The sequence below is a fragment of the Coenobita brevimanus genome, chromosome 81 (genome assembly GCF_032717465.1).
Source record: "Coenobita brevimanus isolate Jiangsu-jjx chromosome 81, ASM3271746v2, whole genome shotgun sequence".
NCBI classification, from domain to species: domain Eukaryota; kingdom Metazoa; phylum Arthropoda; class Malacostraca; order Decapoda; family Coenobitidae; genus Coenobita; species Coenobita brevimanus.
Genome location: NC_137034.1, coordinates 6,279,937 through 6,348,867, shown reverse-complemented (window position 1 = coordinate 6,348,867; position 68,931 = coordinate 6,279,937). Strand labels below are relative to the sequence as shown.

Sequence of the window (68,931 nt, the reverse complement as noted above, 5' to 3'; positions counted from 1 at the left end):
GAGGCAAGATGGTGATGAGTGGCTCAAGGCTAATGCAATACGAGAGAGTGGTGGTGAGGCGGGTGGTGGGGGGTGAGGGGTGGTGACGGCTTGCAAAGTGGCTGAGTGGTGAGGTAGGGTGAGGCAGGGGGTTAGGAGGAAGAGTGAGGGGGAGAGTTAAAGGGGGAATGAGTGAGGAAAGGTGAGTGATAAAAAGGGGGAGAGTAAAAAGAGGGTGAGGCAAGCAAGGCGAGGCAGGGTGAGGCAGGGGGGGTTAGGAGGAAGGGTGAGGGGGAGAGTTAAAAAGCGAAGGAGTGAGGAAGGGTGAGGGGAAAGGATAAAAAGGGGGAAGGAGAGGCAGGTTGTGGTAGGATAAGGCAGGTTGTGGTAAGAGGCAGGTTGTGGTAGGCTGTGGTAGGAGGGAGAGGCAGGTTGTGGTAGGCAGGGTGAGGGAGGGTACGGGGTGAGGGAGAGTGAGGTTGGTAGTACCTCTGGTTGAAAATCTCTCTCTCTCTTTCTCTCTCTCATCCAGCTTGTCACATCGTAATCCTGTTAATTCCACCCAATATGTTAGCAGAAACTGTGGCAAAAACTGAGAGAGAGAGAGAGAGAGAGAGAGAGAGAGAGAGAGAGAGAGAGAGAGAGAGAGAGATTTCATTATTGTCTATCTCTAATCCTCCCATTTTTCAATCCCTCCACCTCTTGTACCCCCAAGATCTCGCCCGGAGGTGTGACGCTGCATCAAGTAAAACCCCTACTCAAAAATCCCTTCCCTCACTCCCACAATCTGGCCCGGAGGTGTGACGATGCACCAAGTAACGACCCGCCAGAGACCTCCTTTACAGCAGACCTCACAAAGCTCTCACTTATGACCGCTTCTAATAGTGTTCAGCCCCACAGTTTTTTTAATCTCTATAATGCAGCCGCGGAGAGATAATGAGACCGCAGAGACTTCAGAATTTTAAAACCTTTTGTCTCTGTGTCTCTCTCATTATCTCTCACTGTCTGTTTCTCTATTTCCCTCTGCCTCTCTTTAAAGCTGTCTCCCTCCGCTTATCTGTCTGTCTCTCCATCTCATTATCACTCACTGTCTGTTTCTCTCTCTGTTTCCCTCTGCCTCTCTTTGAATCTGTCTCCCTCTGCTTATTTGTCTGTCTCTCCATCCCTCCTCCTCCTCCTCTCTCTCTGGCCATAGTGTTGTCAATTTCTCTAATGCAACCGCGGAGAAATAATGTGGGAAAAAAGACCTCTGCCCCTAATACGTTTTGTGTCTTTCTCTGTCAGTCTTAGTTTGTCTCTCTTTGTCTCAGTCACTCTCTGTCCCTTTGTCTCTCTATCTCTGTCCCTCTGTCAGTCTGTGTGCTTGTCGCTGTCTCTCTTTGTCTCTGTCTTTCTCTGTCTCTGTCACTCTCTGTCCTTTTGTCTTTCTGTCTCTTCCTCTCTGTCAGTCAGTCTGTCTCTGTCTCTGTCTTCGTCTCTTCGTCTCTCTATCCAGACACAGTTCTGCTAATCTTCTTAATGCAGCAACGGAGAGATAATGTGCGAGGAGAGACTTAACTTTTAATTCCTTTTCTCCTCCCTGTTTAGATTTCAGAATGCTCATTTCCATCCTTTCCCTTCCCCAGAGAGTTTTGTTTTGCGTTTAGTCACCAAGCTGACCGATCAATTTGTGCACTTCTTCGTGACTATCATGTTCTAGTGTTATTCTGTAGCTACAGCTCAGCACTCAAGATGGGGAGATGGCAATTTTAGGCCAAGTTAAAGTGAAAGGGGTATAGCGTTCACATAAACGTACGGTGTGGCATAATAATAATGTTTAAAGTCGAAAGTATGAGCAATGGAAATGTAACTGATGAGGAATGTGTGTTGAGAGTGAAGAGTGGATGGATTAAGAAATAATGTCTATGTATCTACGGTATCAATCTATCTATCTATCTCTTTATCCATCGCCAGATGCCTTATACCCATAATCGGTGTGAAACTATAGCAAAATGCTTAAGCTACTGAAAGTTCTGCAGTGGAAGATAAAGGCAATACTACGGCTCTGCATCTTTCCCATTTAACTTCTTCGTGTCTGGCACAACATTCAAGTGTTAAAATTTCATCACATCTCAGTATGCAAGGCGGAGAGACGATAATTCTAATCCACGTTATAGTAACAAAGTAAGCCAGACGATTTATTCAAAAGAGGAAAATCGCACCAATGACAGTGATAACAACATAGAGTCTCTCACAACACTTTCCAGGCCTCAATCTCCCCCTCTGCTGCTCCCTCTCTGATTCTCTCCTATAAATTCCATGAATATAAACGACACGAATGAGCATCAGCCTATCCCAACACCCTCTCTCTCGCCACTTTCGCCAAATTTGCAAAGCATCAAGTCGGGTTTTGCTGCGTTGCTCCTACAATCTTAATCTTTCAGCTCGGGCTCCTATCACTCTCAGCTGGATAAAATCATGAGAGGCTCAGTGAGGAAAGAATTAACCTACCCTTAACTCACCTAACCCAACCTCTCCCACTCTAACTTGCTCTAACGTTACCTAACCTACCCTAACTTAGCCTAATCTAACCTAACCTATATCTTCCTTTTTTATTGCAGGGATGGCTGGGTCGGAATGCAGTGAAGACGGATGCTTGCCTAAATCGTGCATAAGGTAAGTGATCTCTTTTACAGGGCTAGAGAGGGACGCCTTCACTTGGTGGCACTGCTATAGCCGGTGGGATCCACTGCCCGATCATAGACGTCCCTCAGTTAGTAATAAAGATGTGTGACGCCCAATTCCTTCCGATAAAAACAGACTGTCACACACACACACACACACACACACACACACACACACACACACACACACACACACACACACACACACAGTTCACACTACCACATACATACCTAATACACACACACACACACACACACTCACACACACACACACACACACACACACACACACACACACACACACACACACAAAACAGTAACCAAGGAGACTCATACTTACCTCATAACCAAGACCCATCAAAATCCACGCAACCACAACAGTATTAGAGCAGTGGGAGTTGCCCGGTCCCCTCAGATGAAAGCAATTTGAATGAAACTGACAAAAAACATCCACTTCGCCCATTCAGATCCAAAAGGCGATATATTTTGCTGGATATTCTTTCGCGGCAGAATTGAAAGTCATTTGAATCGAGCGCATCTGTTCGTTCTCTGACAGGGGCAATGATTTTGGGGTGATATTGAAGTGACCAGAAGAGTGGGATAAAGTATGGATAGGAAGGAAATAATGTTATATGAAGGAGCGTATGTGTAGTTGTTGTTGTTTTTGTTTAATGCCGATCTATCTGTCCAAACACACTCGTCAGCATCAGAATTAACTATGTGAGACCGTAAAATATTAGTCTGGTAGGAAAGGGGAATTACAGCACTAAATCATACATTCTGTGGCCGTTGAAGGAGGTATGCGCTCTCTGACAACCTTCTAGTTATAAGTGCAACAAGCCTTAATATAAACAGCCTACAAACAGTAATATTTCCCACTGCCTATGATCTCCAGTCTTGTAAACGCAATGTATCCAGGCATCTCGAAATGAACGGACTTTGAATTTTCCTGTTATTTTGTTTTGTTTTACTTTTTTCTTAAAACAAAGAGTCTTGCGGGCTTGTGGCCTTTGATACTTTCTTCCTTGCATTAAAAAAAAATACACCACTCAGATTTAGGGGAATAAAAATACTGTATCAGGAGTCCCCGGCTCAGGTGTCCAAATATAAAGATAAGGAGGAAACAAACCATGTCCTCCAGTCTGACCGGTGCTAGAATCGACCTCGAATTCTTCCATCCTCGAGCTGAATGTCCTAACCACTATGTCACCAGGTGTGAGGACGGTACGGAGAGCAATATAGCAGGGAAATCTACACGACTATCACTGTAATGACAACGATCATGGCCGTTAGGGCAGGCTGGCGAGAGAGAGAGAGAGAGAGAGAGAGAGAGAGAGAGAGAGAGAGAGAGAGAGAGAGAGAGAGAGAGAGAATTTTCTATGCATGTTTCGCCTTATCATGTGTATATGCTCTTCCATATCGACAAAGTTTGCAACCCAAGGCTCAACTGAACGTGAACCCAGTGGACTGCAGGCCCGAGATGTCATGCTGCAGTCCATTATCCTCCTTTTGGAAATGGGGAGGTGACTGAGGGACGTTTGTTAGCCAGGCATATCCACCACACTGTCAAATCAGTCCGACCACGTGAAGGCGTCCCTCTCCATCACCACAAACACACTACCTGTCTTTGGAACTTTATTTTGCTCAGTCTGTGCAAAACAAATCGCTAAAGAACAAGTGCTACGAGTCCTTTTATGTCAGGTGGAACACGTCATCCCCCCGCACTTCTCTCCCTTAATATTTCTGTTTCCAATCCTGCCTCCTCTCATTCGTCCTGGGATAAAAAGAGGCGTGGGAAGAGGTGGATGTGCGGGAGTGAGGTGCTGGAAAAATGGAAATATTAAAGCTTTTCACGGAGCGAGACGGAGAATAAAAACTACAGAATGAGGGAGTGCTAGCGATGACAGTGATGATGGTGATAGTGATGATGATGATGATGATGATGATGATGACTATAGTGATGGCGATGACAATAATAGAAATGGGTGTTGATGATAATGATGATGATGGCGATGACAATAGCAGATGTGATGGTGATAATGTTGATAATGTCTCTGATGATGATGATGATGATGATGATGTTGATGATGATGATGATGATGATGATGACGACGACGATGATGATGATGATAATGACTCTGATGATGTTGACGATGGTGATGATAATGACGAAGATAATGATGCAAAACCCGTTGCGTGAACACCAAAATAGCGAAAAGCGATTGGAAGAAAGCACTGACGTCAAAAGTGAAAATGAGCGGAAATGAATGGCATGGAAAATGAGTCAGGCTAATGGGTTAATGGTTCCTGTAGCCCCTTTGAACCTGGTAATGTGCTCTATGTGATGAGTGGATGGTTTATGTGTCATCCATATTAATGCCTACTTACATCATAGAGTCTCATGCTTTGGTAATTATCTTTGAGTCCTTTGTACCTGCCTCGTTCATCATCATCATCATCTTTACTGTCATCATCATCATCATCATCACCACCACCATCACCTTCATCATCATCATCATCATCGTTTCATGGTGATGATGCTGATGATGGTGATGCTGACAATGATGGTGATGATGATGACTGCTGATAATGAAGGTGATGATAATGATAATGATGATGATGATAATGATGTTGATGATGACTTTCTTTTCCCACCCCACCAATCCATTCATCCCCTGTCCTCAACTCCTCTCCACGACTCCAAGACAGCCACTTCAAATAAAACCTTCATATCCTTTCTCCCACAGTAGGTATTACACTTCCAGCAATCCCACTTTTTCCTACGTTTCCCGTGGTAAAGCTAGATAAAGACGAGATAAAAGAGACGTGTTATATAGCTTCTTACACACACACACACACACACACACACACACACACACATACAAAATATATGTACATATTTATTTATACGAGTATATGTATACATGAATACATTTATTACGCAAAACATACGATTTTTCTCATCTGAAATAAATACCTGTACCAGCAGAGTTTTGAATTATCCCTTGATTCCTCTCACTATGAAACTTAATCTTATCACTCGTATTTTTCGACACAATCAATGTCCCCTGTTTAATCTAGCTTTGAAATCGTTAGTTGTTAACAGTAATAAAACGCCAAATAATTAAGTAGCAGCCAAAAAGCTTGTTGAAGACTGTGATTCTGAGTTTAAAGATTGTGACTGTGATTCTACCTTATGATTCTACCTTAGCGGGAAGGAATATTCACGCCAATATATCCCGTCTAATAGCTCACCACTTCTTTACATTCACTCCAGAAAGATTCAAACACCCGTCATGTTAAATCGCTAAGGAACAGGTGGTACATCCCCAAAGCCAGCTACAAATACGTTCCCTCGCCTATTGACCACACGAGGATGAATCGCGTCATTTTTCCCGCCAAACAGCTGGCTCAACACTTCTCCTTTACATCCATTTCAAAAAGATTCAAACACACGAGTTCAACTTTTGCGAACGGAGGAGGACACAGGCTGAATACTGATCGAGAGAGAGAGAGAGAGAGAGAGAGAGTCGGTGGAGAAGACTGAGAATAAGGTCGTTACTGAGTTGGAACAGAAAAAAATGTCTCGAGATTCTTTACTTAAGGCCACATACTCCCACAGAATGCAGATTAGGGTGACAGAGAGACAGGCAAGTAGATCGATATAGACAGACAGGCAGGCAGATAGATAGATGGAGACAGACAAGGAGGAAGATAGACCCGCAGACAGACGGACATACAGATAGGCAGGCAAATAGACAGACAGACAGGCAGACAGGCAGACAGGCAGAGAGATGTCAAACAGTGATTCCAATATTTCTCAGATTATCCTTGACTCAAATATTACCTTTCTCATTGTGTGTGTGTGTGTGTGTGTGTGTGTGTGTGTGTGTGTGTGTGTGTGTGTGTGTGTGTGTGTGTGTGTGTGTGTGTGTGTGTGTGTTGTACGTAGTTATGTGTGCGTCCGTAGCTGTGTGAACTGCATAACAAATACTCAGACATCTTGGCACGACACATACATTAAAAATCACTATAGCTGCTGTCATCTGGGATTGTTGTGTGTGTGTGAACTGTATCGCTAACACAGTTCATATTAGTCTATTCACCTTGGCCTTATGGTGCCACTTTATTTCGTTTTTTAGACTCAAGGTACGATGCTGATAATTTCATTCGTCGCGGCATAGCCAATAAATATATCACGATTATTGTAGTTGCTGATGGTACGGACAGACACAGACGCACACATACACAGATAGACAGACAGATAGATAGATAGATAGATAGATAGATAGACACATAGACAGACAGATAGAGAGAGAGAGAATGGAGAAACGTGGGGATAGAGGTGAAGGCAAAGCGATCTCCTTGCGGTCCATTCACTGAGGCAATAATATTGTCCTGCCTAAACAATGAGTCAGTATTGGCCACTGCACCCACCCTTCCACCATTACTCGTGCAAGTATGTCATATTACTTACCAGTACCAGGTTCGAAAATCTGAGAGAGAGAGAGAGAGAGAGAGAGAGAGAGAGAGAGATAAACAGGCAAGGACTGAGAGGAGAGATTTGGGGCAAGGACTGAGAGGAGAGATTTGGGGCAAGGACTGAGAGGAGAGATTTGGGGGTAGGGGTAGAAATAAAATATTTTCTATGTAATACAATCATTATGGGAATAATCTTGTCCAGCCTAAACAATGATAATCGTCCACTGCATCCATCCTCCTACTACCGCTGGTACATTACCAACATATCCTTACCCGCGCCAGGAACTGAAGTTCCTTCTCAGGATATATACGGTACAGTATATATATATATATATATATATATATATATATATATATATATATATATATATATATATACACAGTGAGTGTGTGCGCGCGCCCGGGTAAGAGCTATAGCAAGAGGGACAAGCGCCATCTCCCCTTTGCAATGCCATAAATATCACACATACGACATAATAAAAGAGAATAAATGTGACTCTCCTCCTACAGATGCTTAATAAATGTCACAAGAGCACGTAAGAAGTACAATGCTCCTAAAATGTGATCCAATCCTCTTCCCCCAGCTTGGATACGTAGCTATAAAGGTGAAGTCATTGGGGAGTTAGGAGGAGGGCAGCACAGATACAAGGCACAGACGCTGACACAGAAGATAGTGGTTGTATGTTAGACAGTGGTATGGTGTAGGCTACGAGGGAAGGAGGAGGAGGAGGAGGAGAAGGAAGATGAAGAAAAGAAGGAGGAAGAAAAAGAGAAGGAGGAGGAGGAAGAGGAAACTAAAACGATGATACAGAACATAGTGGTAACAGACAGTGGTATATTTTATGTTGTAGGAGGGTAGGACAGATACAAGACACAGACGGCGACACAGAATACTGTACAGTGGTAGTAGACAAAGTATGATGCAGATTTGGTTTCGTATTCTTGTCGGTTAAGGAAGCTCCCTAACACCTTTTCCTAAGCGATTTATTTTTCTTACTACACTTTGTCGTCCTCTTCTGAGTTACTTAGCTAATTCTAATATCACCATACTCTGCATAAATAACGTACAGAACGATGCTACAAGCCGTATTCCATAATAAATCGCCGAAGAGGAGGTGATAGGGAGCTTCCTTCACAGACGAAAATATACGACACAGACGGATACAGAAGAGTGATAATGGTACAGATAACGATACTGTGAAATTTAACTGTTTGTTCTCTTCCTCTCTACCACATTTCGTTCCTTGAAAATCATGAATCTGCCCTTGGAACTTACAGCATTTGTTTTCCTAAATGTATTTACTTTCCTGATGAATTAAAAAGAAAAAATGTTCGGCGTACATTTTTAGCTGCATATGATAGTGGGGTTCTGTATAGAGTTGCTTCATGTCAGAGGAAACCAGTGTATGATATTAAAGGCAAGATTTACACAGATGTAATAATTTCACAACTCTTTTTTTTGTATGTAAGGATAATGCGGTCCTTAGAACTGCTGCAAAATGTGGTACCAAAACAGCGAAACCTCTCCAGGCTGATGATGTAATTTTATTTTATTTGCATTACTTTCAAACGATTTTACTTCGCTTTGTACATATTTTTATAAAAGTTACGAGGCTACATACGAATACTTCCTTCACTAACCCCTTTACTCATGAAAGATGTTTCCTCAGTTAAATAATATCGTCAGGATATAACGACGATGAAAAACATCAGAGTGAAGCTATTAACGTAATCGTCAAAGCCATCTCCTTCGCGCCTTACTTTGGCATCAACCTGTTGTATCCATGTTTCCCACAACCACCTATCATAGTACGCCTTACAAATACTGTCAAATGCACACGAGATAGTTCAGAAAGCATTATTTGTACTTACTTAGTCTAGTGTCCTCTCCCAGTCGACACTCCGCGACGAATCACCGCACAGACAGAGCAAAACTGACGCCAACCTCGGGACTTTCGGAAGGCTGCGACTCTCGTGCTTTGAGACTGATACGCATATTCATTTTTCCTCCGATTAAACTGAAATCTTTGCCAGTATTCCAGAAAAGGAGTTGATGCGACCTGAATACTGTTTATTATGAACTGTATTTTTCCATTAACGATGATGTATAAACATTTTGATTTATATAGAGCTATGGAGGCTGCGACTCTCCTGGTTCGAGATTGGCTGTCTCATTTTCTTTGAGCTATCTCGGGGGCAGTGGCTGAGCACGTAGATCAAACTCCCAGAGAGAGAGAATTCTTTTCATCACACTATTGATTTGCCCCGATGTAGCGTCATTTCTCTTGCTCAGCCATCATCATCATAATTATTATTACCTTAGCATTGATGACCTGGATCACTGCTTGGAATAAAAAATATTTACTCCACAGGGACGACGATTGTGGATTTGGAGTGTGTGGAATATGGGGAGCCTGTGACTGCCATCCTTGTTACTCTGGACCTAACTGTTCGCAATATGGTTAGTACTCTCTCTCTCTCTCTCTCTCTCTAACACACACACACACACACACACACATTATATTAACATCCCACGCAATCTTAATCATCATACGATAAATATATTTTAAGCTGTATGATTAGATCTATCTTTCAATTAATACTTTCAAAAAATAATTGCTGAAACATACAAGATTTAATTCAGCTTCAGATAGACTTTGTTATTTGAAGGGTTGAATACAGCATCCATGAAGCCCTTCACTACAAGAAATCGTCTTTAATGTGACTAAACTTGTCTAGTGATCGAATTAAAATGAAAAGACTGCCAGATTGAAGGAGCTGAGATTAAGATAAATTACTGAAGCTTTCTTTCCCCCCAGATGACAGGTATGGACCTAAGTTTGCCGTGAGGGAGGACACCGTAATCATCAACCCACAACACACAGGTGAGTTGTTCAGTGTAAAATTGGGGACATATAATGGGGACACATATTCACCCACAATCCCCTGCCAACATTGTCTTCTACCTTCCATGTATCATTGCGCTCCTTCTCATATTTGTGTTCATACTGATTTTATTTTAAACTATTGCATGTAAACAGATATTCGGAGTCCACTAAACTTTACATAACATTATGTTAGAGTCACAATTGTTCGACTAAAAGGCGTGTCACATCTGCAACAGTAAATCCTCGGACTCACGAGATCAACTGCAGCCAAAACTGTCTTAAACAAGCCATCAAACACCCAACCTAACAGCCCACACCGTCACCCTGCAGCTTAAATCCTTGTAATCTCCAGTACTGGGATTAAAACCTGAATAACTTGTAGAAACTGAGGTATTTCAGGGGATTATAACAAGAAGCTTCAACGACGGTACTTTGCCAGGAACATAATGACAGAATATACTGCCCATTCGCCCACCTCATCTTCCTGCCACAACACAGATAGACCGTCAACATGCTCTTGAGAGAGAGAGAGAGAGAGGGAGGGAGGGGCTTCGAATTAATGCTCATTGACTGAACATGTGTCATTATGGCATGTAATCAAATCTTTGCTGTAAGTAATAATCTTCCACTGCAGCATGGCACACAACAATCGGATTTACATCCAGGTCCCTAACTGTACTACTAGCTGAACTGGAACAGGGAGGGATACAAACTTTGTCTAACAGTCTAACCTGCAAACTATGTCTCATAGTTGCAACATGGATATTCTACCACTGCACCACAAGTTCCTCACCAATCAGGCGGCGCTGACAGGGATCCTACACTTGGTGGCATTGTGCATCCTGTGTGAAGCAGTTGCACCATCCACCCGGAAGCCAAACCTGCTCATATTTCTCTGCACCTCGCTGTGGAAAGGACCCTGGTTCAATACTGGTGGGATGCTGTCTACCGTAAGGGGGTGCCGGATCCCTACACGGGGTACTGTATGTAGGCTACTGTACTGAACTACTAGGACAGCCCCATAGAAGCTGTTGCTTACCTGTAGGCAGTAGGTCTATTCAGCCAGACAGACTAGGGTTAAGCAACAACAACAAATCCAAAGAGAACGTAGTTAAATGACTAAGTAGTTTAGCTCTGTTTCATATGATGCTCTCAGATATAATGGTAACTTGGCTGTGTTTGCAGGTGTGGTATACAAAGCAGTGGCAGAAGACAGTGACCTTGGCTTGACATGTCCACTGGGTCCAGGTCGCACCAGCCGCTGCCCCTGCGCTGCCGTCCACTACACCGTCACCACTCGTGATATTCGCCCTCACCCTCACCCACTTCTCTATGCCCACCGCACCTCTGGCCAGGTCTTCTTCAGGCAGGGTATTCACTTGGAGCCGGGAAGTCGCTACACTGCAGTTATCACTGCCTCTGGTGAGCCCACTTCACTCTCAAGCTTAATATTATTTGGACATTCTCCTCATCTCTTGTATAACCCTGCAGAGTGAGATGATGCACGAAAGGGATGCTTGAGTGTTGCCACTCCCAGAAATGAGAAAAACCTAGACAGCTACCTCAAAATCACCTAGACGGGGCCAAAAAAAAAAAAAAAAAAAAAATGAAAAATACAGAAAATTACCAATGTAAGCTTAGTATACACCGTACTATATACCATCAAAAAAGCAAATGAACTAAAAGATTACCTTCAGAAGTGACTTATTGGACAAAAACGGGATGTGGATCGTCAGTATCTGATTCGTCACTTGGTTGGCCAGGATGAAGAGTTAGCACCTCGTTCTTCTTGATTCTATCCAGACAGAGGCCACTTTTCAAGTCATTAATGAGAGACACGGATGGTTCCCAATCATAACATGGTACTTCTCGATGAAGAGAGAACCTGTATTTTTTTTTGACAGGAAAAATCATCAGAGAAATTACCAATATGCCGGGATTCGAACCCGGGACTCTCAGGTGAGAGCCAGGCAGCATACAGGAAAAATCATCAGAGAAATTACCAATATGCCGGAATTCGAACCCGGGACTCTCAGGTGAGAGCCAGGCAGCATACCACTACACCACGACCAGTTAATTGTTAACTCACGTTGCCACAATCTTGTAACCAACGTCCCTCCGCCCCCACTGTGGGCATGAAGAGGATGAGTCAACCCCCTGGCACTCGGGCAAGTAGATGCTTTTAGTCTATCCCAAACACTTACGGCAAGTCAGAATGAAGAGAGAACCTGAGAGTCCCGGGTTCGATTCCCGGCATATTGGTAATTTCTCTGATGATTTTTCCTGTGAAAAAAATACAGGTTCTCTCTTCATTCTGACTTGCCGTAAGTGTTTGGGATAGACTAAAAGCATCTACTTGCCCGAGTGCCAGAGGGTTGACTCATCCTCTTCATTCCCACAGTGGGGGCGGAGGGACGTTGGTTACAAGATTGTGACAACGTGGGTTAAATACTATCTGATCGTGGTGTAGTGGTATGCTGCCTGGCTCTCACCTGAGAGTCCCAAGTTCGAATTCCGGCATATTGGTAATTTATCTGATGATTTTTCCTGTGAAAAAAATACAGGTTCTCTCTTCATTCTGACTTGCCGTAAGTGTTTGGGATAGACTAAAAGCATCTACTTGCCCGAGTGCCAGGGGGTTGACTCATCCTCTTCATGCCCACAGTGGGGGCGGAGGGACGTTGGTTACAAGATTGTGACAACGTGAGTTAACGTTTACCTGGTCGTGGTGTAGTAGTATGCTGCCTGGCTCTTACCTGAGAGTCCCGGGTTCGATTCCCGGCATATTAGTAATTTCTGTGATGGCACTTCTCGACGGGCTATTGCTTGCTTAGCATGGAGTCTGTTTGCAACTGTACTGTAATGCAACCTGTTTGTTTTCTTGTTCTTTATCATGTTTATTTTTGAGAATACTCTCTCAACACATGCTGACAAGTGAGGCAAAGCCAGAAGTCCACACATAAATTTTGACAGTATATCAAACTTTGACTCATTATTGCCGTCTTTAACTTTGCTAAGTTCATGCCAGAAGGAAGTAGCTCTCTGAGTCAAGTTTTGCAGATGTTCCTTTGCATACAATAAATCATTCCACTGATCTTGCAGTTTATCCAAGTCATGTTCATTCACAAGCATAGGGAAGGGATATGCGAGTTTAGCACTTGCCACATTTCTTTGGGGAGACTGTGCTAGTTTTGGGTCCAACACTCGTAGAAGAGCTAATACACTTTCCTCTTCAAATGAGAATCTCTTTCTCATTTGCTGACACAGCTCAACCAAAAATTTCCTACAGTCGAAGAGGAATCTTTTCTTCACTTCATCTTGAAGTGGTTCCTTCATCAGTAATGTTTCACATCGACCACCAACATTTAGATTGTCCAGAGTTTTGAACTTCGATGAATCAGAAGGATTTATATTGGCCAACTTCTCTGTTATCTGTATTTCACCTTTCATAAACATTCCCGATATATTTCGATATTCACTTGCAATTGTGGAGTAGAGACTATCAAGTCTGAAATATTCTGACTGGAACTCCATGTTCATTTTGTCAACCTTACTTAGAACATAATTTAGAAATAATAGCATGTGTTTTGTGCCTTGATTTTTCATCACTTCGTAAATTTCTGTTGCTCCATCGAGCTTCACTGACTCAGTTTTCATTTCTCCTTGAAAGAAAAGTAGCAAGGCATCCCACTGCTCTAAGATACGAGATATGACTTTGCCCCTTGAAAGCCATCGAGTCTGCGAGAGCTTTAACATTCTGTGTTTTGGGGTATGAACGATATCTTGAATCAATTGGAATTGGTGTAGTCGTTTACTGCTACGAGAGAAGTAACAGCAAATGTCTCTCAGGAACTGCTCTAAATATGAGGGTAACTGAGCACACGCGTGGCTTGCACATAGGGCAAAAGAATGATATATACACCCTAGAACAAAAACCGAGGGGACAACTTTTTTCAAAAGCGCCTGAAAACCACTGATACTGCCCAGCATGGCTGCAGTTCCGATAATGTTGCAGAGGGGTATGTTTTACTCTTCAAGCAAGCCTTTCACAGCTTTGTACAGACTGTCAGCACTACTGTCATCGACTTCAACGATGTCTAGCAAAGCATCAGATACTTTGGCCTTTTTACTGTCAAAAAATCTCACTACCACTGCAAGAATCTGTGACACTGGCACGTTGGTACTTTCATCGATCAGCAAAGAAAATTTATTTTCTTGGCAAATTTTTGCAATTTCATGGCTTTCCTCCCACGCAATACCGTCTTGCATTACATATGAGGCCTTGGTCTTCTTAAGTGTCATTTTTTGTGCGACATCACACTCGGGAAACATTTTTTTCAGTAGGAGTAACAAATGTTCTGCTTGTGAAAATGGCATATCATGCTCTGCCATATATGCTATCAGCAGCAGTTCAGCTTTGTGCACTTTATCTTTCGGGTCTGGTTCTTTTTTCTTAGTAACAAACTTTTCAATAACTGTTGTAGCCTTCTTTGAAGCCATGTTTTTTGTATGCTTCGAGAGGATTTGTGGCTAAGTAAGCGAGTTTTATTGCAGCTTTTTAGCTTGCAATCACATACAGTACACAATGCACTAAATTTGTCTTTGGGATCAGGCTTGACCCAGCCATTGAAATCCTCATCTGTCATCCACTCTTGTTTGAATGCTTGTTTGTACGAAAATTTAGTCTTTTTTCGTGGTGGAGTGTTGTCTGCACTACAGCCTGGTTCCTCAGAGTCGGAGTTGCTCATTTTGAAGCCTGGTAAAACACTAGAAACCACTATCCTTGCTAAATAATACTGCACTGGTGAGCCACCCTATCGCTGTCACTGTAACGTATGGACTGTTGCAACGCATACCCACCACCCGTCCACCCAGTCCAACCAACGCGTTTCCTGTTCTATAGTTATCGTTCCTGTCAGACTCTGACTTACGGTGAGGGCCCGGGCCCCGGGAGAGGGAAGATGTAGGGAGAGTATGAACGAGCATTACATAACAAATAATTTCTGACTGGGTTACGGAGAAATTGACATCAATAACAAGGACAATAATCTAATATTTAACATTTGAGGCCAAACTTCCACAAAAAAACATAGATTAATGGTTTTTTGTAAAAAAAAAAAACACCTAGACACCTAGGCCGACCCAAAATAACATAGATCTAGGTGGAAAAACATAGGAGTGGCATCACTGGATGCTTCCGTGGTGACAACAATATAACCAGGTGGCTCTACTGCTACGCAGTTATATGAATCTCTCACTCACTCCCAAGGAGGAGGTGGACTGCAGGAAAGGGGTAACTTCAACCTGAAATGTACTGGGTCCAGAGTCAGATTAATCTATTATTACTACTATTACTATCATTGTACTACTATCACCAGTGCTTCCATTGCCTACTATTGCTACTACTGCTGCTCTTGGGTTCCTACAAGCCACGAATATATCAAGGAGGTAAAGTGGTCAGAACTCTGAGGACCTTATCTTGATAACACAATCCCACACAATAGCTAACCCTGTCTTGTTGTCTCTCTCCAAAGATATCTCAAAAACCTCACCATCTTGTGCTTGCGAGTGAGTAAAGTGTGATGAAGCCTGACTTTATGTAGTATGGAAGAAGAGAATGGTGCGCTATATTGTAAAAGAAAAGGAGGAGGAACAGAAATGTCTGAAGGAGAGAAAAATTAGTACAATGAAGGTAGACCTTACGTGGTATGGAAGAAAAGGGTGGAATAGTATAATGGTGAGAAAGAGGTGGATGAGGGAGTGAGAGTGTGAGAGAGGAATGTAACTACAAAATACGCTATGCCTGGACTTAGAGCTGTCGGGCGTCCCTTATTGACGAGTTCCCAGGAGAAAGCCAGGCACTGGAGATAATGATGATGACAATGACCATGTCTACGATAATGACGATGGCGATGTTGCTGCTGCTGTTGATGATGATGATGATGATTAAAGCATGTCCCCCACCTCCAGGTATGAACATCAGCCAGGCCACGTCCAGCAGGTCTCAACTCACTGATCACCTCACCCTCAACATCCTCGTTCGTCTCCCAGACACTCTGCTCAGTCTCCTCACACAGGTCAGATTACCCTCATTTATTTAGTGTTATATTATTACTGATGCCTGGTGGTCTAGTGGCTTAAGGCATCACAGCCGAATATAGCCCTTAAGGTTCAAGGCATGGTTGAAGTACAAGCAACTGATTAATCTCACCTTAAATGTCTGGACTAAGTAACTTCACCCCAGGCCTGTACATTACTGAAGGGGTAATAAGGACCAAATGCATAATAGAGATGGATTATTAACTCCCTTTCCTCAAGGTCAGGTAAAAGCTGGTGTTTGTGCTTTGTCAACTGCTGAGGGCAATAGCTGTGTTTGTACTTGTAAGGATGTGAACAATTAATGAGTCATAATTCTAGGTGGCAATGTACACTTTGGCACTTTTTTCTCAGCTACTTATAGTTTCTATTAAAGTTTGATATTCAGTTTTGTGTTATTAATATATTTTTAGAGTCAACACAGTATGCCTCAGTAATGTATAAGATGACAAAATGGTGCAAAATACATAATAAATCACCAAGGAAGAGGTGCTACAAAGCCTCCTATACAGTACCTCCTAAAATATAACCAACGTTTTACAGCCTTCACTCTGCTCACCTCCTCAGGAAGATGTGATGGACAACAGAGTTACCAGAACGAGGGTCAGGTGGCCGCACACCAAAGGCCAACACAGATATGTCAGGAAGCATCACAGCCATGGCCACCACCTACCCTACAATCTCCAGATGCAGACTGACCAAGTGCCAAACCACAAGCACTTATATAGTGGAGGACAAGTTAGTTACTTATTTTAGGGTACTGCAAATATGTAATATATTTTATAGCCGTTGGTCTGTAATATTTTATTCTTTAATTACTAGATGATACCTCAGAGAATTTCTTATCTAGTTTGCTCTAGCTCTATTTTTGCTCAGACTTTAACCAGATGAATTAACTCACCACTGGTAAACCTCCCAAGGTCTGAGAATTAAGACAATGACAGTACCACAGCTTAATCCTAAAATCCTTTTCATGTACCCAGAATGTTGGCTGAGGGTGTGGCATCATGTCTGATGTGGAAAGGCAGCCTATGAGAGAATGCCAACCAGCACAACTCCGACCATGATCCAAGAAGCAGCAGAACATTTCTTTGGAGGGTTTGTCAAGATTCAGTGAGTTGACTGCTGTGCAATGTTTTAAGACAAGGCCTTATACACACCTGAGGGACCAAATTCCTTGGAGTCAACAAACACTGGCAAAAGACTATAAGCACAAAACACAACAGCTACACTCAAATTTGTCTCATTCATATTCACATTGGTCACGAATGAATTTTGTAACTGTTAGGTGAAACCGGTAGGAAGCTCACTCACATATGGGATCCTTTTTTTTTTTTCCACTGTACTGTAAACGAATGTGTGGTGGATTGAAGAACCAGTGAAATGGTGAAACCATGTTCCAAATTAGTCTGTGCATTAATTATTGCACTATGATTCCTTAAATTTCACTGAAGCCATGTCACTGCTCTTCTACAGTACCAGAGGATATACCAAAATTTTCCACACATACCTTATCTCTAGTCCAGTTAGAGATTCTTCACAGCAAATCACAGCATGGACAATGGATCTTAGGACGTGTTGGCCATATAGTTGTAGGTGGATAAGTGGTTGTGCCAGTTTTAGTCAGAAGCATTGATTAAGCCCATCAGTCAGATAATGTAGTTTTTATTTTAGGTATGGTAGTTCCAGACAATTTTATTCAGCATAGGAGAGACTTTTAAGGCTGGATGAGTTATATACAGACTACATTAACCCCAATACCACTAGCAGTCTCCCTTTAGCAGAACAAAGTCATCTGGACATAAGAAGTCTAAATAATACACCACTAATGAAAAGAGTCAAGGTACTGTACATAGATAACACAATATATCCATGAATAACATGCTGTTTCCTCTTAAAAGAAATCACCATATTGGGGTTGGCTATGGAATAGCCAATATTTTCTATACACTAGAAGCTTAACCAAGTACCATAATCAGCTAATTACTTCCCAGCTGTTACCAGAGGCTACTGAAAAAAAAAGAAATTTGAGATGTTTATTATGATTTGTAACAATGTGAGAGTTTCAGCTTGGACTTTGCCCCTATGTACAGTCACTCAGAAGAGAGATCATCAAGTGACTGTATCTGTGGCTGATGTTTCTTGCCTAAGAGTGATTATTGTGTGGCGGCTTACCAACGTTGCAGCCATATTTCACTCTCGTGGTAGTACCTCCATGTACAGTACTAACTAGTGCAAGTAAACAGTGCATACAAGTATAACTTATTAAGCTTGAGTACATGACCACATATCCTTTACTTTAGCTAAAAGTAAAGTAGGGAACATCTTACAAATTAGGGTTGGAACAAAGGCAAAACCCCATGCAGTCTTAGGGTTTTCCTCTAGGTAACATGCATAAAATGCATAAGTAATAAATAATAACAAGAGCTGTTGTTCAGTGAAGCCTTTGCATATCCCTGTACTTACTGTGGGACAAAATGAGTGAGATCAAATGTACAATTCAGCAACAGACAGTGAGTCCTTTAAGGAGTAGGGGCCTGAGGTTAGGCAACTGTGGTCCAATACATTTAATAGTAGATGGCCAGCCTACTTTCCTTGATGGCATTACATGATCGAAAACCCCCCAGTCAGCTCATAGGAAGAGAATCTAGGAAGGTCATCACCAACTGGGGCACTCAAACCACTAAACCACCAGGCATCTAACAATACCTGGTGGTTGTGTATGTTCATATAATCAGAGAGGGGCAGAGTGAGATCAAATCCAAAATATACATAATTAAAATATCTTTACAGTATTTGATTTTCAGTATACACAGAGGGGATAGAATAATAGCAACAGCATTAGAGTCAGAAGCCTTGAAAATGACACTAAGGTTGGTTTGTCACTACCTAAGCTTCTACTGTACTTAGGTAACTCTACTGCTTTTATGCTAACTTGGCCTAAAATTGCCATCCCTCCATCTTTAGTGATAAGTTGTAACACTATATTAATACTAGAAAATGCTAGTCATGAAAAAATGCTATGAAATGCAGGTGTTGTCAAAATGTCTTTTTCTGCCAATGAGTTACATGAAATAAGCTACTAGAAGGAAGAAAATTTGGACCAAGTTAGTGTAATGACCTTTAAAGTACTGTAAATCAATGTAAAATTGAAAATACAAGTACCACATCCTTTAGGCAATTCTCATTTAAACATAAACTGTAAGTAGTTTCCTTCTATGTAAATGTGTTTCTATAGTAAAACTTTGTATGAACTATGCACTGCTTTGGGAAAGTCCTTATATAAATTTAACTGAGCAGTAAGAACACCATCACTTCGTCATTTTCAACTTTACGTCTGCTTTCCACGTAGCATAGGTCAGATGGGTTCACTCAACAGGATTCCTCCACCCTGCTCTGTTCTACCCAAGTTCTCTAGTGATACAGTACCTGAAGATGTGAGGGTACCACACACCGCCCCATTCAATGTCTTCCTCAGTGTATCTCTTCACTGACAGCCTGATACCGTACTTCAGTATTTATAACTCAACTCTGCTCAACATGGCTGCATATGCAGTAGATATAAGGCAAGTAATTTGAGACGCACAACATATGCATCCTAACCTCCATCACACCTGAGCTGACATGAATTTCTGATGAGAGATATGCTAAGCAGATGTATGAATTACAATATTTCACTAGATTGAGGGGGTTAAATATAAATAGTAAAGTGCAGAAAGTCTAATTATCCAGACACTGTATGTTACTATAATTCAGATAATGAATACACCATACAGTAAAGAGCAAAAGTTCACCCAATATATCAGTGTCTCCTTCGCATTCAGCTGATATCTGTCACTTTCCTCCTTGATGCATTATATAAAAGAGCATCATCTAAGGGCAGGTAAACATACAGAACCTCTCTCAGCTTAGGAATGTATGCTAGCAGAAGAAACTGAGAAGCAGTGCAGGAGAAATATTAGTTCAACTTTTGTCTGTGATTGTACTTTGGGATATGGTTAAGCATGTCCTATCTACTTGCATTCTCATACTCAACCTGTAAGAACTCAAATTAACCTGTTGCCTGTATTTATGCATATTGTAACCTAGTAATTATCTTTCAATTATCTGTACTCTGAAACTCAGCACTGAACATGGAGAAAATACAGTAGCTACTTGTAATGGTTAGAAATGGCAGTGTTTCATTATATGTACAGAATTTATACACAGTATTCTGAAAGGCCTTATGAACAGTTGAATAAAAAATTTCCACTATGGTTATGGGGCAAAAAAATTTTCTGTAAGTTCTGAACAGTAGAACATAAACCTCTTCAATTTACTAACATTTTTTGTGTTGTATTTTTACTATAGCCATATTATTTTATTCAGCTTCTGTGAGGCTTTGTGTAATGAAGAGGTGTAAGAATGCTATACACAGGCTCTGCAATTCAAAAAGTCTCTTCAAAGTTTAAAAACTATATGGAGATAATAATCCATCCAGGCATCATCCAATCCTATGCCGCCCCATGAAGAGCGTAGGAGCCTGGGGCTAAGCAAGTTGGTCCTTACATTTAAAATGAGAGTGACCAGCCTCACTCTTCCCTGAGTGGCATCACATGAGCAATAAACCCCAACCATCCCCTGGATATAAACCTGCAGAGGCTCAATCTGATTGGAGTGCCTATTACCCACTAAACCACCAGGAGCCATAATTTGGTTATATGGTTGCCACCCAGTGTAGTAAATGGTTTCCTGGTGTACAGGAAACCATTTGGCTTGTCACTCAGTGTAGAGTCACCCACAGGCACAAGGAAGAGGGAAGAATGAAAGAAGCAAGGACAGAAGAGGGGGTGAAAAGTCATCTGTAGGCAGAAGGAAGAGGAAAGAATAAAAGAAAGAAAGACAGAAGAGGAAGGAAGAAAGAGAGGAAAGAGCAGACACCCAAAGCAGCACTACATTGAGTGAGTGGATGGTGACTGCCCCTACCTACCACTATGCCACATGATATCATTCAGCTTATGAAGTGTACCCTCATGCTGAAGAGATTAATGGTATATATTTCAACAGCCTGAAACTGCCTACCCTGTTATAAATACCAGTATGTAACTTAATAGTACTGCAATAATGAACTGCAGTGACAACATGAGAGTCTTTAAGTTAGATGAAAGGGGAAAGGGAGAGAGGGAGACCAAGGATGACTTGTTGGGATGGGGTGGAGAGGTACAGTATATGAATGGAGGTTGAGTTGGAGGAAGGGTGGCCTGATGGTAGAGGACAGGATAACATGGAGGGAATTTGTTTGTGGCCATACTCCTCTGGGATTAAGGTATCTAACTACAAGAAGGCAGATAATGTAAAGATTAATTTTTATCAGTTATGGTCTGGTGTGTTCTGGTGTGACGTGTTACTGCCACCGCTATCCTGCCTGACACAGTGAGTGGGCACCCGGGGACCAAGCGTCAGGGTGGAGGCTGTGGAGGAAGTGGAGGTATCTGTAGAGGCTTGAGGTCTCAGCTCAGAGCTCTCATGGAGAACTTCTTTCCACCCAACTCTTTTGCCACTTGTAGGCGTCACTTTACATACATCTGACGTCTTGCCACTTGATGCCGTTTTGCATGAATCAGACATCTTGCTGTCTGAGGGTGACACTTTACAGAGATCAGTCATTTTGCTACTTGAAAATGTCACACAACTTTGGTCTGTCATCTTGCTGTTTGTGGATGTTGCTTTACACAAATCCTCCATCTTGCTGTTTGAGGCTGGCATTTTGCACAAATCTGCCATCTTACTGCTTGAAGTCTTTTTATACAGGTCTGCTATCTTGCCACTTGAAGATGTCACATAACCCAAGTCCATCATCTTACTGCCTGATGTTATTTTACACAAGTCTGTCATCTTGCTATTTAAAGATGACAGTTTACACAAATCTGCCATCTTACTGGTTGAGGGTGTCACTCTACACAGGTCAGGTTGCACAGTGCTTGGTTCAGGGTTGGAGTATTGGGGGCTGCGATACCTGATATAACCGCTAATGCTGTTGTGTCGACTGCAGCCCCCAGTGCCAGCCAACCTTGACTGGGAATGACACTCAGGTAGATCAGCCATTTCCCCAGACCAATTGCTGTGTGGTGCTGAATGAAGCTGAGGATTACTACAGCAGGTGGTTAGTGGGGCATGATGATGGTGGTGGGTGCGGTGGCTTTGGCCATAACTATGCACAGAGTGGGAACGCTGCAGGGTGCTCCCTGGGCACGGTATCAGGCAACTTCTTTGAGGCTGAATATGTCCATAACTTGCCAATTTATCTGTAATGTTCAGTAATTATTAAAATCTCATTTTCCTTACATACCACCTAATCAAACAAAAGCAGTCAAATATGCACGGAAAAAGTTTAATGCAGCCATAAGGGACAACATGTAGTAGTGTATAATTACTAATATGAGGCTGGACACTATAATATAGTAAATTTATGTACAGAAAAGTATATACATATTAAAGAAGCTAAATACTCTAATGAAATTAAAATAGTCTGTCTTTATTATTACAGTACATCTGTCTGCATATGGTCCATTGCATAGCTGCACCTTCTCCTCGAAGGAACAGTGACAGCCAGAAATAATCCTTCCTCAAGTTAGCTGAGTGCCAATCTGGAAGAGGCATCTTGTAGTGAGCAATGCCTAGGTGAAAAATTATCTGTCCATTCATCCTTACCTTGGCTTTGTTTACAGGAGTCATCTGGACACCTTGATGGTGGTGATGAAAAAACAAATGGACTAAGCGCTGACTTGAAGCTTGGCATGTGTCTAAGTGGTTGTGTGTACGTGTGCGGGAGTGGTGGGGGCTCAGGTGGTTGTGTGTAGGTTGGTAAGTGAGAAAGTGGTGAGGATTTTAGTGCTTGTGTGCATATTAGTGAGTGAGAAACTGGTGGGGGTTTGTGTGGTTGTGTGTAGGTAGGTGGATGAGAGAGTGATGGGGGCTTAATTACTGTGTAGGTGGGTGAGTGGGAATGTGGTTGGGGTTTGTAGGAATGTGAGTAGGTGGGAGAATGTGGGGATGGTCTGTGATGTGAGCCAGTGGATTGACAGAGCAGTTTCTCCTTCTCAAGTTGTTCCTGGAGATGTGGTTGTCCATGGTATATTACTTCACTGGCTAGGGTCAAAGCAGGGTGATTCTTAGTTGCATTCTCACCCCGTCCACTTTGTGAAAAGCCACAGGACTCACTGCTGCGCTGTGAGGAGGAATCTCCCTCATCCTCCAGGCACTGATATGTATTCTGCTCCTCCAATAGCCGTTCCTTGCTGCCTGAAGATGCTGGGCAAACATCTGGATTTTTCAGTGGGTACCCAACATTAGACTCTCTTGACGACATTATTTCCATTTTCACTGAGGTGGAATCAGGAGTTGATACAAGGCCATTTGAAGATACCCTGCCACTCTCAAGAAGACAGAGGTCATCATGAAGTGCTATATTGCCATTCAACAGTGGACTGGAACTTCTGGGGCTGGGTGGGAGAGGCTCGGGTGTGAGGGACACAGAGCCTGGACTGATAAGATGGGAACGTTCACTCTCTTCAACCCTAGTCTGGCTCTCCACACACTGAAAAGACATTGTGACTGATATACATAAAGGATGTCTTACGTGTTTACCTGCTGCTCTACATTCTATGCAACAGAACTCCATTTATCCGAAGACAAGCTCCTAAGCTCTCCAAAAAATGAATGCATAAATTTTAGATAAAAACAAATGGTTTCACCTGGTACTCTGGTGGTGCTGCATCATTAATGGAGGTAAGGGGAAACTCCTCACCCACCACAACACCACTTGATGTTGGGGTGTACACATCCAGGGCAGTCGTCTTGCTGGAGGAGGCTGGAATATTAAACAATGTTACTACAATTTATCCATCAATTTGGCAGAGATTTCTGTCCTTTTGTGGTTTATTTCTCATGGCTCAGTGTAAGAATAAGACAGTACTTCTGCTTTACATCCTCCAAATCAATTATATCCCCCTTGATTCACTTGCACATAGACAACAACCATGTGACTTTATGTCTAATCTAAAATACTGTATATTAATTTCTACTCATCTGACTCTGAATCTGACATATAAATTGGCAATACATATGTACTCTTCAGAATATTATATGAAATTCTTGCCAAAAAAGTTTACACCAAGCAAATAGCGAAAAAATTATGGATACAAGAGAAAAGGTCTATGGAGCTGTCTGCATAAACAAAGTTCTGTATTTGTCCTATGGCAACAAAGTTCCATTACTTGATACAGTCCTCTTGGCTGCCTGACGCTTGAGGAAGCAGATGACAATGGAGATGTTGAGGACGAACAATGTGGTAGCAGAGAGACAGATGAGGAGGACAATGAGGCGAGGCACACGAGGCTGCCTGACCCCTACACCTCCCCGCTCAGCACCATCTTCCACACCCCCTACAAGTACACTAAGAGTAAGATTACTGAAGTACTGCACCTACCAGTACCGCATATCATCTACTACCAATTTACTGTTATACTACAACACCTCCAAGCTAGTCACCACCACCACACTGCTGTCACACTATCTTATCACCACACCAGTCATCATCACCACCACCATGGTTGTAACCAGAGGGACGGCTGGGGTGGCACTGGCTGACCCTGATATACACCGGGACATCCTAGCTGTCATTTCAAATTTTTGAAGGGATACTCCCAGACCTCCCCAAAGAGGTCCCTTTTGGCCACCCCATTATTAGGCTTGGCCATCCCTTGACCACTCCATTTTTAAATCCTAGACATGTCCCTGATCACCACCAAAACCACCACCACCATTATCACTTCACTTTCACTCCATCACCACATCAGTTACTAACATCACACTTATACCATTAGCAAGGTTCTTGGGATGTATGTGTCATTTTATCAGTACACCACCACAATAGTGTCTATCATCTTCAATGGCACACCATCACTACATCCATCATCACCATATCAATCATCATCATCATCATCATCATCATCATCATCATATCATCATCATCAACAGTATTATTACATCATTACCTCACCACTCAATTATCACCATATCAGCAACATACAACCCCACCCTCTCCATCATAAGCACACCAACAAACAAACTACCAAACTCACTACTGGATGAGAAAGTACCGGTATGGGATGGGGTGGAGTAGTTGGAGTGGCCATTGATATTGTAAGCTCGTACACTGATGAAGTACTTGACACCAGCTTCCAGGTTCTTTAGTTTGGCACTTGTAACATTGCTGCCACCCACATTGATGTACTGCAAAGTTAAATATAACACTTGATATATGTTACAAAAATATATGGATAAACTTTGAAGGCCATGAAATAACCTCACATTCTCCTGCTTTCAACTGTCTGTTATCAAATAAGCTTGGCAGAGAGACTTAATACAGTAAATATTCCACCAAAGAAAACATGGACACTTTACAATATCACACACAATTGATTATTCAGACGTCTTTTAAACAATCTGCTAGTGCACAAGCTAGCTCACTTACTTGGTACTCCTCAGAGCCAACCTGTCGGTAACGCACAGTGAAACCTTGTGGTGGTGCCCCGAGAGGATTTGATTGCCATGTTACCACCAATGATGTGCTGGTGATGGCTGTGACCTGAGGTACAGTAGTTGGGAAAGTATCACACAGAAATGTGACACAATATATCAATGGTAAAAAAAAAAAAAAAAAAAAAAAAAATACTGTAAAAAAAGCAACTACAGCATATACATAACCATAATACTGGTTTGTAATGAGGGTTGCCGATATAAATATGAAGGAAAGAGTGGCCAAGGGAGACTGATGAAGACATGATGATGGTCATACATGGGGAACTGCAGGCTAGGCAAATGAGCAGGGAAATGGCTCAACATCGTGACAAAAGGAGAGATCCTATTGGATGGAACACTGACAAGTGTTAGAACTGTCACTGGACTCTAAACATACAAGTAACTTACCCAGTAATGCAACTTTACATGAGGAGGGGTTGGCATACTCACATTAACCTGTAGTGGTGTAGCAGGTAGCAGGGGTGGAGCAAGAGTGAATGTGATGGTACATGAGCCTTGGGAGTTGTGTGCAGTGCAGGTGTAGCCTCCATAATCCCTCACTGTCACACTACGCACTTCAAGCACCGATGACCACTCACTCACACCATCCACAAGCTGCCACATACCAGAGATTCCAGTCATTGTATTATCATCATTACCGAGATATTTTGACCGACGTGAGAAATAGGTGGAAGAAAATGGGTGACTAAAAGTGGGTTTATTCCACGTTATTTTCCCTTATTGGATCCCAGAAGACATAACAAGAGAACCTAACAGAGAACAAATTCATTTGCAATTACCCGAGCTTTGTTCCATCCCCTTTCTTTGTTGTTGTTGTTGTTATTATTATCATTACTATTATTATTATTATTATTATTATTATTATTATTATTATCATTTATTATTATTATTATTATTATTATTATTATTATGCCTATTATTATTCATATTGTTATCTATTTATCTCTATCTATCTCACACACTTACCTTAGGGAGGCTAATGATGTACTTTCTATCGTTGGAAAGATGACGATGATTGTGCTGAGATGTAGTGACCCATGTAAAGGTGGGTGCTGGGGCTGCCTTTACTCGACAGTCCAGGAACCCAGTACCGCCCACAGCCGCCCACATCTGCCTCACGCCTACCTCCCCGTTGTCCACCATTGCTGATGTGGGTGCCTCTGGGAGGGATAAAGCAGCTAAAGTATTGAAGGGAATTATTAGGGTAATATTTACCCTTTAATTATGAAGAGTTTATCTTAAGCTGAAGAAAATAGTTAGGAGATGACAAGAAAAAATGAAAAAGATGCCCATATGTTGAGAGGACTAGAGGTAACTATCCACACCTCAGTTATTCCTATCCATCCATCATCTGTCCACTCACGAGTAACAACGATAGCAGTGGAGATTGGAGAAGGCAGCGGCAACAGAGGTGATGATGCATGGCAAAGGTAAAGTCCCGTATCATCCTGGCTTGCCCACTCCACCACCAGCCGAGCAGTTCCAATACCAGATGCCAGTATCACACCAGAACTGCTGAAAGGGTTGTACCCTTAATAAGAACAACATAATGGATTTTCAGTTTATTACTATGTTTATACAACTCAGGGTCCTAGGTGGGTAGAGAATCAAGTTACCCACATCTTTTCTCCTCATTTAATTGTGGTGAAGAGTCTGAGAGCTTTGTGGTGGAAGAACAGTGGCATGTTAAGGGGAGGCAGGAACAGGGATTCCAGATTCTCCTGTTTTTTTACTTTGTGGCAATTTTTTTCATGCAACAAACATATACTGTACATAAATGCTGAATGAAAAGCAGCAATATCCTGTATATCTGCAGACTCCTAATCAATGGGTTGATGGGCCTTATGCAGTAAGTAAACATTGCACTACACCACCACTTTCTTCCCTGACCTGATGTTGTGGCGTTGGCGGGTCCAGGTGATGTTGGGAGTGGGGTTGCCAGCAGCTGAGCACAACACAGTGGCAGCTCCATCCTCATCGACTGTAACACGCCGAGCTGCTACCAGATCCTCTGGCCCATCTGCTGAAAATTAACCCCTTCAGTATAGGGATGCAATGTGAAATGCATCTATAGTGAAGAAATGGTTAAAGCCTGTGAGGTGGAGCCAGGATTCTGGGGGCTTGAATAGTGAGTGAATGTGTGTCTGGCCTACTTCACTGTGCATGCTGTTGATAGTACCCCCTCTTTCAAGCTTTCTTTTCCTTTGCTTTCTGGAACCTGCCTAGTCTCATCCTCAAGTGGGAAGGGGCAAGTATGATAATGATAACTGAATGATTTTTGTAGCATACCCTTAAAGAATCAACTAATCATATTTCACTTTGCCTGTTATACGGTATATTCCAAATGGAGCTGAATGTGAATGTTTGGCATTTTGAGATAAAACAGGCAGATGCAGGATGAGACTAAGGACAGATACGAAGCTGCAAAATACATTTATAAAGACTAACACTGGACATTGATGGTGAAGGATGTGTTGATGGCCTTCGAAGCGGTGGTGGCAATGACAGTGTAAATGTCAGAGTGTTGGCGGTCAATGTCTTCCAACAGCAGTCTGCCAACACCATCAACATCACCATCACCGCTCTCCACCTTGCTGGCCCCTCGCCACCACTCATACCTGAAAATAATATAAAATAGGTTTCTGCTTTGACAAAAAAAAGGGAGAGAAAAAAAAATCATCCTTAATTATGACAATGGCTTATGTCTTCAAATTACAGTATAGTACCACACCATACTGAATCTGAGGAACTGGATATAGCTTCTTAATTTTAGGTGAATACTGACAAAAGTGTAACCTTCAATAAATGTTTTAAAAATACTTGTGGTGAAACATAAATAAATTATAAAGAAAAGACTACCAAGATGTTTAAATAAATGGGAAAGGTATATCACTTTACAGGAGGTGTCAGAAACCTACACCATGACAGTACATGGAGTGTTGCTTATCTTTGATATACAGCATATACAAAGACAGACAAAGACCTAATTCTGCAAACTTTGCCCCATGGAAGTTAATCAAAGAAAGCCAGCTAAAGATAAAAGTTAAACAGATACTGTAACATGCTGGGAGGTGTGGTGGGACAGCCAGGGATCAGGGAATGGGTGGTGGCCTCAGTGCATGGCATAATGTGTCTAATGGGGTGTTATGGTACAAATTAGGGCATGCTCATCAATTTGTAGGGGATAGTGTGGACATCAGCCCTGGAGGAGTGGTTAAGAATGAATCTCCATTCCACAGATACCTAGTTGGTAGACTTGTTAGATAGTTCTGAGGTAATTCAGTATAAGGAGAACCTGGGCAGCTGCCTTCAAGGTAAATGTGAGACTGCCTCAACTGGGATTTCATCTAGGTACTGTATCTGGTTGGCATGTCACTTAATGTATAATATTACCTCACACCTGGAGATGGTGTAACAACCATTCCATCATTCAATCCTGTATTGCCCCATGAGGAGCTTAGGAGCCTGGGGCTAGGGAAGTTAGTCCTGACATTGAAGATGAGAGTGACCAGCCTCACTCATCCCTGAGTGGCATTATGCAAGCAACAAACACCAACCACCCCTTGGATATAAACCTGCACAGGCTCAATCTGATTGGAGCTCCTTAATTACCCACTAAACCACCAAGCACCATAATTTGGCTATAAGGTCACCACCCAGCATAGTAAATGATTTCCTGGTGTACAGGAAACCATTTGGCTTGTCACTCAGTGTAGAGTCACCCACAGGCAGAAGGAAGAGGAAAGAATGAAGGAAAGAAAGACAGAAGAGGAATGAAGGAAAGAAGTAAGGAAGAGAGGAAAGGGCAGTCTCCCGAGAGCAGCGCTATATTGAGTGGGTGGATGGTGAGTGCCCCTCCCTACCACTAGATGGTTTAACATAGTCATATCACAGACTGTGCAGCTGAATGCCACTCATGTCAGTTAACTTAGGCTTTGGTTACATTAGTAGTGGGTCAAGTTAAATTAGGAGCTTGTCACAACTGAAAGACCAGGGTGAATAAGAGATTTCAGGATTTCTTTAACCTAAATTAATCTACCCTGACCTGACCTGACAGGGCCAGGGTTGGCAGTGGCAAGGGCAGTGATAGTGAGGTCATGTCCCTCCCTCACATCCACAACACCAGCTGGAGCCCACACCCATACCGGACCATCTGTAACACGACCAAACCATTGTCAACATAAGTAACACCACCATTATTGTATCAGTTACTATCACTAACACCACCACTATTTAACACTACCAATACCACCATTAATACTATTATTTTCACTCAGATACAATACTAAAGAATAGTTACCTAGCAAATTGCAGTATATTTAACTCCAGCAGCTCAAAAATCACTTCTTTTAGCTGAATAATATCATATGGCATTACCTACAATTAAATCTAAAAGACATTTCCAGGCTGGAGAAGCTATGACAGAGTAAATAAGCATGCATAATGCAAGCAAGTGACTATGCATACAACAGGGATAAGCATATGAATTAGCATTAGTATTTGTGAGTGAGTGAGTGAGTGAGTATTAACTGTGCACAAGAAAAATAAGTGAATAAACAGATACTGAGGTTAGTGAGTGAGTACAGTATTATATCTGGTGACTAAGTACAACAAATATGACTGAGGAGAAAGAACTGAACTGGTAATAATATCAAATATCAAAAGACAACATACGCAGGACATCCAGAGTGAGGTTGGCTGAGATGGGTCCCCCAACACCATTGTCAGCCACGCAGGTTATGGTTCGCCCATGGTCTGCTGCACCAACCCTCACGCCCACCTCAGACCTGGTGTAGGGGTTATGTGGATTACCTGATATATCTACCTATCTGTCTATCAGTCTATCTCCATCTATCTGTCTATCTACATTATGTTCTTTAGCAATCAAAAGTGTTCCTCACATCCACTAAAGTATATAAAACAGTAAACAAATTTTATCATTAAGGTAAAGACTCCTCAACTTTGCCTCCACCTGGCCAGTGTTCCCCCATAGGCTCCAGGAGTATGTGTCGTGGGTGATGGCTGGAGGTGTGCGTGAGGGACGCGCCAGGTGATGGTGGCAGGGGGCAGGCTTGTGGAGGTCTGACAAGTGAGTCTGGCCTGCTCCCCTGCTGCAATACGGTCCGGACTCACCCACACTGAGATATCTGCTGGGGCAACTGTGAAAATGGAAGAGAAGTAGATAAAGCCTGTCACCTTATGTGAGATGGACGACTGTAGATTTATATGCATACTGCACAGTAAGCCCTCATCTTTCACAGGGATTATGTCAGAAGCACATCAGTGAGAAATGAATTTCTATGAAGTACTGAAACCCTTATGAAAGGGCGGCCACAGCCATAATTTAACTGTGTAATGATCTAAAAACTCTTTGTAATGCCCCGAACGCATCACTGGACATTAACAAAATTTGCCAAATTATCCAAAAATACACCTAAAGCTACTGCATTCTTTATTGGTTTAGTCATCTGCAAAGAAATGAAACCAGCAACATTGAACAGGCTACCAAGAAAGATGACTGTTCATTGCACCTCATCCATTTCTTTCTATTTTTTGTCAATAAATTATGACAATTGTGTTTGGTACTAACAGCGCAGTGTGATGGTGGCATGAGCAGACATAGGTGTGCTGGTGGCAGGGGTGGCCACCTCACACCTCACCTCCTGTCCATTGTCCGCTCTACTCACTGCTACAACTGCTCTCATTCGTGTCACTCCTCCATCCTCACCACGCTCCTCCACACCACTCACTACACCACCACCCTTGTACACCCTGCAATGGTCACATGAATATACATTCATGAACAAAGGATGGTCTACTATTCCACTGTGTCTGCTTAACACTTAGGGAATGTCTGTCATTTTCCTCCCCGACACATCATTTCAGAGACTCATCTATGGGCTGAGAAACACACCAAGTCTCTTTTAACTTAGGAATATCAGCCAGCAGAGAAAAGTAAGGAGCAGAACAGAAACATTGGGCAAAATTTTGTCCCCTACCATACACCCTACAATGGTAACACTAATACAAACCCTGTAACTCCAGAATTATACTGTATGATGGCAGGTCTTCCTTTTTCCAGTGCATAAACCTTCCCACAAGTTTTTCACCCCTTGATTCATTTGGTCCATCTATTTGCCTGATCCATTCAAAATGCAGCACAGAAAGAACTGGTTTCCACAGTCTTTTTTCTTGATTTGTCATCTCCAAGTAAAATCTTTGTTTCACCGTTGCTGATTAAACTAGATTATTCTTTATGTAATTTCACCTTTACCCCCAAAATTCTTAATCCATTTTTACTTATGCTTCCTATACATGTTCTTGATCTGATGTTGCAGTGGCAGATTTTAAAATATGGGAACACTGTAGTAAAATGAGGTACAGTACAGTACTGCATAACAAATAAAATGAGATACATAAAAGCTAAAATCAGCTACAGTAAAGCTAAAATTAGAAATAATTAAACTATGCTAAAAATAACATTTTCAAGGGTAAAACAGTGAGATAAGAAAAGACAGTGTGCAGTACTGACGTGAGGGTGGGTGGTGGGTTACCCCCCTGTGATGTACAAATCACCTCCACCTCACCCCCATCCTCCCCAACCTCCACTCCCTCCTCCACCTCTATCACTGGCCACCCAGGGCGCTCTGAGGAAGAAGAAAAAAAAATTACTACAGCTATAATCAGTTAGCTTGTTTCTGATGGATCTGGGCAACTCTCAACTTGAATTCTACTGCTGTTGTTGATTAACCCTCTGTATAGCCAAGCAGACCCATCAACTGCAAGCAAGCAACTGCCTCTGCAGGCCATCCCATGCAGTTAACTAATATTTCCTAGCAGGTGACAGCACCTTGCTGTTGAGAGATGTGGGGAAAAGTGTGGAGATTTAGCTCCTGAATGGACATCACATTTAACTCTCTCTTCTCAGTTAACAAGGATGCCATAGCAGGCTCATCACCCCATTGTCTGATTAACGATAGTTACTACTCAGTGTACTACTACTACTACTACTACTATTACTACTACTGCTTCTACTACTACTACTGCTTTGACTATTACTGCTATTATTATTACTACTACTGTTACTACTACTACTATCACTACAGCCACTCACTGATGATGGTCAGGTTGTGGATGGTGTGCAGTGGGTGAGGGAGGGAGGGATGGGTGGCATGACACTGGGCAGTGATGTGGGTGAGGGTGGGCAGGGGAGGCAGGGTATGGGTGAGGCGGGAGGATGTCACCCACCCTCCACCTGCACCCTCCCTCACCACGGGCGCTCCTGAAGCCGCTCCTGAACCTGTAAAATGATGAAGATATAAAAATTGAGAAGGTAAAAAGAGAGAGAAAGAGAGACTGAGAGATTAAAGGGAAGAACAGAGTATTGTACTGGAGAATATAAAAGCAATGAGATAAAGAGTGTGAGAAAACTGTTAGAGACCAATGACGTAATGGTGGGGCTGGGTTGGGTAGTGGTGAAGTTGGGTGGAGTGAAGTGGGGTGTTGGTGGGGTTGAGTGGGGTGGAGTGGGGTAAAGCTAGTGTCTAGTTAGGTGGAGTTGGGTAATGGGGTGGGGTAAAGGTGGGGTTTAGTGGGGTGGATTGGGGTACTTAGACTGAATGGCTTAAAATTAACAACACTAGAAGCTAAGACTCTTTCCACCTTAACTTGGCCCAGATTTTTGTCATTTTGAAGTTTATTTCACATACCGCAGTGGCAGAAAAAGACAGTCCTACGACTCTGTGTTACCTCTCCATGGCACATCTTCGTGACTGGCATCATATTGTAGTATTAATCTACTGTTACAACTCAGCATTCATGATGGAAAGATGACAACTTTAGGTCAAGTTAGAGTAAAAAGAATATAGTAATATATTGAGGTAGTGCCATGTGAAAGTGAATTACACACAGTATGACTCCCTGGGCTTAAAATAAAGGGTTGTCAAGTCTATGCCAGCCATATAAAAAAAAAAAAATGAAAAAGAACTGACCGTGGATACGCCAGGTGAGCGACGGTGGGGGGTTGGCAGGCGAGGTGTGGCAAGTAAGGGTAAAAAGCTGGTCTGCTGCCACCACCTGGGGTCCAGTGATGTATACCTCGTTGGGAGGGTCTGGTGGGGGGGAAAGGGGAGGTTAGTTGGTTACTGGTACAGGCTGAAAAAGGCTTGGTATGTTTCTCTGCCCACAGATGATTCTCTTTAATATGATGAATCAGGGAGGAAAGTACCGGTAATGGACTTGTTCTGTGACGTAGGTGCAGTGTAACTGTAGGCCGTCTTTTGTTCCTGAATGTACATTCAGGAAAAAAAGATGGCCAACAATTACACCCCACCTACTCTACGTCATGGAATAAGTTCATTATCGGTACTTTCCTCCCTCATGCATCACATTAAAGAGAATTGTCTGTGGGCAGAGAAACATACCAAGCCTCTTTCTGCCTGGCAGTGTTAGACAGCAGAGGAAAGTGGACAGTAGAAGAGGTAAAATATATGGAATATTTATGTCCATGACTGCATACACTGCCACCAAAAAAAAACGATAAACATTATAGACATGTCTGCAGGTCTATTACAATATGACATGTTCAAACTGTAACTTAAATAATACGATGCAGATGTTACCTATACCCATAATCAAATGAAACAATGTTACGTTCATTAGATAAACAAAATACTATTATGTAAGGCAATAATTACAAACAATTAAACCATTACATTTGTAGGGGCCCTAACAATACTGGTGTGGGCCAACCTACAGATCTGGTGACCTACAATGGACTGTAAGTGTGACATTGGCGGTGAGATGGCGAGGCAGGAGATCACCGGATACTCGACATTCATACATGGCACCGTCCTCCTCCCGCCACCCCATCACCCGCTGTGTTGCCTGGAAGCCCCATGGGAGGGCAGGAGAGGACGTAGTGGGCTCCGGGGGTCCTGGGGGGCGTGTCAGGGGGCGTCCATGGCGATACCAGGTGAGCCAGGGGCGCGGCCGACCCCCTCGTACCTCACACACCAAAATTCGCTCCTCCCCCTCCTGCAGAACCTCACCCACCTGATACCCTCGGATGATGGGCTGCCCAGGTGGGTCTGACCAAAAGATAATTTATTCTTAAAAATCATTTAAATCTCTTTAATTCCCTCTAGTACCAGACAGTTTAATTCAGATTAGGCGTAGCTTCCCCTCACCACTCAAGCACCCAGAATCCTGACTCCACGTCATGTACTATGCTCAAGGTAAGACATGTAGTGTACTGGATACAACGAGTGTGGTAGGTGAGGTGTTATGAGGGGGGATGGATGGCACAGCAAGACTAATGCTACTAAAGCATCACTACCACCACCATCACCACCACCATTACTACCGTTCCTAACACCACTGCACCGTTCTACACCACTAATGGGCTCTTTACATCCCACCCCCACACCACCCCTAACACCACTACCACTATAACCATTCCTAACACCACTCCACACCACTAATAACAGCACTGCTACACTGTCATCACCACTACTCACGTAGGACATGTAGTGTGATGGATGCAACAAGTGTGGTGGGTGAGGCATGTAGGGTGGGGTGGATGGCACGGCAAGAGTACTGTTGGTTGTCATCATGTGTTGTGGCCACCACCACCAAATGGCTCCTTACATCCCATCTCTTCTTCTCACTGCTGGGCATCACCTCCTCCTTGTGTAGCTCTGCTGGTACACGTGCATACGAATATTATTTTACATCCATCCATCCATTCATCATCCAATCCTACGTTGCCCCATGAGGAGCATAGAAGCCAGGGGCTAGGCAGTTGGTCCTGACATTTAAGATAAGAGTGACCAACCTCACTCATCCCTGAGTGGCAGTACGTGAGCAATAAATCCCAATCACCCTTGGATATAAACCTTCAACGGCTCAATCCGACTGGAGCACAATAATTACCCACTAAACCACCAAGTGCCAAAATTTGGTTATATGGTTACCACCCAGCATAGCAAATGGTTTCCTGGTGTATAGGAAACCATGTGGCTTGTCACTCAGTGTAGAGTCACCCACAGGCAGAAGGAAGAGGAAAGAATGAGGGAATGAAATACAGAAGAGGGAGTGTAAAGTCACCTGCAGGCAGAAAGACAAGGAAAGAATGAAGGAAAGAAAGACAGAAGGGGATGGAAGGAAAGAAGGATGGAGGAGAGGAAAGGGCAGACACCCGAGAGCAGCACTACATTGAGTGAGTGGATGGAGTAGTTATATATTTTTGTACGTATGGTACAACTCAGGAGAGACACTAGGTTGCCTAGGACCCCCCCTGGGGGTAGGGGGGTTTTCAAGAATACTCCCCCAGTATCCCTGCTTGTCGTAAAAGGCGACTAAAAGGGTTGGCGGAGGGTTAGTGCCCCTCCCCGGAAAACAACCAACTAAAAAAACAAACAAGAAGCCTCGGACAAGGACTGACCAAACGATGACGACCCAGGACCGGACAAAGGACTTGGTAATGAGTACATGGAATGTAAGAGGAGCGAATGATGAGGTGAAAGAGAGAGAGATTGTCCAGGTGCTTGAGGGTGCGAAAGTGGATGTATGTGGAATAACTGAAACAAAATGGAGAGGAGAAAGTGTGAGAGAATGGGAGTATGGATGGGGTATATGTGCAGGAGTTGATGAGAATGAGAGGGCAAAGGAAGGAGTGTGTATAGTTGTGAGTAAAAGATGGAAGAAGAGCATAAGACAGTATGGATCAGGTGGGTCAAGGATTGTGTGGGTAAAGTTGAAAGTTGGAATACAAATGTGGGCGATTGTGTGTGTGTATGTGCCAACGCAAGATCGTGCTAGAAGAGTGAGAGAAGAGTTCTGGACAAATGTAGAAGTGTGCATGGAAAAGTTTGGAAGGAATGAGAGAGTGTTTTTGATTGGTGATATGAATGGTAAAGTTGGTAATGTGAAGGTGGATGGAATAGTTGGTGAGTGGGGTGTGCCTGCTGAGATAGATGAGAATGGGAGTGCGTTAGTGGACATTTGTGCTGGGAGGGGGTTGGTGGTAGCCAATACCCTCTTCAGGCATAAAATGATCCACAGGTATACATGGCGAGTGATGAGAAGGGTGGGTGGTGAACTGAATGAAAGGAAGGCAATGATTGATTATGTGTGTGTGGATGAAAGGATGCGAAGATGTGTAAAGGATGCAAGAGTGTATAGAGGTTGGGGGAGTGGACTTTCTGACCACTACTTGGTGGTGGCCAGAATTAGGATGCAAGTAAGATGGAGGAATAGAAGAAGGGAAAGACGAGAGGAAGGAGTAGTTGCAAGGAGAGTGGAAAGGTTACAAGAGGATGAGAAAAAGGCAGAGTATAAGAGAGAAGTGGAGGAATGATTGGGCAAATATGAATAGGAGCAGATGGGAGACGTGGAAGGTGTGTGTAAGATATTTACAGAAGAAATATGTGCAGCATGTGATGTGGTGTGTGGAAGGAAGAGAAGACGGAGGGGGGGTGCAAGGAACAGCGTGGTGGACTGAAGAGGTGAAACAGGCTGTGGCACAAAAGAAGAAAGCATACAATGAACGGATGAGAAATAGGGGCGTGGAAGAAGTTGAGAGGCGGAAGAGAGAGTTATATGTGGAAAGGAAGAGAGAGGTGAAAAGATTAGTAAGAGAGAGTAAGAAGAGAGTGGATGAGGAATTTGGAAGGAATTTGAGTGTAAAGTGGAGGGAGCGTAAGAAAATGTTCTGGAGAGAAGTGAAAAGAGTAAGACAGGGTGGAAGTGAAGTTATCAGGGGAGTGAAAGATAAAAATGGTAGATTACTAGTGGAGAAGGGAGAAAAAGTAACCAGATGGAGAGAACACTTTAAGGAATTGTTGAACGTAGAGGATGGAAGTAATGCGAGTATAAGTGGCTGGGGAATGGCTGGGAGAAGGAGGGAGGTGAGAAGACAGGAAGAAATCAGTAGGATAGAAGTTGTGGAAGCAATGAAGAAAGTTAAATCGGGGAAAGCCCCAGGAATTGATGGAGTGTGTGGTGAAATGCTGAAGCATGGGGGAGAGATAGTAGTAGAATGGATGTGGAGGATGTGCAGATTGGCCTGGGAGGAAGGTAGAGTCCCGGAGGATTGGAAGTCAGGTATAATTATTCCCTTGTACAAAGGAAAGGGGGAAAAAGAAGTGTGTGGTAATCATAGGGGCATTTGTCTTCTTAGTATAATAGGAAAAGTGTATGGTAGGATACTTATAGACAGAGTTAGAGAAAGAACAGAGAAATTAGTTGGAGAAGAACAGGGAGGCTTTAGGAAGGGAAGAGGTTGTGTAGATCAGATATTCATTCTTAGATCTTTAGTGGAAAAGTTTCTAGAGAAGGGAAAGAAGTTGTATGCGGCTTTCATGGATTTGGAGAAAGCATATGACAGGGTGGATAGACAAGGATTGTGGAAAGTGTTAAGAATATATGGAGTAGATGGGAAGTTGTTGAATGCTGTGAAGAGTATGTACGATGGTGCGAAGGCAGCAGTGCGTGTGGATGGTGAACTAAGTGAATTTTTCTCTTTGAAAGTTGGTTTGAAACAGGGATGTGTCATGTCTCCATGGTTGTTCAATCTGTACATGGATGGGGTAATAAAAGAGGTACAAGGTAGGGTAGTGGATGTTGAAGTGGCCCTGGTGAGAGATGATAGTGTTTGGAAACTCCCTGTACTGTTGTTTGCAGATGATACTGTGTTGTTGAGTGAAGACGAAGGGGAGCTGCAAGGCTTGGTGGATGAGTTTGAGAGAGTGTGTAAGAAACGGAACCTAAAGGTGAATGTAGGGAAGAGTAAAGTGATGGTCTTTGAGAGAGGTGAAGTTAGTGAATGTACAGCGAGGTTGGATGGTGAGGAATTGGAAAATGTGAGTACGTTTAAGTATTTGGGTAGTGTGATGAGTAAGGATGGAGGTTTGGAGGGTGAAGTGCTTGAAAGGGTGCAGCAGGGAAGAAAGGTTGCTGGTTCCTTGAAAGCAGTGATAAGAAACAGGGAAGTGAGCATGGAAGTGAAAAAGTTACTACATGACAGTATTTTGATACCAACTCTAACGTACGGAAGTGAAGCTTGGACATTGTTGGAAGGACACAAGTCAAGAGTGAGAGCAGTGGAAATGAGTTATTTAAGAGGAGCCTGTGGAGTCACGTGGAGAGACAGGCTGACGAATGAGGATATAAAGGAGCGTTGTGGTGTGGATGTGGATGTGATAGGAAGCGTTAGGAGGAACACACTGAGGTGGTTTGGCCATGTGGAGAGGATGGAGGGTGAAAGACTGACGAAGAGAGTGTATGTGAGTGAGGTGGAGGGGGGAAGAGGGAGGGGGAGGCCGAGGATGAGATGGAGGGATGGGGTGGAGAGGTATATGAGAGAGAGGGGTGTGAGTTGGGAACAGGGCAGTGAAATGGCAGGGGACAGGGCGACTTGGAGGCGATTTGTTTGTGGCCACCCCAAACGGGATTGAGGCGTCTGGCAATAGATAGATAGATAGTAATGTTGAAGTGTAAGACACTTGACAGAATCATCAATGCAAAGCTGCCAACACCACAGTGGATGAGCGGATAGCACTGCAGTCCACCATCTTCCGATGCTACTATCAGCTGCTATTAGTACTACTACTACTACTACTACTGCTACTACATGTACTACTACAACTACAAATCCTCACCTTTACTAAGCCTTTGAGCGTCCCTATACCATGCAACTGTAGGAGGTGGGCGGGCTCCCTTCACCACGCACTCCACCCGCACCGGCGCCCCCATCTGCGCCTCCACCACCCCACCGTCACCTACGCCCACAATTTGGATACTGGTGGGTGACACTGAAACAAATAAATTACACCCTCTTTACTCTACCTCGGCCTAATATTGCCATCCCTCCATCTTGAATGCTGAGTTGTAAGAACAGATTAGCAACAGAATATGATGCTAGTCATGAAAAGGTGCTAATTGATGGATGTTACGTGTAGTGTTCCCTTTTCCTACCACTGAGCTATGTGGAATAAGCTGCAAATGGGACGAAAATCTTGGCCAAGTTAGAGTGAAAAGATTATAGTGCTGGCAGCCGTAATATGAGTGAACTGCAGAGGCATCGCACCATGACAAGACACACACACACACACACACACACACACACACACACACACAGATACAGACAGATGGAGATACAGACACAGACAGATGGAAATACACAGACAGACAGATGGAGATACTGACTCATACACAGACAGACGAAGATACAGACACAGCCACAGACAGACGGAGATACAGACACAGATATAGACAGACGGAGATACAGACACAGATACAGACAGACGGAGATACAGCCACAGACAGACGGAGATACAGACACAGATATAGACAGATGGAGATACAGACACAGACATAGACAGAGGAGATACAGCCACAGACAGATGGAGATATGGACACAGCCACAGACAGATGGAGATACAGCCACAGACAGATGGAGATACAGACACAGACAGATGGAGATATGGACACAGCCACAGACAGATGGAGATACAGACACAGACACAAACAGATGGAGAGAGACACAGACAAAGACAGACGGAGATACAGACACAGGCATATGGAGATACAGAAAGAGAAAGCTAACCTATACAGACAGTGAAGTTAGCAGCTGCTCATCATATAGGAGGCGACATAGTAGATCCGGCTTGAGAGAGAGAGAGAAAGAGAGAGAATAACTTGCACTAACCTCTCCAAACGTACCCTAACCGCCCCTAAATTAGCCCAGTCTCCCCTAACCTACCCATGACAGTGAGGTTAGCAGCAGCCCACAGAGGAGGCGATGTAGGGGTGGGTCCAACTTGGCACTGGTACTCTCCATCGTCCTCCAGAGACACTGTTCTTATCAGGAGGTGGTGTTCCCCTCTCGCTTCCTCGCCTTGGTACTCGTAGCGTGGGTAGCCGGGAACATTGCGCTCAAATCCTGTAAAATGGAGAGTTGTTAGGCTAGGTGAAGTTAAATCTGTAAAATGGAGAGTTATTAGGCTACTGTAGGTGAAGTTAGATATGTAAAATGGAGAGTTGTTAGGCTAGGTGAGGTTAGGGTAAGTCTCAAAGGCCTAAATTACAAAGATGAGCACCTCGGCTAATCGTCCCATTGCGTCTGCCCTCACCTTCACATAAATCTTCTTCCCTGTGCGACCAAACTCCCTCAAATGAAAACGAAATTCATGTAGGGTCTGAGCTGTAAATGTCTGGGGTAAGAATACGGGTAAAGAGTTTAAAGTTGCTTTCCTCTGCTATTTTTGTATTTTCAGAGGCTGGTTGTGAGAGAGAGAGAGAGAGAGAGAGAGAGAGAGAGAGAGAGAGAGAGAGAGAGAGAGAGAGAGAGAGAGAGAGAGAGAGAGAGAGAGAGAGAGAGAGAAACACCCAACTAACATAATACCCCCCAAATACTCCAGGTATTGATGTCACCTGTTTATCCATCTATCTATCTATCTAAACCTTTACTGCCACATCAGGAGCGTAGGAGGCCGGAGCTAGGCTGCTTAATACAGACATTTAAGGCAAGGCCCGCTAGTTATATGGTTACCACCCAACGTATTAAATGATTTCCTGGAATACAAGAAACCATCTGGCTTATTACTTATTATGGAGTAACCTGAAGGTAGCACTACATTAAGAGAGTGGATGGTGGAATCTCACAGCAACCTGAGAGTACTGTTGCTGCTGTCTGAATTTCTCCCACAAAAATATGTGAATTTGTAAGGATGTGTATCCAAAATGTCTGTCCTGTCTCCTCATCGATGCTGTGATGTTGGCCAGTTAGAAAATTATGCACATACAATCCACAAGATGATGGTTAGAGGTGCTGAATAAATCGCAAAAGAAAAGGAGTCCAGTAACTAGAATAAATTGCATAGGAAAAGGAGTCCAGTAACCAAAATGTCAGTCCTGTCTCCTCACCGATGCTATGGTATTGGCCAATTATAACGCTGGGTATGCAAGGTTGAGCGGGACGGGGCCACCTGATTGGTCAATAAGCTGGTCTATTTCTCCCCTAACTGCCTATCAGAAACACCCGCTGCTGGAGCTGAGACGGGAGAGAGAAGGGAACTGAGGGGGAGGGATAGGGTGGAGAGAAGAGAGGAAGGGAGGGGAGAAGGGAAGAGGAAGGAATGGGAGATGAGAAGAGGAGGGATCTGAGTGGAGAGGAGGAAAGAAACACTCGCTGCTGGCCTAGGAACTGAGGAGACGGGAGAGAGAAGGGAACTGAGAGGAAGGGAAAGGGTGGAGAGAAAAGGAAAGAATGAAATGGAAGTGGAAGGAAGGGGAGAAGGAGACAGGAGAGAACTGAGGGAAGGGGAGGAAGGAAATGAAAGACGAGAGGAGAGGTGGGAAGAGAGGGAGGGAGGGGGAAGAAGGACACTGGGAGGAGGGAAGGAAATGAGAGGAGAGGTGGGAAGAGGCTGGAGAGGGGAAAAGGGAACTGAGGGGAGGGGAGGAAGGAAATGAAAGGTAAGAAGTGGGAAGAAGGAAGGTGGGGAGATGAAAGGAAACATCAGAGGAGACAAAAGGGAATGAGAAGAAATGACGGGAAAGGAGAGAAGGAGTGAGGAGGAGTAAGAAAAGGAAGGAACACAAGGGTTATGAATATTAGAGGAAAGGAGGAGGGGGAAAACGGGAAGCGGAGAGAAGAAGGAAGATGGGAGGAGAAGAGAAGAGAATATCAGGAGAGAAGAGATACAAAAAGTAGAGAAGAGAAGAGGAAAGGAAAGGAAAGAAAAGGAAAATAGAAGAGAAGAGAGGAGAGGTGAGGAAATGAGAGGAGAGGAGAAGATAGAAATGAGGAAGGTAAAAAGCAGAGAAAAGCAAAGGCTGGAGATGGAAAGGAGAGTAAATAGAGCAGTAAAACAGAAGAGAGGAGATGGAAGGAAAGGAGAGAGGAGGAGAGAGGAGGAGAGAGGGAGTAGGAAATGAAGAAAAGGGAAAGGAAATGAGGAGAAGAGAGGAAGAAGAAGCCAAGGAAGTGAAGAGAAAGGAGGGGAAAGGAAGAGAGAGAGGAGAAGTGAGGAAGAAAGATCATAATCAATAAGTGTGTGTTAGCTCCACCTCCTCAAAAAATTCTTCCACCCTTTTCTCCTCCATTCTTTTCTCACTCTATCTTTTTCTTCCATTTTCTCTTTCCGCCCTCAATTGAAGGAAGGGAGAAGCAAGAAGAGAGGGAAGGGGAGGAAAAAAAAGAGCAAAGGAAGAAAGAGAAGCAGAAGGGATGAAGGGAAAGGAGGGAAAGAGAAGAGGCGAGGAAAAGGGAAAATAAGAGCAAAGAAAAAAGCGAGAAGGAAGAAAGGAGGAAGGGAGGATGGAAAGGATATGAAGTAAGGACCAAAAGGGGAAGAAGAGTAAGTGAGAAAAAGGAATCACAGAGAAACTAAAAGGATGTGAGGAAGAGCAAAGTGTGTGTGTGTGGGGGGGGGGAAGGACGGAATATGAGATGGAAGGAGAGATGCAGAATAATATCAGAAAAAATAAAGGAGAGGAGGAATAGGATGGAGTGAAGGAGAGAGTGCCAGACAGAGACGAATAGTTATAAGAAATGACCGTCTGATTGGTTCATGAGCCAACTGAGGAGGAGGAGGAGGAGGAGGAGGAAGAGGAAGAGGAGAAGAGAAAGAGAAAAACCGAGAGGTGGTGGTGGTGGTGGTGGTGACAGTGATAGTGTCGGTGGCCTGACACTGGTAGTGATAGTAATGGTGGTAGTGGTGACAGTAACGGTGGTATTAGTGGCTGTGATATGGTAGTGTTGGTGGTGATGACGTAGCAGCAGGAGTTTAAGACAGGTATAAAACACGTACGGAATCTGTATGAAACACGTATAAAACAGGCACATGGACTGACCCAGCGCAAATCCATCCTTCGTCCACTGCGCGAAGCCTCTCTGGTTGTCAACGGCGCAGCGCAGTGTTACATTCTCACCTGCGATCACTTGAATACTCCTGGGACGCTCACGGAACACCTGAACACCCACACCTGCAGAAATTAACACCTGTAGTACTGGACACGAGTATCTGTCCTTATATTTGCCTCCTACCTGCCTTATACTTCTCCCAAACCTCACATACTAGTACTTGCCTTATTCTAACCTCATACTTGACCCATACTTCTCGCACCTGCCTCATTTGCCTCATATTTGTCTCATCCCTGCTTCATGTCTACTTCGTCCTTGCCTCATACATGCATCCCAGCCTCATACTTGCCTCACACCTCACATCGCTCTGGCTACATTATAACCCAACACAAAATAGCATCAGTGTATGTGACTACTAATATCCTATGTTGAATTAAAAGGAAAGCGAAGTGACTGATGGTTTCTCCTCTCCCCCTTTTCCCCCCTCTCTCTCTCTCTCTCTCTCTCTCTCTCTCTCTCTCTCTCACACACACACACACACACACACACACACACACACACACACACACAAACTAAGAAAGACACAGAAAACAATAGGAAGATGGCGGAGCTTTTGTTGGTGTTGAAAACTATTTCTCTTTTTTCATTTAGTCTGCCCTGTGAATAGAAAATGCCAGTTAGGTTTATTAATGTGGGAGAGGGAGAGAGAGAGAGAGAGAGAGAGAGAGAGAGAGAGAGAGAGAGAGAGAGAGAGAGAGAGAGAGATGACAAAGCAAAAAAAAAAAGTACTAGCCAGAGGACGGAGAAAAAGAGAAGAAAAAGACGAGGAGGGGGAACAAAAGGAGGAGGGGGGGAAGAAATTGAGGAGGAGGAGGAGGGGGGGGGAAATAAGAGGAGGGAGAAGAAAAAGAGGAGAGGGAGAGGAAAGAAAAAGAGAAGGAGGAGAAAAAAAAAATAGGAGGAAGAGGACAGGGTAGAAAAGAAAGAGGAAGATGGACGAAGAGGATGGATCGCGAAAAAAAATAAAAGAGAGAAAGAGTAAAAGGGCCTTAAGGAACAATTAAGGAGAGTGGAGCAAGGTGTCACTCAGAGGAGAGAGAGAGAGAGAGAGAGAGAGAGAGAGAGAGAGAGAGAGTTTTGAATAGTTCCTCATATCTACATTTATAACAACAGTTTACATGTGCCAGTGTCAGGGTGGGGGAGGAAGGGTGGAAAGAAGGGAAGAAGGAGAGGGAGGGTGTGGGTAACAGGGAGAGAGAAGGGAGAAGGGAGAAGAGAGAGCGGGGAGAAGGGAGGAGGAACAGAAGTGAGGAAAGGAAGGATGTGGGAGAAAGAAAAAGGGGGGACAGGGACACGAGACGAGAAAGAAAGGAAGGGAGAAGGGAGAAAGAGGACAGGGAGGAGAAGGAAGAATGAAGAGACAGAAAGGGGAGGAGAGGGGAGACAGAAACAGAGGAGAGGAAGGAAAGGAGAGAAAGAAAGGAGGGGAAAGGGAGTAGGGAGGGAAGAAAAAAGAGAGAGAATTGAGAGAGAGAAGGGGAGAAAGGAGAGAGAAGAGGAGCTCTCCACTAGCACTTACATCCCCAACTAACAACTACTTCCAGCCTCCAAAACTGGCACTAACATAACTGACAATCTATCTATCCATCTACCAATCTATTTACCTATCTATATACAGTCTCGGAGGGGGTGGCTACAAACAAATCGCCTCCATGTCACCCTGCCCTTCGCCATCAGGATGTCCTTCCTCCAGCCCATATCATTTTCATTCATTTACCTCTCCACCTCATCCCCCTACCTCATCCTTGGTCCACCTCATTCTCATAAACTCTCCTAGTTAGTCTCTCTCCCCCTCCACCTCATTCTCATACACTCTCTCATTGCCCATTCCCTCTACAAGGCCAGACCACCTCAGGGTACTTCTGCTAACACTTCTCAACCCACCCACATCAGTACCACAATGCTCCTTCACCTCCACATCTCTCTCTCTCTCTCTCTCTCTCTCTCTCTCTCTTTCTCTCTCCAACCACCGACATTAATAACAGGCTAGCTTCACTTACCTCTGCAGGGGCATAGATGAGAATACAGCAACAGGATCCAAATCAACACCTTCATTGACGTCACGGTTTCCGGGTACCAAAACATTGCTCTCATAGGTCCATACAGCAATGACGTCACAGCCATCACACCAGATCGCGTTCTCATTGGTCAGGTAGAGCAATGACGTCACAGCCACAATATCAGAGTGGGTACCCATTCGTTCTGGAAAGCTCTGATGTCACAGCCACAGTATATCATTTCCTCACTGGTCTACACTGCCTGAAGAGAGATGACGTCACCATCACAACACTGGAGACTTTCATTGTTTCTTATTTATGACGTCACAGCCACAAAATCTGCGTGCACTCATTGGTCCAAGCTACCTGGATTAATGACGCCACAGCCACAAAATCTGCGTGCATTCTCGTTGGTCCAAGCTACCTGGAAATTAATGACGCCACAGCCACACTACCAGAGCCGCCTTTTCAATGATCCTACACAGAGATTAAGTGTCTTTATTGGTCCACACAGTCTGAAGAACGATGACGCCACAGCCACACTAGAGACCGTTTTCATTGGCCCAGCATATTAGTGTCAGTTTCTATGCGTTTTTCTTTCACGTGAACATCTTTCGTCACTGTCAGATACGTAGGAGCTGCCATAACACTGAACACCTGAACAGCCACAATGAACAAAGCCACCTAGAACAAAGAACAAGAAATTAACATCTTCGAGAACTTCAGTACTTACGCAAAGATGAAATATGTGAACTGCGATTGCTAGGATGAATTACTCTGTTCATTTTACCTAAGCCTATTATTACCCTCCCTCCATCTTGAATCTTGACTTATACCAATAGTTTAACACTAGAATATGATCCTAGTCATGAAGAAGTGCTAAAGGGATGATGCACAGCCACAGTATTGTCATCATTAACCCCCTTCATGGTCAGGATAATTCCAGCATTCTATTCCAGCCAGACGATTTTATTCAGCAGAGAGAGTCATAAGAGCTTGAGTGCTGAGAGAGAGAGAGAGAGAGAGAGAGAGAGAATGTGTGTGTGTGTGTGTGTGTGTGTGTGTGTGTGTGTGTGTGTGTGTCAACTGCTACGACAAGACTGTAATCAACTACCACTAATAATGCTGTTTGTCAGGTGGTCTGTCTGTCTGTCTGTCTGTCTGTCTGTCTGTCTCTCTCTCTCTCTCGTAATCCAGTTCTCAAAATTTTGTACTATAATTAGAGAGGAGAAATGGTAAGGGCTTTGTACTCTCCCTCCCTCTCTCTCTCTTTCTCTCTCTCTCATCACAGAACCTAATGGACCAATGGCGTTTGCAAATAGTCGCATTTTTCACTGAATTTTGCTCGCTCCAGAATATTTCCATCCCCACTTACATACCAACACTCTCAGGCTCCTGTCTCACTAGCAGCTGAATGAAATAGTCTGAGGTTAAATATGAAACAAAATATAAAAGAATACTAGAGTTATCCTTACCGTCAGAGGGGAAATACATCACGAAAGACTTAAATATGGATGGACACAAACTCAGTCAAGGTGAGTCAACATTTTTTTTCTACCTAACACCTGTCGATTTTATTTAGCTGAGTCACAGCAGCCTGAGAGCTGAAAAAATACAAATATGAAGATGGATGAATGAAGAGTGAAAATTTCAGGAATATATGAGACAAATGAAGGTAAACGCAACTGAAAATGAATGAAGAGAAAAGGTTGATGAGAGAGAATGACATGGTATGAAAAAGAATGACATTAATTACTTTTTCCTCCACCTTCTCCCCCTCCTCCTCATCATCACCACTATCATTATTATTAATTATGAACACCACAAATTCTGCTACCAAAATTCCAAAAGTAAGGGGCGAAAATTGACAGTGACATAGCACACGTATTCCCTCCCCCATTTCGCGTCCTTCTGCCCGTAACTACCTCAGTTAAGGACATAAGTTTCGTACTCATGTCCTCTACACATTATTTTATTGTATCCTATAGAGTCCTTCAGTAACCCTCTACTCCCTCACCCTCTGAAGAACGCCATGTCAGCAACTCGTTCGAAAGATTTCATGCTGACTTCACCTTAACTCTTTTGGGAAAAAATATAACGTGTCTCGGTGTTCTTGTCTGTTTTATCACACACCTCTTTCTGTGGTAAGTGGTGGCGCCCATCATCCACTCACTTGATGTAGTGCCGCCTACTTCTTTCTTCACCTTGCTACTTTTCCCATCCTTCCTGTCATTTTATTAGATACTCTCCTTTCTGCTTCATGTGCCTCTACACTGAGTGTCAAGCCTAATGGTTTCTTGTAAGCCAGGTAACCATAGAAAATGGGTGACGTAGAGCATACTGTGGTGCTCCAGTTAACAGGGTGGAGACGCAGATACGGCGTCTATCCATTAACCGAACCTCCACACTCTTCCCTGCGCCTCGCTGTGGCGAGGCTGTGTCTACCGCAAAGGAACATCGGTTCACTGCACGAGACTGCCCTGTATAGGGGTTGTTGCTTGTCTGCCGATGATAGGTCTGCTCGGCCAGACAGACCGAGGTTACTCAACAGTAACAACAACAAAGCACCTGCTCCACAATGCTCTAAAATTCTCACTCTCTGTTTTCAGTCTTTCGGTGGCAGTAATGGAGGTTGACTCCTACTTGAGCCAACTTCATGGGGAACTAAAGCTGTTCGCTCCCCCTTCTCAAACTCAACTCTCCCGCACAGGCAGCTGGAAACGCTCTGACCATCTATAAAATTACTGAAGGAGAAGGTGGGGGTGGTTTTTTTTTAAAGAAATTTATTTGTTCGTCTGTCTGTTTCTGAATATTTATCATTTTTCAGTCTATCTAGTTATCATCTATCAACCAGTATCTATCTATCCACAGCCAGAAGCCAAAATCCTGGATGGAGTGGTGACAAATGAATCGCCTCCATTTCACCCTGTCCTCCATCAGGCTGCCATCTCTTCAACTCACACCCCCTCACTCATACACCACTCCACCCCATCCCTACATCTCATCCTCGGTCTCTCCCTCTCCCTTCCCCCTCCATCTTTCTCACACTCTCCTAGTCAGTCTCTCATTCTTCATTCTCTCCACCTCATCCCTACATCTCATCCTCGGTCTCTCCATCCCCCTTCTCCCTCCATCTTTCTCACATACACTCTCCTAGTCAGTCTCTCAACCTCATCTATACATCATGTCCTATGACTCCCCCTCTTCCAACCCCCTTCATCTCACTCACACACCCTCCTAGTCAGTCTCTCATTCTGCAAGCATGATACTTCGTTCTGCGACTACACACACACACACACACACACACACACACACACACACACAGTAGACTAAGGCCCCAACTGATAAAATACGAGAAACTGTGAAAGCAAAAGTATGTTACGAGGCTGATTATTTGATTATATGGCAGTCGCTCTCTTTAACTCAATAGAGAGAGAGAGAGAGAGAGAGAGAGAGAGAGAGAGAGAGAGAGAGAGAGAGAGAGAGGTACAGGTGGCAATCTTAGAAACAAGGTAATTTAAATTCTCCCTTTAATCCCAAGCTTCCATGAGAGAGAGAGAGAGAGAGAGAGAGAGAGAGAGAGAGAACGTACTCCTCAAAAAAAGAGCAACGCCTAAACCTTCCTGGGATAAAAAGGGTAGGAGAAAAAAATATGGAAGTGACTCTCCTAGGAAAAAAAAGTTGGAATAATACACACACTGCAGCTTGGACAATGGCAATGCTAATTTTGGCTAGCAGGGCTACTCGTACACACATATTCGCACATACAAATACGCACACACATAAATACACATACATATATATGCATATATACACATATATAAATACATACACACACATATTCATATCTACCTACCTACTTACACACACACACACACACACACACACACACACACACACAAATACTTTCATACCGACCTGTACACACATACAAATACACACACACATACTGTACATACACACACATACATACTCGCTGGCTCAGTGGTAGCGTTCTCGCTTGCCATCTGGTAGACGGGAGTTCGCGCCTCGCTCAGGTTGCGAAAAGTTTCACTGACGAAGTGGGTGGTTACTGTCCCCCTTGAGCAAGGGAACAGGCGTGTGTGAGGGTCACAGCCTTGCCCTTAGATCGGACTATATGAGCTCTCAGCTCCTTTCCGGGAGGGTAAAAGCTGACGATCACGACCATCAAGTGATCCTGACCGACCCGGTGAATTACACACACACACTCCGCCGACTCCGCTCTTTCTTTACCCCTGCACAATTGTTGACTCTATACAGGGGTTTTATCCGCCCCTGTGTGGAGTACAACTCTCATGTGTGGGGAGCCTCTTCTCAATAGGGTGGAGTCAAAGGCTTTTCGTCTCATTAACTCTCCTCCTCTTACTGACTCCCTTCAACCTCTGTCTCTTCGCCGCACTGTTGCATCTTTATCTCTTTTCTATCGCTACTTTAATGGTCACTGCTCCTCTGAACTGTCTGCTTGCATTCCTCCACCTCTACGACGGGCGCGTAGCACCCGTCTGGCAGCAAACTCTCATCCCTTTCCTGTCCAGCTCTCTGATGCAAGAGTTAACCGTTACTCCCAGTCTTTCATTTATGCAACAGGTCAGCTCTGGAACTGTCTCCCTCACTCTCTGTTGTATTTTGTTTTTCTCTTGGAGGGAACTGTTACTGCGGGCTCATGGCCTTTGGTTCCTTCTTCCTCGCATAAAAAAAACACACACACAAATACATTCATACCTGCCTGTACACACAATACACACACATACATACATATACACACATACAAATACATACTATACACACACATATTCGTATCTACCTACCTACTTACACACACACACACACACACACACACACACACACACACACACACACAAATACATTCATACCTACCTACCTGTACACACACATGATGCAAACTCTCCATATTAAAACGATTTATAAATTGCATAAGAAAGAATGTTAAGGGGTCACAAGCAGAATAAGTCGCTCAGGAAAATATGTTACGAGGCCTCCCGTGCCACAGTAAGTACTGCCTTGACGTTGTGATGAATGAGGAAGAGGAGAAGGAGATGCAGAATGAGAAGGATGCTGCTGCTGCTGATGATGATGAAAATGATGATGATGATGATGATAACAATGATGATGATAATGAGGATATCTTCATCGTTGTGCAGCTCTGGTCGTTGAGGCTGAAGTAACAGCTAACACCCTTGACCATAACGACATTCCAAGTTTTCTTCTTCCTTCTACTGGACAACTTTACTCAGCTTAAAGAAAAAAAAAATCCCCATAATAATCCACTGTACTTTGGTATAAGCACGGCAAAATATCGGGAAAATCGCAGCTATTAAGATACACTCACCCACAGCCTGCAATAAGCCCTGTTGTATCACTGTATCCGTAAATCTGTTTAAGTTAGACCGGTCGAGAAGCACGAGAGACGCAAGTGACGCGGGAGCACACGAGACATCACCCACTCCATCCCACCTCTGAGGCACTACTGACGCCCCAGACCCCCAGTCGCCAGAGTATGAGTCGATTTCAGCTGGCTCTATCCTCGGTACCAATAAATTTAAAACGTCTTGAGATTTTGCAATGGATGTCTAGGGCTTTGATTATAGATATAGCAAATGTTAAACGATAAATAAAATCTCCATAACCACTGAGTATAATCGGAATCACTTGTTTTTACCGATGATTCTTTAAGAACTAGCAGTCTGAGTCTGTAGGGTAGTAACTTTATTTACAGAAGAACACAATCAGTTTTTAAGCTAAACAAGTTTCAAATTTTCCTATATTTCATTCAGTTCTACTTGGCAGAGTTCTTTCTTCTTTTGTAGCCCATTTTCCATAGTTCCTCTCGTCTATCCACCACTACCACACCTTTACCACTGTGCTACCACACCACTACCACACCTCTACCTCTTCTACTGCAACACCACCAGACCTCCACCACTGCATCCACACCACTACCACACCTCCACCACTGCATCCACACCACTACCACACCTCTACCACTGCATCCACACCATTACCACACCTCTACCACTGCCACCACACCACTACCACACCTCTACCTGCCACCACACCACTACCACACCTCTACCACTACTACCACGTACACCACCACTGCTACCACACCACGACCACACCCCTACCATTTCTACCACACTTCCACCACTGCTACTACTATACCACACCACCACCACCACACTACCACTCTTTCCTCTATACTCTGACCTACTTTTAGATGAGAACAATTTAGCTCCTTTTCCCTCGTGTTGACATTAGGTCCGGGTTGTAAAGAGGAGACGTGAATAGGGAGAGAGAGAGAGAGAGAGAGAGAGAGAGAGAGAGAGAGAGAGAGAGAGAGAGAGAGAGATTTTTTGGCCTCTACTCAGATATTCTTTAGAGGAGAGATGAAGATCAACACTGAAACACAGGAGCATTGGGGGTGGTGTATGTGTGTGTGTGTGTGTGTGTGTGTGTGTGTGTGTGTGTGTGTGTGTGTGTCATTTACGATGTAAAAGAGAAGTGAAGGCACACAGAAAGCACGTACGTGGAGAGAGAGAGAGAGAGAGAGAGAGAGAGAGAGAGAGAGAGAGAGAGAGAGAGAGAGAGTTCTGAACAAAAACACCCCAAAATAACCTCTTCCACTTTCTTTTCATCGTGATCCATATCTACTAATGAGGGAAGGAAGGAAGAAAGGAAAGAAGGAAGGAGGGAGGGAGGGAAGGAAGAAAGGAAAGAAGGAAGGAGGGAGGGAGGGAAGGAAGAAAGGAGGGAGGGAATGAAGAAAAAAGGGAGGGAAGGAAGAAAGGAGGGAAGAAAGGTTGGAAGGAAGGAACGAGTGAACAAAGAAAGGAAGGAAGGAAAGGGGAGAAGAAAGAAACAGAAAAGGTAGGCAGAAAGCAACATATGAAAGACAGAAGGAAGAAAAGAAGAAAGGAAGCAGGAAATAAGACAAGAAGGCAGGAAGGGGAGGGAGACGACTGACGAAATAAATATAAGACAGGGAAAAGGGAAGGATGAATATATATATATTCATTCATTCATTGCCAGACGCCATGTATCCCGGACGGGGTGGCCAATGGCTTAGAGTTAATTGTTTTACAGGGAGGGGCACTAATCCTCCACCAACCCCACTTGACACGTAGGGATGCCAACAGCATCTGGTGTCCCCAGGCGGTCACCCATCCAAGTACTAACCACACCCAACGTTGCTTAACTTCGCTGATCGGACGGGAAGCGGTGTACTCAACGTGGCATGGCTTACTTGGTAAGCCGCAGTACTCACGCAGTTGCAAGCGCTGGTTCGAATCCTCGGAAGGATGAAACAATGGGGAAAATAAGGTCGAGGGAAAGAGAATGGAAGGAAGAAACTGGGAAAGAAAGGGAAAGAAAGGGAGGCATGAAGAACACGAAGGAAAGAGAAGAAAGCAAGAAAGTGGGGCCGATGGTGGGAAGAATGGAAGAAGGAAGGAAGGAAAGGAGAGAAATATCAATGAATGAATGAAGGTAGGTAGGTCGGATGGAAGGAAGGAAAGAACACAAGGAGGGAGGCATTGAAGAAGAAATGAACAAAAAGAACACCCACTAGGGATTAAAGACTTTGGTTGACTTACCTTCTTGAAGTTGTTGATCATTCCAGAGAGTAGTGCTGTGAATGGGTCAACTGGGGTGGGAAGGGGGGAAGGGCTGAAGTGATGAGAGAAGTGGTATGATGTCTGAAACGACGAGAGTTTGATTTTTTAGGATGCAGTAGACAATGGTTTAATGGTTTGAATATCAACAGACTACTGATCTTCCAAAGGCCCACCCTCTACCGAATTACCCTTAGTCTTGCTTTTGGATACTTTCTTGGCACCCTATGTATGGGCATTCTTATATAAAGTTCATCCAATATCCGAACATCAAATTTCCAAACATCTCCAACTTTTATCTTCTCATGCAGTATGGGGGTGCTGATATCATGTCCACACACAATGTATATTTGAAGACAGCATGTATTTGTGGTCAAGTTTAACATAACACTAATAGAAGGTACTTCACAGTATTTACTGTCCTGTAGGCAATTTTTTTCCCCATGATTTTCTTGTAGTCATCATCATGATTTTATTTTCCAAAATGCCTTTGGACCCAAGCAATTCAAATGTGAGACTTTGTGCTGTATTATGTAACATGAAATTGTCTAATCATTTCCTATCTTTAAATATGCTGGAGAGGGATGTCTTTCCATGGCAGCACTTATTTAAGGCGAGATGACTCTGCAAAATATCCACTTTCCTACTTATCCCCAAAGAAGATGATAGTGGACTGCAGGAGATGGTAACTTCAGTCTGTAGCCCACTGGGTTCATGTCAAAATGAACCTGAGGCACAACACCAACAACAAACCAAAATCCAACCCAACCACTTCCTATCTTCGGGGGCATTGTAGAATTATCCATCTATATATGGCCAAAAGCCATAATCCCGCAAGGGGTGGCCTGTTCTCTTTGAGTTTGTTGTTTTACAGGGAGGGGCACCAACCCTCCACCAACCCACATGCTGACACGTAGGGTACATGTATGGGTTGGTTACATGGTTACCACCCAGCGTTGTATGTTTTCCTTGCTACAGAAAACCATTATGCTTGTTGCTCAATGTAAAGCCACCTGCAAAGGAAAGAAGAGTGCAAAAAAGTGACAGGATAGATGGGAGACTGAATGCCATTACAATAATTACGAGGCTTACCTACAACTTAGCATACTCAGTTCATAAGACCCACAATCTCTCCATAAGTGAAGTCAAGCCAGGCAATAACAGAACAAAAACAAAACTCATCTATTTTTACCAGATAATTAAGCTGCATGCGTTCATCTTTGAGCACTCAGTATTAATCTTTTGACCCACAATCCATCCTTAACCTCTTCAATCTGTAACATAATTTACTTGGTTATTCCTACTACCTCCATATAATTTTTATTCAATTTAGGAAGGCTATATCTAACCCCTCTTATTTGTAGTCTAAGGTGAAAAAGACTGGCAATGGCAAACTTAGGAAAGACCTCCTCTAACAGTGGGGTTAATGAGGGATGTATCTACTCCTACAGTTCAAAACCTCTCTCCTAACCTAAACAGAAAAACAAAATGCCTCAAGGTGGCAAGGATAAAATGTGAAGTCTTGTAAGCTGAATGAAAGTCTGGAGATAATATGAAAAAATGCAAAGTGTATTCTTGTACTGAAGGGGTAAGTGTAGTCATGGTTGATAAGAGAGAAAGGAGCACTAAAACAAACACTTTCTCACATCTGTTTTTACCAGAAAATGTACAGTTGCAATGCTACGTCCTCAAATACAACTCACAGTCCAGCATCATCACACTCAGAATGCAACTTATGGTACACAGAGTTTGGACCTGCTTTCTCGGCAGTTTAGGTAGCTTCTCATCACCTTTTCCTTAGCTAGTTTTTTCTTATATTTTCATGCAGTACTGTTTATGGACAGATGATTATGTTGCTGTTTTGACATTTTGAGTGCTAATGAATTCTTCTGGTGAACTGGCACCCTTGAGAAACAAAAGATCAGCCATTATTTTCATTATTATTATTATTATTATATTATTATTTGTTTTGTATAATCTATCTATCAATATTTCAATCCTTTTTTGCCCCATCAGGATCACAGGGGCCCAGGGCTTGGCAATTCAGTCTTTACAATTGACCTGAGTGGTATTATGTGAACACTAAACCCCAACCAGCCCTCAGATATAAACCCTTACAGACCCCATCTGGTTGGAGTGCCTTAACCCACTAAACCACCAAAATACAGCACTCTTGTATGTTACTTTTCATTTAAATGTGCTCATAATTTTATACATAGCCAACAACATTTCAAACTGTCAGATAGAGAAACAGGCTGATAAAAATACACTCCATTCATCATATCAATATGGCCAAAGAGTGCCTATTACCAATTAGAATATATTAAAGTGCCAGATATAGACATTAACTGGTAAGGAAGAGATGTTACACAGCTTCTTAAACTGACAAGAAAACTGGTCACTAAACAGCAGACAACGGACAACTCTGAAAGAACGCATGAAACATTAACATCAGCAGTTTAGTATGCCAAATCAACCCTGACATGCTCCTCAAAGGCACATCAAACAACACATAAGAATAACAAACATTAACTTATGGAACTAAACCATATTTGAGGTGGCATAGAAGAGTTCTTAGCATCTTTTCCTTTGCAGTTAATTTGCATTTTACGCCTTAACATTCTCCTCCATGCTATTTACATCGTTTTAATGCTGACAGCTTATATCACTAATAAGGATGAGGATATTCAGGCTTAAATATTCTGAGTAAATTGTTAAGGAAGAGCAAAAGCATACATGAGGATATTTAAGTGTCATGTACTGAATTAATCACCGAGGAAGATCAGTGTGACAGAAGAGGATATTAAGGTGTAATGTGACAAATAAACTGCTAAGGAAGAGGTGCTCTGAAGCCTCCTGTGTCACCTAGAATACCAGCCTAACATAAATGTGGCCTTGATAACTGAAATGAGGTACTGGGGTGTGACAGATCTGAGCTTCATAGCATACAGATGAAATAATCAGCATCCCCAGCAGATAAAAGTTATGGACCAGGGATGTTAAATATCTACGAAATTCCCTAAGTGCTTGAGAAGGACATCTTCACATGGTGGCACTGATATAAACAGGAAGTAGAGCTGACTGGTTATACAAACATCCCTCAGCTTCCTCCTTATCCCTGGGAAGGAGGATTGTGACTTTCAGAATGGCAATTAAAACCTGCAATCCATCAGGTTCACATTTCAGATAAACTTGGGGACATAACCACAACAACACTGATTTACCTATGGTTTCACTATGAACTCAGTACCACTCTTGCCCCCCCTGGGAGTTGTTTCACCTTAGGCCACATCCACACCAAATGCTTGCTAATCGAGACAAGAATTGTGCATTACTGTAACCTATAGAAGTCCTCTACCACACCTGCCAGCATCCAGTGGGGCCACTTGAATGGATTACGGAGATGCCAAACTCCCACCAGCACCGGCAAATATTTGGGCTGGTATTCTCAATGGTTAAGGAAGCTCCCCAACACCTTTCCTAAGCAATTTATTTTGCTTATTACACCTTCCTGTCCTCTTCTGTGTTACTTAAATCTTTTTAATATCAACAAACTTTGCATAAATAACTTGCAAAACAATAATTCCCAGCCATATCTAAAAATATATTGGTAAGGAAGAAGTGTAGGGAGCTTCCTTGACCACCGAGAATAGAGCAATAGTGTGGATGCAGCCTTATAATGAACGGACCCTTCCCTGGACCATGATTTTTGTCTGCTGGGGGGGATACAGATTCTTGCTTCAGGTGTAAAGACAAAGACACAACTCATTATAGGACTTCACACACCTCACCCCAGATATACAGCTTGGGTCAAAAGTTGCACTGAAGAGTCTGTAGTGGGGGAAAGTCATGGGCAAAAGTTGTGTCAAAGAGTCACTGGCAAAAGTTATGTACCTCCATTACTCCTGACTCTTTTTAACAACTTTAAAACTGTACCTCAATCAGACATTGCCATTACCCCTGATTGTACAGCCATAGTTTTAATTCCTTCTGTAATGGGAGAGTATTCTTCCTTCTCATGCTCTGTTGTTCTGTGCTTCATATTGCTACCACATAAAATCAGTTCATGCACAGATGGCAGAAAAGTGTCTACAAACTTAAACTCATTGCCTCACCTCCATCAGACACAACTCTTGGCCCCAGCTGTATGCTAGTTTATATTTATCACCATGCGGTGTTATTTTTACCAAATGTCAATGATACTTTATCGTGAATGATGACCTAGCAATGAAACTACATATGAAAGCATCAGCAAACCCAAATAACTGATGTTTACTTCCTTTATTAGCATACAACCACATTCCATTTAGACTTATAATTTCTTCCCTCATTCTGTGATACTACTGTACTTAGAATAATGCAATGATACTTTATTTTATGGCAAGACTTACAAGACTTCTGCCTCTTCTTGTGCCTTGTGCAGAGCAGCTACGGAAGCTTGTTTGACCCAGTGAGTCAGGGGGCATCTTTTTCACTGTACTCTTGACATGATGATTTTATTCGGCTTAGGATAGGCTTTCAAAACAAGAGGGGTTAGATATAGCCTTTAAAAAAAAGTATTATACTGTATATGGTCTTTTCTAATTACAAGCAGCTCCATGAAGTAACTCCAAATGTGTCACAATCCATAAACTGAGAAAATGGAGGTTAGACAATGAACTATTTTATCCACAATGCTTTCAGAGTTTCTCCACAAAGCAGTCATAAAATTTATGAGATGCTCTGTGGAGGAACTCTGTAAGTGCCTTATGTCCCAAATCTTATATTCTGTCTACTGTTTCCTTTATTTTGGTTTTGCCACATTAAGAGTTACTCCATGGAGCTCTTCATATACAGTATATATGCAAAAAAAATTACACCCGGCTTCCTCTTACATTAGTCCAAGTACTGGGTTGGTTATGGTACAGCTGATGTTTCCTATGGACTGGAAGCTAAACCATGTGCCAAAACCAGCTAATTACTTTCTAACAGTTGCTGGAAACTGAAGAACAAGAGAAATTAAGACAAGTAATAACAGTTACAATGATGTGAGAGTCTCAGCTTGGATTTTGACTCTACAGTATTTACTTATGGCTCAAAGTTTCCTCTTTCCTAGGCTGACTAAAATAATCTGGTAGCAGGCAAGAATAAACTTTAAAAAAGACATCACCCATACTCAATGGTTTAAGCAATGTTGGAGATTCTTCTTCTACAAGCCTTCAGTATTTATGGGGTAATACCATACACCGTGATGGAGTCTGGTTGAGTTCCAATGGCAAATACCAAATGTTGTGTGTTTAGACCTACAATCTACTACGAAGGAGGCATCAACTTACCCTCTTATTGCACATTAATAACTTAGAGTCTTACTTCTTGACAGCTTAGGAAACTTTCTAAGACCTCTTCCCTTACAATGTATGTTGCATGCTACACCACATCATTCTCTTGTATGTACCTTGTCTTTAGCTATTTTACAAACTTTACTTTGCTATTCTCTTTTATTTGCCTCTTCCTCAGTAATATGTGCATTCCATACGTTTCAGTACCTTTGTGATGCTGAAGAGGGGACCTTTCACACAGTGACAACAATATAACCAAGCAGGATATGTCCCTCAACTCCTTCCATGTCCCCCACAAAAGATTAAACTTCAGCCTGCAGTCCATAAGGTTTATATCCAACTACGTCTCAAGCCACAACATCAACAAAAACAACCATTCTCTTTTAAAGTTTTTTATGGTTCTTTAATATTGACAAAGACTGCAAGAATAACATACAAGTGAGTACTGACATGCCAGATGCTGATATACGCTGACATGGCAGAGGTGCTAGAAGGCCTCCTAAGCATTTAAGAATATATGCTTCAGTGTGGTATGTGTGATTAAGCAAATAGTGAGTTGGAATATATGATGTGGGTGATGACAGTGCCCTATATATACAACTATTTATTAGGGTTATCAATACTAGTATCACATGTACAGTACTGTACTTCATTATACAGTAGTGGTTCAGTGTTGACATAAGTAGATCAAAATGTTCAACGGACAAGGTTAGTTGAGTGTTATTTAGTTGTGCTGCTCTTATGTACCTCCATCACAAGCTTCCAATGCTGTACTTGTCAAACAGTGAGATTCATAAATAAGATACTAGTACTCTTCCATCAAATATTCATTAATCAAACAATACTACTAAGAAAACTTATAGGAGAAGTACCTTATGAAGAGAAGGAGTGCAGGATTTTTTCAATATTTCCCCTACTATGTCTTAGGTTTTTTCTCATAAAGTTGTAGCAGGCAGTCTATCTACCTATCAATCTTCAAATCCTTTCTTGCCACATCAGGAGCACAGAACTAGGCAAAACACTGAATAAATCCCAGATCCTTTCCCTGCATTTTGTGTCTCCTCCAAGCTATGTTTTCATCAACTAATATGACAATTTTCAGCCATTTAAGCATTACCTTTAACTTCAGCAACATCTTTAAGTACATAACATCAGCTTGGTACTCTATGACTCAAGAGCTTTATGTTACTAAGGAACCTGAAAGAAAATTCAAAATATGAATTAAAGGAACTGTAAACAACCCATGTGATGTGGGTGACTGTATTATGATGAAGTTAACAGATCTCAATGACTAAAAAAAAACGCAACATCTATCTCAGTGACTAATAAAACTTAACATCTATTTTATCTATCATCTAATCCTTTCTTGCCTCACCAGGACCACAGAGACCCATGGCTAGGCTACTCAGTCCAGATATTCAATGTGAGAATAACCAATCACTAACTTGAGTGGCACTGTATGAAATGTAAACCCCAACTACCCTTCAGATGCTAACCCTCATAGGCTACATCCAGTTGGGGCACCTTAACCCACTAGACCACCAGGTGTCAGTAAGATCCACCTTTAATTAGGTGCAGTTCACATTAGAAAAAAAAAAAAAAAAAAAAAAAAAAAAAAAAAAACGATAATCTCAAAGGCCTCAAAACACCCACTTCCCTTTTTTCGTTTTCCATTTTTCTGGTCATAGGTCATCCCTAAAATAACAGAAACTGATCAACCTATACGACACCAACAACAGCAGGTTTAATACAAAAATGTGAAACACAAAAAGCTACTAAAATACCATAAATAGAAAAAAATGAAAAAAGGCACAGAAAATTAATTTGGTTTAATACTTAATATAAGCAGATCTATACACTCTTAATACAGAAATACACCCTGCTTGAAACCATAACACTAAGAGCTGTATCCATAAAACTTAAGAGTATCAAGGTGTGAGCAAATTACTATATACGTACATCTCTTCATCTATAGCCAGATGCCTTAATCCTGTATGAGGTGGCCACAAAAAAATTGTCTCCTTGTCACCCTGTCCCTTGCCACTTGGATGTCCTCCCCCAAACTTACATTCCCTCTCTCACATATCTTGCTACTGCATCCCTCCATCTCATCCTTGGTCTCCCCATCCCTCTACCCCCCCCCCTTCCACCTCACTCACATGCATACAAAAAAATGATGCCACGTTCTTCTTAAGCTGTCTCTGTATTGAGGTTGGTCATGGTAGTGTTGATGTTTTCTATGGACTGGAAGCCAGACCAAGTGCCAGAACCAACTAATTGCATCCCAACAGCTGGTGAATGCTGTTGAGAAAAATAACTTCAATACCACCCAGAGTAGTGAATAGTTTCCTGATGTACAGGAAACCATTTGGCTTGTCATTCAGTGAAGAGTCACCCATAGACAAATGGAAGAGGGAAGAAAGAAGGAAAGAAAGACAGTAGTGGAAGGAAGGAAGGAAGGAAGGAAAGAAGGGAGAGAGGAATAATAATAAAAAATAATAAAAATCCGAGGCCTGCTCACACCTTCACACGCTCAGTTTTAACAATACAATCCTAAGTCTCAAAAATGTCGGGTCAAGTGTAACTGTATCCAATATAAAAGCTTATTTTTTACAACATCCACACACTATGTCCACTCCAAAAAGCTCCTTGTAAAACAGTCCAACATTTTTTAGCAGCTATGGTATTGCTATCTGCCCAAGAGATCACCTATGAGCCTTAAGAAAGTATTCTAAGTGGCTCGGGAGGCTTAGTGGCACCTTTAACTTAGTAATTTAGTCTGCGTTTACATTCTACTGTTCTCTTGTATGTCATTTATATATGTAGGTCAAAGCACTGGCATATTTCCCCTTAAGGAATCCCCATACTGAAGCTGGCAAGAGTACACCTGATGTTTTCTATGCAGTGAGTTACCCAAGTGCCAAAACCAGCTAATTACCTCCCCAATGTCACTGGAAATACTGACACACACTACATATACAAATCACATACATTTGCATATTAATAAGTTCCAAGCAAAAATAAATTAGAATGGATAAGGTGCTACAAAGCTGCCTAAACTGACTAGAATACGTGTCTTGGTTGGCTATCACTGAAAACATTTACTGAGATGTACATCTGGTCATATATAAATGATGCTTTATCACACACACACACACACATGCATGACTGCCTGTGTGCATGACTGCCAGTGTTTTAGTGCAGTGCTGTCCCGACTTTTACGGGCACTGTACCCCTTCTTGGATATTTCTCCACTAAATAACTGCCCTGTCTGCTTCATCTCATTTTTGGCCATCAAGCAGTGATAGACATGTGGCCAGGAGGTGCAGCTAGCAATAATTTAAATCCAGCAAAGGTTTATATCCCAAGTAACTTCAGCTCACTTCATCAGTACAACTTCTGAAGATAATTTATAAAACCTCTGGTTGGGCCAACTGTGAACAATAATCTTCTCTCTCTCCCTCATTCCTTCCCATCTTTCTCTTCCTCCTCCCCTCCCACCTTCTCCATTATCATTCTTACCCTTCTTCTTCTATTATCATTCAGTTAATTAAGAATTCCATTACTGAGTATGACCACAGAATTCTATCTTGTTTGGGAAATTAATCATCTCACCCAACCCTCTGAACGATGTTACATACGACTAGAGTACACATACTCCAGTTTGGACTACACTGCTCTTATGCATCAAATACCTACCTACTGTGCTCTCTTGGCTCAGTAAATAATATTACTTGATCATAATTATCAGTGATCAATATAGTTTTTCAGACAGACATGTATGATAACTTGTGTAAAACTTAACCTCTTCACTCCCATGACATAATTTCAGTTTTACTCTTGCTACCTCCAGACTTTTTTTTCTTTTTCAGTTTAAGAGAGGCTTTTCACTCTGGAGAGGTTAAATATGGCCTTACTTAATCCCTTCACTAATAGAGATACCTTCTAAGCTCAGGAAAAATCAGGAACTAGCAAGAATAAATTGAGTCACCGGAAAGAAGACGTTAAGGTGTTCGAATACTATTACTGGGTGCTGAGAGCTTTTAGCACTGTCAGAAAAAAAAAAAAGCTAATCCCATTTTACCCCCTTCGAGGTGTAGGGGTGCTAGGCTAGGGCAGTCCAGTACATTTAAGGGTAGATGACCGGCCTACTTCCCTTGGTGGCATTATAAGATCAACAAACCCCCAGTCATCTCTTGGGGAACGAACCTATGGAAGGCTCACTCAGACTGGGGCATCCTAACCACTTGACCACCAGGCAATATAAAAAAAAGTATCATACAACAGAGAAATTAACACACAATCACATACTGTGACTCTCCTCAACCTCTACATGAAGAACTGAATGAGAATGCCTAAATATTAAGTAGAAAAGTTACGCTATCTACAATTGCGTCCATTTGTGAGAGCTCCACCGTCCTATTATATGCCGTAGTTATGAGCTAGGTTTATAACGTCCTGTAGTCTTTTAGTTTAACCCTCTCACCCTCTATGGATGCAGCAAGTGATTCTATTCTGGCAATCAAAAGACAAACTCATTCAACTTTGGAATTCTAGTACAACAGTTATAAAGTTGAGAACACTGCCAGGTGACTCTTCTGTCTGGTTCATCAACTCTCTCCTTCTCCCCCAAAAGAGGGATGGTGGACTGCTACATAAGGGCAGCTTGAGCCTTCAGTCCACTGGGTTGATGCTTCAAATGAACCTAGGGGTACAACAACTAGTACTACTCTTCTTTCAAACACTAATCTTCCTTTTCCTTCCTCTTTCACATATATACTGTTCCACTAACTACTTCTGCACCACATAAGGTCTACCTCTCCCAACATTATCCTTTGTTTAACCTGAATAAAATGCCCAAGTGCATCCATGCCAGTGAGAGGATTAACAGCAAATACTACTACTGTTCACACTACACTTCCACTAAGGCAACGCCCCAATATCTCACACGTATGATAATTATACAATGGTTCCGCTATCCTCCAACGTAACTACAAACACTAAAAGCTGCATTCTAGGTGGCACTGGAGGCTTCATAACACCTTTCCCTTAGTGATCTATTTTGTATATTACACCTTCACACCTGTGTGCTATTTTTTCTGCCTTAACATTGAACAGTTTGCTTGAATAACACTGAATAACCTTATACTTAACTTGTATGTTATCATATCACCTTAACATTGGCAAAGTATCCTTCAATACCGTGAATAATAAAGTGCAATGGCAGAATGAATCACTAAGGAAGAGGTGTACAGAGACTTCACAATACCTCTTCCTTCGTGATTTGTTTTGCACATTACTCCTTACATTTTTCTTTTATATTATCTGCATTGTTCGAGTACATATAGTAGTTTCCATCAATAACAAACCTGAGGATAATGAGGTGTAATGTGCAGAAAAAAAAATCACTAAGGAAGAAGTACTATGACATCTCCAAAGCCACTTACAATACAGCCGTAAGTTTCATGTTTTGTGGCTGGTTCAAGAGCTTATATATCTACATCCCTTACAAGGCAGGCTTAATCTATCCACTGAAAGATCTGGTTCAAAAACAAAGGGTAACACTGAGCAGATACATAGATGGGGGATAGCAATGGCAAATATTGAGACAGAAGGCCATATCTTCATTAGATTAGGATGCATTCTGATACCTCTTCTTCACTTATGAATTTTCCACTGAATGCCCTGATTTTTCTAGTCCACTATTTATGCCTTTAGATACTGAAATAGACTGCTGAAATACCATAATATACATGTGAACTTTAATATCAAATCAAATCAAATTACAAGCTTTCTCTTAGTACATTTCCATACTGAAGAGGCCATGATACATCTGATGCTTTCAATGGACTGGGAGATAAACAAAGTGACCAGCCAATTCCATCTCATCAGTTGCTGGAAACCATTGGGAGAAATGAAATCTGAAATGTGTACCAAGATTGTAGTAATGTGTGAGTCTCAGCTCCTACCCTGACTCAAATCTATTCACTTTTGGATGAGTTTCCTGCCAAAGAGTGATGACTGTGTGGCTAGTTACCAATCTTGTAACTACACTTGATATTCTCTAGTCTACAATTTATGCTCTTTGTATACTGGAAGAGATGGCAAAAATGAAAGTGAACTGTAATGCGCACTATTAAAAATAATTTGATCAGGAAGTGGTGGTACACATCAGGTGATATGAAAGTGATGTGTTTGTGGCCACCACTTTTGGGATTAAGGTTATTGGCTATAGATACATATAAACAGGAAAAGGTACCAGAAAGCCTCATACTCCCACAAAAATATGACCCAACAGCTCCATAGTTAATAACAGTAAAACTGCAGACAGTTCCTTATGTCTAACTGAGAATGAAAAGGAAATTCCATGTCTGAGTATTCTTGAATATGATCACAAATGTACTCTTGCTATTAAGAAAGACGCCTTCATAGCAAAGTAATAATACAACCAGAAATGCCTAACATATATGCAAGAAAAATGTAACAGTATTGTGATTTACAGAGGTAACATCCATTGCGGTCCATAGTCCTAATGGTTTAATATGACATGTGGCTTTAATATTACTTGAGATGACTGGATAAACTTGAAACAATTAGCTAAACATAAATAATAATGATAACAGCCAATCTCATATCACTCCCTTTGAGAGAGGTCCATGGCTAGGCTAGGGTGGTCCAGTACATTTAAGGGTAGATGACCAGCTTACTTCCCTTAGTGGTATTACATGAGGGAAAACCTCCAGTCACCTCTTGGGGATCAAACCTATGCAAGGCTATCACCCCAACTGGAGTGTTCTAACTACTACACCCTTAAATGTACATCAAAATCAAAACATCCATAAGAATTAATCAAAAGGACTAGGTGGGCATACTAATGACAATGTAGGGCTTCTCCTTAAGTAAAACTAAGTATACTTGGTTGATGATCAAGTAGTACTGTATGTTACCTTGATAAGTGAAAGGACCTTTTTTCACATTTCCATTGGCAGTAAGTAAGGTAAGTATAACATTTCGACACTTTTGTACGTTAATCATTAGGTTCCATAATCCTACGTGAGAAACAAAAATTGGGCATACGAAAAAAATGTCTCGGCATTAACGGAAATTCTCAGCTAAGCCAACAGTAACTTGCTAAGCCTAAAATTCCTACTTTCCATATATTATTTTTCAAGTCTGAGGCCATTAAAAAAAAAAAAAATAGGAGGGAAACAAGCCATCAATACATATGTTTTACCATCTGGAAGCTTAAAAGAAGGCTCCTCTCCTGCACCTGTAAAATTTTCATGCAATTTCATATATCTCTTCCCCTTAACTTGACCCAGATTCTCCTTTTGTAGCTTATATCACACAGATCAGTAGCAGAAAAAGACAATGCTATGGCTCTATATCCTTTCCATAACACTTCTTCATGGCTTGCATCATATTCTAGTGCTAATTTATTGTTCCAGATGTCAGATTTAGGCCAAGTTAGAGTAATAAGGGTATAACACATCTATAACTTTTTCCATCTTGGCAGCCTAAACAGTTCCATCACCATCACCTACTGAAATTCTTATGCAACCTCATATATGTACTATCACAGGTAAAGTTCACCACCAATCCCCTACCAGCACTGTGTCCAACTTTATATATAATTCTCCAAACATCAGTCTCCTTCCTTTATTGCCATCACAAAATAATTTCAAGGAACACCTTAAATGTCCGATAGTATTCTTCCTTTCAATATCCTTTTACTGTGATTGATATGGCTCTCACATGAAAACTTTTCAAATAATACATCAAATGACAGAGCATCCTAATTCTCACACACCTCTGTTAAGTGATTCACGATGCTCTCACAAATAATTTTCATGAACTGCCTCATATTAGAGAGTACAGTATCCTCCCTTCTCACAATCTTGAAGTGAGCTTCATATTGCCATAAAAAGAAAAAAAATCTTCATGCAACATCTTCCATTGGCACAGCCAGCAGGAAAGTGTCAGTGAACTTTTGGATGCAACAGTAAATCTCTCTCCTAATTTTCCTATCTTCATCAAATTTCAGGAACTTTATACATTCTTACAATCTCCCTCTCCTTCATCCTTTAGTCTAACATTCCTCAAGCTACTGTTAACTAAACCAGCAACATCTCAAAATGCCCAGCAACTTACCTTTAAGCAACAAAATATTCCACATGGCTAGCCATCAATGTCCTATCCCTCCCTAGAAACCCTTATAAATAGCAACTCCTACAGATTTATATAACCCTCCCTCTCTGCTAGTTTTTCACACCCCTTCACTACAACAATGCATTTTCCACTTTATTCCAGTCACCACCAGATGATTTTTACTCAGGAGGGACCTCAAACAGCTAAGCAGTTAATGCGGGCTACATCTAACCCCTTTAGCTTGTTGTCTCTCCTAAGCTGAACTGTATTATCTGGAGGAGCCAACAATAAAACAGAATAAAACCATGCACATCATTTAGTGAAGTGGCTAACTCGCTAAATCCAAGAGTGTCTTTATATTTCATTCTTCCCATCACTTGATGCTTTTATTCACCTCAAAATAAACTCTTCAAATTGGGGGGGCTAGATACAGCTTTAATAAGCCCTTAGAATGGACTAATGAAGGCCATATCTAACCTCTCCAGTTAAAGAAGTCCCTACAGAGATGAATAAATAATCTAGAAGTGGCAAGATACAAAAGCTAAGGATATCACCTGGAATTAAGAGCTTACGATGGCTTTGTTCAATAAAATTCAAACAGCTTGCCCCGTCCCATCCCTCCCTCTCCCCCACCAACACCCCTACACTATGGCCTGGTTCATAAACTCGAGGAACCTACGCCCGTACTGCTCGGGTTCCACTGTTGAGATCCCGTCAGCATTTGAGCCGTACTTGACTGTTTTTGCTGCCTTGGCTGCCTGCTTCTTGACCCCATAATGAGTTAAGACATCAATAAGAGCCATAAAGTAGATCTCTCGTTGGGGAGCACCTGGAAGAAAAGCATAGTGAGTTGTTGTTGTCATCATCATCATCATCATCATTATTAAAAATCCAATTAAATCAAATAATGCTTTTCTTCCCCACAAGAAATCCCTGTACTGAGGCTGGCCATGGTACAACTGATATATTCTATGGAGTGAAAGCTAAACCATATGCCAAAACCAGGTCATTACATACCAACAGTTGCAGGAAGCTGCTGGGAAGAACTCTAAGACGTGTAATATGATCCGCAACAGTATGATTTGTTTTTACTTGAAGCTCAATGTTTCCTACTTAAGAGTGATGATTACGTGGTTACTTACCTAGTTTGCAGCCACACCTCACCCATGATATTATCTCCCAGAGCAGCCACCCACTAGTAGGGGCAGTCCCCTCTTTCTGTAGATGAACTTTTCATAAAACTCACTTTTACACAATCCCTAAAACTTCATTATCATCATCATCATCACCCTGACCTCTCTTTCCCAACTAAGGACGGAATGAGACAGGGAAAGAACAAGAGTGCCAAATCATTGTCATACAATCATCTGTACAAAAATCTTCCAAACAGCTAAATCCACTGTCAGTTCCCTTGTCTCATCACCCTCCATACCTTGCTTTTTCAGACACTCATTTATCATTTCTATCCACCTTCTTGTTGTACCATGTGGCAATGACAATATCAAGGATACAGTTTAACTTACTTTCATTACTCTCAATTGCATATATCTCAACTTCTGGGTCGATTGCACCATTGCTGGTTGCACGTTCTCGAGCGGCAGTGTTAGGGGAGTCTGGCGGCGTTGGCACCCCAGCACACTCATCCTCTTCTTCCTCCTGTAAATGCCTTCCTTCAGTATTGAAGGTCCTTGACAAATGTGGCGGTGTTAACTTGGCATGCTATTTATCCTGAAACCGAGTATCTAGGCCCCTTTGACTCAGTATAATAATGTGAGAATAAGAGACTGACTAGGAGAATGTATGTGAGTGAGGTGGAGGGTGAGGGGAAGGGGAAGACTACTCCTTTGAACAGTGGCTAAACCTCCACTTCCCAACTAAAATCCATGTATAACCACATCTTGCACACTGATATGCTTTCTGGAGATATTGAAGTCTTGCAGGTACCCTGCTAATAAGGCACAGTATCATAGCAAAGGTTGATAATTTGAACAGAGATAGAAAAGTAAATGAAGATGCAACACACCATGGTGGTAGGTGGGGGCACTCACCATCCACTCACTCAATTTACTGCTGCTTTGGGTGTCTGCCCTTTCCTCTCTTCCTTCCTTCCCTCCTCTTCTGTCTTTCTTCATTCTTTACTTTTCCTTCTGCCTATGAGTGACTTTACACTCCCTCTTCTTTGTCTTTCCTTCATTCT

The 68,931-nt window shown here is 42.5% G+C and overlaps 3 protein-coding genes and 1 pseudogene across 3 annotated transcripts in view; all 4 read right to left on the bottom strand.

Moving 5' to 3' along the window:
* Positions 1-21,457: 21,457 nt before the first annotated feature.
* LOC145409540 (uncharacterized) lies at positions 21,458-22,192 on the bottom strand. The gene has a single exon (XM_080279929.1). The coding sequence runs from the start codon at positions 22,190-22,192 to the stop codon at positions 21,458-21,460; it is 735 nt and encodes a 244-aa protein (XP_080136055.1).
* A 106-nt stretch (positions 22,193-22,298) lies between these two features.
* On the bottom strand, positions 22,299-45,816 carry LOC145409539 (nephrin-like). Its single transcript, XM_080279928.1, has 25 exons — positions 45,620-45,816; positions 43,905-43,930; positions 43,550-43,681; positions 40,455-40,634; positions 39,352-39,504; positions 35,209-35,388; positions 34,462-34,779; positions 33,682-33,801; positions 32,805-32,990; positions 32,223-32,337; positions 31,281-31,462; positions 30,663-30,849; positions 30,365-30,477; positions 29,741-29,843; positions 28,139-28,308; positions 27,581-27,710; positions 27,054-27,202; positions 26,657-26,850; positions 26,120-26,284; positions 25,623-25,736; positions 25,249-25,381; positions 24,364-24,531; positions 23,842-23,957; positions 23,309-23,684; positions 22,299-22,363 (listed from the first exon to the last, which is right to left on the bottom strand). The coding sequence occupies exons 1-25, from the start codon at positions 45,814-45,816 to the stop codon at positions 22,299-22,301; spliced, it is 3,972 nt and encodes a 1,323-aa protein (XP_080136054.1).
* A 6,969-nt stretch (positions 45,817-52,785) lies between these two features.
* Positions 52,786-52,906, bottom strand: LOC145409588 (5S ribosomal RNA; annotated as a pseudogene).
* Positions 52,907-67,375: 14,469 nt separating this feature from the next.
* The window catches only part of PIP4K (phosphatidylinositol 5-phosphate 4-kinase), a 20,698-nt gene continuing 19,142 nt past the window's right edge, over positions 67,376-68,931 (bottom strand). Inside the window, exons 9-10 of the mRNA XM_080279908.1 lie at positions 68,258-68,390; positions 67,376-67,563 (exon numbers count right to left, since the gene is read on the bottom strand). Coding sequence (XP_080136034.1) covers positions 67,376-67,563; positions 68,258-68,390 — 321 coding nt within the window. The remainder of the gene's footprint in view (positions 67,564-68,257; positions 68,391-68,931) is intronic.

What these genes read in the sequence shown, in the direction of transcription:
- LOC145409540 (XM_080279929.1), bottom strand. Translation starts at nt 22,192, where the DNA reads ATGGCTGATCTACCTGAGTGTCATTCCCAGTCAAGGTTGGCTGGCACT.
- LOC145409539 (XM_080279928.1), bottom strand. Translation starts at nt 45,816, where the DNA reads ATGGGTACCCACTCTGATATTGTGGCTGTGACGTCATTGCTCTACCTG. An exon ending in TGTCACACTTACAGTCCATT is followed by an intron (nt 33,802 to 34,461) that starts GTAGGTCACCAG and finishes CCCCCCCACCAG; the next exon opens with ACCCTCCCAACGAGGTATAC. An exon ending in CGCCAACGCCACAACATCAG is followed by an intron (nt 27,203 to 27,580) that starts GTCAGGGAAGAA and finishes CCCTTTCAGCAG; the next exon opens with TTCTGGTGTGATACTGGCAT.